We start from the raw sequence: 72,089 nt of genomic DNA, 5'->3' as shown, positions 1-72,089 counted from the left end.
CAGTTCTATAGGGCAGCAAGTGATTATCTTTTTTGATTATACTCACGTTCCCATATAATGTTTCTCACTCATAAAATAATCTTTAAATCAGATTCAGGCATAGTGAGAATAGTCATTTTAGGGAAGGCAAAACTCTTCATGTAAATCAAGTACATAAGACCAGTTGCTCCTCATGATTGTGGTTTACATGAAAGGGAAATGCTGAAGACAGGTAGGACCAGCCATCAGCTTGGGAACCATATAGATAAAGGTCAAGGAGAAAAAAAAAGAAGGGACTTGTAAGGAAGAGAAAGACACTAGATTCCTCAGACACAGGTAGACTAGAAGAAGAATATCTATGAAGTTTGGTGTTGAATGTTAATATTTTACCCTTTTTGAACATTTACTTAATATTTTAAATGTTAATATTTTCTGAATAAGCAGTCATTTATCTCCCGTATAGAAAATTTAGATGGTACGTGATAGCATCATAAAAATCATCCTACCATCCATAGAAAACCTTGTGGATATTTTGTAAGATTTAAATTTTCTCTCTAATCCTTTATTTTAAAGCTCTTTTCTATAATTTAATATTAAAAAAAAAGTAAACCCTGTACATTGTATGAGAGCAGGTCTGTCTTTTTCCAGTTCCTGCCTATCAGTGGTAATGTCTAAAGCCATGGTAAAGACCCTTGGCTGAACTCTGAGAAAGAAAGTTCTGGAACGTTCACAAAATCACTGATGGGGATGTGTTTCAGTATATCTGAAGCAGTGGACCAGGATGTATCAGGCTCTGAGCATTGTTGAAAATATACATTAAGATTCATGCTAGGCAACTGGTACCTGGTGTGGTGTTCACATGTAGCTGTGTTGTCAGGCCTCTTTAAAACCTCTGCAAGATTAAGAGCCAATTGGGCTTCCCCAGTGGGATGATTTACAACTGGAGGGAAGAGTGAATCCATCCGAACCATGTGAAGAGAAAGTTTGTGCCTACCCTCTCAAACCTTCAACTAATGTGAGCGTATTATGAACCGAATCGTGTCCCTCACAATTTATATGTTAAAATCCTAACCCTCAGTACCCTAGAATGTGACTGCACTTGAAGGTGTGTGTGTGTGTGTGTGTGTGTGTGTGTAGTCACTCAGTCGTGTCCGACTCTTTGTGACCCCATAGACTGTAGCCCACCAGGCTCCTCTGTTCATGAAATGCTCCAGACAAGCCTTTGAAGGTGTAACTAACAATAATTAAGGTTATGGGAATGAATCCGAGACCAGCAAGGCCAATGTAAGGACATAAGAAGTAAAACAGACACTAGGGGTGTGTGCACACAGAAAAAATAGCTCCACAGAGGCATCTGGAGAATAGAGCCATTGGCAAGGCAATGAAAGAGACTAGGAGAAACAAACTTTGGCTGCACTTTGATCTTGAACTTCCTACTTCCAGAGCTGTGAGAAAATAAATTTCTATTGTTTAAGTCACCTAGTTTACAGCATTTTGTTATGGCAGTCGTAGCAAGGCAATACAATATTATTCTTGCTCCTGCTTGACTGTATCCTTTGTGATGAACTTTTCATAACCTGTTCAGTTGTCTGAGTCATTCAAGTGAGTCACTTTAATGAGTGGGAGTCATGGCGTCCTGAACAGTTTATTTTTCACTTTTTTTTTGTTTTAAACCATTTGGTACTTTATGTATCAATATATTTTCATTACCTTCCATCATGTGCCTAAGCCTAAGTACATTTAGCCCTTTTTCTGTTTGTGAAATGTAAAATTTTATCCAATATTTTACTATGATAAAAGACAAACTGATAAACAGTTTTAAAATGGTACTATCATTTCACATCTTTCATTATTTTCTTAAGATATGGTTCTAGATGTTTTTTTACTATGGATCAAAGAATACACATATATTAAGGATCTTGGAACACAGATTCTTGTCTATTGTTAATTAACAGGCACATTAGTAATAAATGGGCTTCCCTTGTGTCTCAGCTGGTGCAGAATTAGCCTGCAATGTGAGGGACCTGGGTTCCATCCCTGAGTTAGGAAGATCCCCTGGAGAAGGGAAAGGCTACCCACTCCAGTACTCTGGCGTGAAGAAGTCCATGGACCATATAGTCCATGGGGTCGCAAAGAGTCAGACACAACTGAATAACTTTCACTTTCACTTTTAATAAAAAATGATCATATTACATTATAGAACGTTCAGTTAGCATTGACTGCTAACCAGATCGGACTCTTATTTTTGAACCAGTGCTAGCGAGGATATAGTAGTACTAATTTTTCGATAATCAAATGTTTGTTCATTGATTCATCATATTTTCCTATCATTTTTCTTTGGTCTCATTTAAAAATCTTTCATTTTGCTTTATGGTAAGTAACTTTTTAAGCTAAAATATGTATATTTTATTGGAAAATAATGTTTTGAATGTATAAATGCGTTACAGTTTTGCTAATTTCTGTTCCATAAATTTGCATTGCCAGCTACGGAATGTACAGTTTTTTCCTTAATGTCCTTTTACCTCAACTCCTTCCTTAGTTTTCAGTGTGATTATTTCTCCCTTAATGAAACATCAGATTAGAGTGATGGAGCGGGAAAACTGGATGCCTGCGTTGCTGTTCCTTGATTTTAAATTCCACTTAATAAATCTAAAGCTTTTCAAAATTCCTCTGCATCTACGAATCACATTATGTTGTAGACGTATGCTTTTCTCCAATCTTTTGCTTTCTAGGAACTCTCAATTCATATTTATCAATTTACAAATAAATATATTCTATTCTTTATAAATACTAAGATCAACTTTACTCAGTAGGTAGGTAAATGAATATATATATAGATATATATTGAAACTTGGACAAAAGACAGCAGAAGATGTGTGTAATATGTGGTGGAAATAATCTTTAATTAAATATTTAGCTCCCTTTTTAGGTTCTGTGATTACATAATGAAACATTCTTTATATATAAAAAATATTCCTGATTTTTAACAGAAAGCACACATGGAAAAGTTTATCACTTTTTAAAAATCAACAACCTTATAATTAAAAATTATTAAAAAGAAAAATGAGTAGAAACAAGGAAACATTTATTATTTTAGTGATTATAGCTTTGTAACTAAACTCATTAAAATGTTTCCTTCCCACTTTTAATTTACGATTGTTTATGAATCTAGATTTAGTGAGCCTTTGTTGTGTATAAAATGCACCATGTGTTTCTCCTGTAATGAGAAGCTTCTATGTAAATATTTTAAAATACAAAATCCCATCTTCAGAGTACTGTCAAGATCACTTGACCTGGATACTACAAATGTCTAAATGAAAGCCTCAGTTTTTTTAGTCAGAATAATAAATATAATGGACCCCAAAACACAAACATTGTAGTACAAAAGTTAAATTAATATTGTTAGGTCATGGATATGTGTCTTCACATCTTTCTGTGGGTATGTGGAACAAGGAAAATCAATTTTTAAAAAAATGAATCAAAACAACCAAATTAAAAATACCAGAAATGAATTCTTGGCTTCCATTAAATTAATTCTCTTTTTTGAAAATCTGCATAGTGAATAGAAAATAGAAACTTAGTTCTTATTACACATTTAAATCATTAGGCTTTATGGCAAAATTTATAAAAATTTATTTTAAAAATCTATTTTTTTTAGGGTTCAGTCTTACTTTTTCAGAACTGCTAACATTGAATTACTAAAGTGAAGTCGATAATAAAAGTCCATCTAAATTAGAAGAATAATAAATCAAAGAAAATCATTGTTTACTTCCAAAACTTAGATTTTGATTTTTTTGAGTTTTGGATGACTAGTCAACTTATGAAATATTGTTATTTTTCTTTTACCCTTTCTGGTCATATATCTCAACTGTAGCATTTTCTACATTTTTCCATGATAGATGTTTAACAGACTGGGAATATTTTAAGGATATTGTAGAAGGATATTGTAGGCGGATGTTTTATTTTCTGTATATAAGAGCAAATGCTTTAATAAATGAGAAGGCTTTTATACTTTCAGCTAAAAGTTATTTAGATTACTTAAATAACTTCTGAATTTAAAGTAAACTCTGGGTGGTGGTAGTAAATTTGATTTTTCTCAATTATTCTTCCTATGAATTTATTAAACAAATAATTATTTTCCATGATATTTGAAGCAATCCTTTAGATCCTAAATATAAAAAGGAGAGTTAAAGACACAATCTTCAAACTTGGAGGAATATCATTGCCAGTGAAGTCTGAGTCATTGCCTTCTTCAAGTATAATATTTGTCAACTTCCACTTATGAACCCTATTTTTATCTTTCTCTCGCTCAGTTTTATTCACACAAATATCCTAGTTGGCAAAATTTCATAAAAGAATACGGAACTAGTTTTTAAAAGGCGACATGAAAGTATAATTACATAACTCTGAAACCATTTATATTGATTATACTGGTCCATTATTAATCAACCAAATGCTGTTTATTGGCATCTTATATCTTTGAGAGATGGGAATACCAGACCACCTGACCTGCCTCTTGAAAAATCTGTATGCAGGTCAGGAAGCAACAGTTAGAACTGGACATGGAACAACAGACTGGTTCCAAATAGGAAAAAGAGTACGTCAAGGCTGTATATTGTCACCCTGCTTATTTAACTTATATGCAGAGTACATCATGAGAAACGCTGGACTGGAAGAAACACAGGCTAGAATCAAGATTGCCGGGAGAAATATCAATCACCTCAGATATGCAGATGACACCACCCTTATGGCAGAAAGTGAAGTGGAGCTAAAAAGCCTCTTGATGAAAGTGAAAGAGGAGAGCAAAAAAGTTGGCTTAAAGCTCAACATTCAGAAAACGAAGATCATGGCATCCGGTCACATCACTTCATGGCAAGTAGATGGGGGAACAGTGGAAACACTGTCAGACTTTATTTTTGGGGGGCTCCAAAATCACTGCAGATGGTGACTGCAGCCTAAATAGCTTATTGAAAAGCAGAGACATTACTTTGCCGACTAAGGTCCGTCTAGTCAAGGCTATGGTATTTCCAGTGGTCATGTATGGATGTGAGAGTTGGGCTGTGAAGAGGGCTGAGCACCAAAGAATTGATGCTTTTGAACTGTGGTATTGGAGAAGACTCTTGAGAGTCCCTTGGACTGCAAGGAGATCCAACCAGTCCATTCTGAAGGAGATCAGCCCTGGGATTTCTTTGGAAGGAATGATGCTAAAGCTGAACTCCAGTACTTTGGCCACCTCATGTGAAGAGTTGACTCATTGGAAAAGACTTTGATACTGGGAGGGATTGGGGGCAGGAGGAGAAGGGGACGACAGAGGATGAGATGGGTGAATGGCATCACTGACTGGATGGACGTGAGTCTGAGTGAACTCCGGGAGTTGGTGATGGACAGGGAGGCCTGGTGTGCTGCGATTCATGGGGTCGCAAAGAGTCGGACACGACTGAGCGACTGAACTGAACTGAACTGAACTATGTCTTTGAGACAGAAAATCTCTGCAACATTAATGAGTTTAAGGAGTTGAATTTTTGGCATTTTGCCTACAGTTGAGTAAGTATCAGTGGTTGTGATCATGATCATTTTACACTTCTAAGAAAAGATAAGGCAAAACAAATTTTCACATCTCTTTGCTCAGGGAAGTATTTGGCAGACGATGAGAAGAATGTACAAATGAGAAACCAGGTATAAAGCTGAATACTTCAGAAGACCAGGTCATTAGAGCCAACATAAAATTAAAAGAAGAAAGTTGCAGTAACTTAATTTCCTTGGAGAAAATAGTCACCTTCTGCTGTTACTGTGTTTGCGCTGCTAAACATATGTATTAGTTACACAAACTCATTGAGTGATATTATCCAGTGATTATCTACTTTTCAAGACTGTGGCAAAAATTGTTAACGTGTGTTCATGTGTATCTGTATACTCTTGATGTGAGGGTAGCAAAGATGTCTTGATATGTATTTGAACTCACTGCACTTATATGAGTTAGATGCTTTTCTACCATAAGTTGCAAACAGAGTCTCGCAGCCTCGAGTGTCTGTTTGCCTCAAGGCTCCCTGGAGAGCCGGCTCCTGTGTCTACTGAGGAAGGGTCAGGTGAATGCACCAGGTGGGGCCCTCAGAGGGACCCTCGGCTTTGGGGAGGCGGCTCTGGAAGCCCAGGCCTGCAGCTCTCAGCCAGGAAGCCTTGAACTCGGGCCTGCTTTGTCAAGATGCACGCTCTCTCCCCAGGAGACCCTCCCCCTGCTCTCCAGGTCTGCCTGTGGGAGCCATCAGGCTGGTCCCCCCACAGAGCAGGGATCGAGTGCCTGCTCCTGGGTGGCCTTGGAGCCATGTGCAGAGCTGGCTGGCCCAGGTATATGTCTGTTTCTGTCGCCAGGAGTGTCATGAGCAGGAGTCTGCTTTGGAAACAGCTCTGTGGTTTCAGAGGCCTTCCCAGATGGTGATCGTGGTAAAGAGTTTACCTGCCAGTGCAGGAGGCATGAGCAACATGGGTTTGATCCCTGGGTCAGGAAGACCTCCTGGGGAAGGAAATGGGGACTTCCCTGGTGGCTCAGATGATAAAGAATCTGCCTGCAATGCAGGAGACGTGGGTTCAATCCCTGGGTCAGGAAGATCGCTTGGAAAAGAAAATGTCAACCCACTCCAGTATTCTTGCCTAGGAAATCCCATGGAAGAGGAACCTGGTGGGGTATAGTTCATGGGGTCGTAAAGCATTGGACATGACTAAGCAACTAACATACACACACACCCCAAATGATATTTTTCTGTCGGTGGTGGTACCACCACATTTGTAAAAACCTGTTAGGGCTCACCAGAGATAAAGAGACAAGGAGACCGGTGGGGATGTGTGTATGTTTATATGTATGTGTATATACACATGTATGCAATTGGTTTATATGTTGTGGGGGTTGGGAAGTCCAAAATTTTCAGAGCCAGCTGGTGGGCTAGGGATCCAGAGGAGAGTTGATATTGTAGCTCATTGTCAAGGCAGAATTCTTTCTTTCTCAGAAGAGGTCAGTCTTTTTGTGCTGTTAAAATCATCAACTGATTGAATGAGGTCCACCCATATGGATGATGATCTGCTTTACTCAAAGTACTGATTTAAATGTTAATATCATCTAAAAAGTATCTTCAGAGTGACGTTTAGACTGGCCAAGTTGACACACAGACACACTCACGGGTGCTGAGCAATCTCCTAACTTCTGGTTTTCAAACGCAAAGGGAGGAATGAAAAACCATTTTGATGAAGTGATTTTATTCTTCCCGTAAATTTTCTTTGACACCGCGTTGAATACGTTTGCTAGGAGAGAGAATGAGTCACAAGTTTCTTTAGTTAGAATATTTGCAGGAAAATATTTGCAATAATGAAACAAACACAAAAATACACAGTTCATTTTTTCTTCATGGATTTATTACCAACCATTCAGCATTTACTCGTAACCCAGAAAGATGCTAGTCAAATTCGCATTTATAGAATGTATTTCCCAGTCTATTCTGGAAGATGCCACATAACCAGACATAACTTACATGGCTTTGCCTAATTATTAATACTAAAATATCCAATGGGCCTAGAATAGTGTGGCAAATGGTAAGAACTTTTACTTTAAGAACCAAAGTAGGAATTAATCAAAGAATAAGAAAATGAATGCAGCACTGTTCAAGCCTGCATTCTTGTTCTGAGTTCCAACAATGTTACATAATTATGGAAATTCAATCTGCTGCCCATCATTTTCTCTTATATTTTCAAGTTTTATGTTCATTGCTGTACCATTTCTGTCTACTTAAAGTATATCCTACTTGATTAATTTTCTCCAAATCCTTGTTCCTTTTATTCTATTTCCCCAGGCAAGAAAAATGAACCTTTCCTGATGCTTTTCAAGTAAAACCTCCTGCCTCCATTGATTCTAAAATGCACTTTATACAAACGGCAATAAGTGGAGTAGTTAAGCAAAAACATGGGACTCTTCTTTAAGTATACGGTAGACATTTTAGGAGCTTTCAAATACTCAATTACTGCGTTGTTAACTGTGAATTGCAGCCAGAGACAACAGGAATGTGAACAAACATCTAGTCTGATGAAAGCTATTTCTATTCATTAAGAAATCCTCTGAAATGTCTTTCCCCAAGACCAGGTACTCCTGACAGTACGGCTAACAAATTGCATATTCCTCACCATTTATTTTCATGAACTTAATTGACCATTTTAGGAAAGAAATGGCCCTTTATGATAACAACAAGATAAAAGCTGGTAATTGACTGAAATGCTGGAGCACAGCTAGCTAAAACCACTTTCCACTAATGGAGACCTGAACGAAAGCCCTGAAAGTTTCAGCCAATTGCAGAGAAGGTCACAAGATTTTTTTAATTCTTCTTTTTGAAACTTACAAGAAGAAAAAAAAAAGTTTCGATGATGCATCAACTTGAAAAAGGTATGAGAGGGAAAAGATTACATCAAAAATTGTTTTGTAGAGCAACTGATTATCTTCCACCATGCATGATGTATTATGGAAAATTGATATTACTTTAAAAGCTTTTTCCCCCCAGTATTATTAGGCTGTCAACACAAGGTTATTTCATGTGAATAAGACTAAGAGGATCTATTAGTATTTCCAGAAGTCGGTAACAAAAATAATCCATGAAATACAGCATTGATAATCTAAGTCAAATAATCATGGATTTTATTTTTTAAACAGAAGGTCTTATAAATTATTAAAGATTTTATATTTTTGTCCAAAAATAATTTAAGGTAAATTTTTAAATTATCTATATAAACTAATTTTAAAATACAAAAATTGCCATACATGTCATTACTTTACATTATTTATATTAATATATTTATATCTAAACATATTATGGCTAACATAGTCCTTCACTAAGAATAATATATATTTAATAATTTATAGCTATTGTTTTATCTGTTAGTCATTTAGCAAAGATCTGTTACTATTTTCATAAATTGAGAGAGTATCCAAATCGTTAGAGTCCTGCTACAAAATCACTCAAAGGTGCACATTAATTCATACTTTTGCTAATTATTTTAAGTGGAATTGACAATAAGAACTTATAACATTTTTTTGCTGTCTTTTATTTTTAACAATTTTTGAATAAAGATATGTTGCTTTATTAACAACAAAACATTTTTTAAATGTATATAACTGTGGAGAAAATTCTAGAAAAAGGTGCAGCTTTTTAATATGCCTGGTGATTTTATGAATCCTTAAAATTGTAGATAAAACACTATATTTTGTAGCTAATTGGATGTTCCTTCTCTAAACCCTGAGGGTATAATTCATATCCCAAGAAAAGCAGAAAACTGAATATTTTATCATCTATGAACTTATTTTCCTTTCTACTTTGGCAAATTAGACTAAAAAATCTACATCCAATAAAACATGCACTTTGCTTTATTCTTTTAAAAATAGATCACTACAAAGACACAGACTTTCTGCTTTCTTGAACTTTGTCATTTTCCCATTAATTGTACAATCCATTGGAATTTTTACCACCCTAAGACAATTTTACAGCACATTGTACTACTCATCATATAATTTTGGTAGTTTATCCTCTTCTGGAAGTTGGAAACAGTCATACTGTTACCCAGTTTCAGTGAGCTTTTCTTTATTGTAAGCACCATGGAGAAACACAGAAGGTGCAGGCTACGCTTCCACTTCCTCCTTGACAGTCACTGATGAACTGTTGCTGTTGTTCAGTCGCACAGCTGTGTCGGACCCTTTGTGACCCTATGGACTACAGCACACCATACTTCCTTGTCCTACACTCTCTCCCGGACTTTGCTCCAACTCACGTCCATTGAGTTGGTGATGTTGTCTAACCATCTCATCCTCTGCTGTCCTCTACTCCTGCCTTCAATCTTTCCTAGCATTGGAGACTTTTCCGATGAGTCGGCTCTTCTCATCAGGTGGCAAAGTATTGTAGCTTCAACCTCAGCATCAGTCCTTCCAATGAATATTCAGGACTGATTTCTTTTAGGATGGACTGGTTGGATCTCCTTGCAGTCCAAAGGACTCTCAAGAGTCTGCTCCAACACCACAGTTCAAAAGCATCAGTTCTTTGACACTCAGCCTTCTTTATGGTCCAGTTCTCATATCTATACATGATTACTGAAAAAACCATAGCATTGATGCTCTGGACTTTTGTTGGCAAAGTGATGTCTCTGCTTTTTAATACACTGTCTAGGTTGGTCATAGTTTTTCTTCCAAGGAGCAAGCATATTTTAACTTAATGGCTGCAATTACATCTGCACTGAGTTTGGAGCCCAAGAGAATAAACTCTGTCACTAATGCATATGTGCCCTTCAGTCCAGATAACTTTTTTTGTCTTTCCTTTTGGAGAGCTTATTGGCTTTGTGTTTCAACTATTACCTTAGAGGAAATGAGTCTCCTTTTATGCCACAGGCCTCCTGAGTTCGACTTCAATTGCCTACTGAAAAACCCTACAAAACACTGCACAGCATTTTCATTTTCACAAGTAGTCTACAAAAATAACTTATTTTCCCATTCAAAACAAATCCATGATTCTATTGATCATCCATGAAATATGATTTATCTCAATTTTTGAGCCCCAGTATTTTTTGATCACTTAAAATAAATCTCATCAGTAAAATGCCACATACTCCTTTCGAATATTAGTCTTATTTGACGAGTATTAGTTCCACCTCACACCCTCTAGTCTTTTCTTCCATATTTTCTTCAGTGAGGAAACTGAGCTTGAGAAAGGTAGAGCTCATTTAAAATTATTATATTTATTTTCTAATATATATATTATCAGTGGTAAATGTAAAATTTGATAGGGTAAGTATGAAGATGTCTTAAATACATCTGTGTAAATATTATAAAATTAATGAGACTATGGAAATGGTAAGATTATGATATGAAAGCATGGACTAGGTAAATAACAACATAAGAAAGAAGAAATGCATTTAAAGAACATTAAGAAGACTGATTAGGAGAGCTATTTAACTGAATTTATCTACGTGCCTCATAAGTTAAGTATCTGCAGTTTTCTTACTTTCTGACTAGAATGACCTGATCTTTTGAAATATTCGACTTTGTGCTCTCATTTACACACTCTCCCCATCAGCTGCCAAAATAATTTTAAAGTTTGATGAGATATATAAAATCCCTGTGGCAAATTCCACAGGAAGATAATTCTTTTTGAGTATTCACTAGAAGACCCACAGAGATGTTATGGGGAGGGAGGTGGGAGGGGGGTTCATGTTTGGGAACACATGTAAGAATTAAAGATTTTAAAATTAAAAAAAAAAAAATACTTACATAGAGAGCTTGTCCAATTACGTGACTCACAGGGTGAGGGAAGAGGAAATATTTTCCTCTAACGAAAAACTTATTCTAAGGAATCAGAAATTCTGTGCTGTGTGAGTGAATGGGTAATGCATTCTTCTTAACGTCTTTGTACATTTCTCAAGCGATGCTTTATTAAGACAGCATTGTTTTCCTCAGCACTGCCTGTCTCACAGGTTAGGGGTGTGCTGCGTTTAAGCCAATGCCTCTACGATAATCTCCTACCCTCTCCCACAGTGAATGCTACTACTCAAGGATATGACTTTTTTAGCTTGCAATCATTTGTGTAAATGGATGCTTTCTTACATTACTTCAAATTCCTAGAGAGTATAAGCCAATTTTAGAACTTTCTGATTTAAGTATATGAGCATGTTCAGAGACTCAACTGGAAGAATTTTAGTATAATCATGTCTGTGATTTTAAGTCTTTCTCATTGACTGTTTCCAGCAAGTGAATCCTGATATCAAGACATTTTTGAAAGTTATTAAGTTTATATTGACCATCAGGTAATGTTATGGTGATTATATTAGCTTTCTAGGGTTGCTATCCCAAAACAGACTGGTAGTTTAAACGACATTATGTAGTTTCAGTGCCTAGAAAAGTCCAAGAGCGAGGAGCTGGCAGATCTGGCTGCTGCTAAGGTCCCCCTCCCTGCTCAGCTTGCAGATGGCTAAGTCCTTGTGGAGTCCTCACACGATCTTTCCTCTTTAGGCTCATATGCCTAGTGCCTCTGTTTATGTATGTCAAAATTTCCTCTTAGAAGAACTCCAGATTGAAATAGAGCTCATCTTAGTAGCCTTATTTATTAACCGTTTCCTTAAAGGACATTTCTCCAAAACGGTTACATTCTGAGGTACTGGGGATTAAGGTATCAACTTAATTCCTTTGGAGGAGGGTGTTTAGCTCACAGTACTTGGATCTGGGGTGGGGGCGGGGGGGAAGGGAATGATATATTTAGCCCAGATTACTCTGGAGTCTTGACCCCCAGAATTTATACCCTCTTCACATGCCAGTTACATCTACCCCCACTTTAACAACTCATAAGTCTTAATTCAGCATCAGCTCCAAGTTCTAAATCTCATCTAAATCAAAGTGTAGTTGAGATTTGAGATATGATTCACTCTGAGGCTTCCCTTGTAGCTCAGCGGGTAAAGAATCTGCCTGCAATACAGGAGACCCCAGTTCGATTCCTGGGTCAGGAAGATCTCCTGGAAAAGTGTACAGCTACCCACTCCCACTCGCCTGGAGGTTTCCATGGACTCTATAGTTCATGGGGTCGCAAAGAGTCAGACATGACTGAGCATCCACTACTTTCACCCTGAGGAAAGTGTGTCTCTCAATTGCTGTTCAAGCACCTAGTTGTGTCGACCCTTCACAACGCCATGGACTGCAGCATGCCAGGCATCCCTGTTCCCCACCATCTCCTGGAGTTTGCCCATGTTCATGTCCATTGCATCGGTAATGCCATCCCGTCATCTCATCCTCTGTCATCCCCTTCTCCTTCTGCCTTCAATGTTTTCCAGCATCATTGTCTCTTCTAGTGAATCGACTCTTTGCATCAGGTGGCCAAAGTATTGGATCTTAGCCTCAGTCCTTCCAAAGAGGATTCGGGGTTGATTTCCTTTAAGATGGACTGGTGTGATCTCTTCGCTGTCCAAGGGACTCTAAAGAGTCTTCTCAGCACCACTGTTTGAAAGCATTGATTCTGAATTAATTCCTCTCTCAGTGGTGAACCTGTAGGAAGGGCTTAAGACAGACATTCCCTTTCCAAAAAGGATAAACTGGAAAGAGTAAAAGGGTCATGGGAACCAAACAAGCATACATGCTAGTAAGGCGAGTTCCATGCAGTTTTGATGATGGAGAATTATTGGCCACCAGAATGGTGCTCCCACTTCTAGGCCCACTGGAGGAGCAGTCTGCTGAAACAGAGGTGGCCCTGCCCTCAGGAACTCGGGAGTTCAGCCTTTAGTTGGACCTACGCCTTCTGGTTCTGTGGTGGCAATAGCAGGCTTGCTAATACAAATCACTTTAAGGGTGATTCTTCATCTTCTTGGATACCTCTACAGTCTCATACCATAGAATCTCAAACGTCCAGCAGGCTTCCTTCATTTTGCCTTATCTTTGTCCCCTTTCATCCGACCCGGCAGTTTCCTCTAGTTCTGGTATAATGCCATCTCTGTTCTTGATTTCTGCTAAGATAACTAATTAAATCCATGATTTCTGTATTAAATGATTGTGCAGCCACCCCCTTGGTATTCTTGCCAGAACACAGTTTCTCATTTTTTGCAATATGAATAGGTTGAGAATTTCTCAAAGTTTTCAGTTCTGGTTCCCTTTCATTTAAGTTTCCTCCCCCACCTTGAATTTATATTTCTCCTCTCAAATTTTACTATTAATATAAGCAGTAAGGAGAAATCAGACAGAACTTTCAACACATTCTAAATTCTTCTCATTGTTAAAATTTCACATTGCTAACTATCCAAGTTCATCTCTCACAAATTCTACCTTTCACAAAACACTAGAACATGATTCAATTTTTTGTCACTTTATAACAAAGCTCACCTTTCATCCAGTGTGAAATAACATATTCCTCATTTCCATCTGAGACCTCACTATAAGAACTTTTAATATCCACATTTCTACTAACAACTTTTCCAAGTCTAAGATTTTTTTTCTAATATGCACCTCAAAACACTTCCTACCTCCTACCCATTCTCCACCTCCACATATTTTGGCATTCATTACAGCAGCACCCTTCTTTCTCATCTGTGTTAGTCCTAATCTGTCCAGAACTGTATCAGTCAAACCAAATCATTATTAGTCTTCCAGAAAACAGAACTAACAGGATGTGTGTGTGTGTGTGTCTCTGTGTGTGTGTGTGCGCACGCGTGAAAGACATTTATTTGAGGAATTGGCTCATAAGACTGTGTAAGTTTAAGAAATCCAAAATCTGTGGGGTAGGTTGGCAAGCTGGAGACCCAGGGAATAGTCGCAGCTTGAGTCTAAAGATAGTCTCCGGGCAGAATTCCTTTTTCTCAAGGTAGGTCAGTCTTTATTCTATTAAGGCCTTCAATTGGTTGGATGAGGCCCACCTACAACATGGAGGGTAATCTACTTTACCTGTTTAAATGGTACTCTCATCCCCCCAAATGACCCTTATAGAAACATCCATCTCCAATGATGTTTGACCACATATTTGGGCAACATTGCTCAGTCATGTTGACATATAAAATTATCTGTCTCAGTTATGCTGCTTTTTTAGCCTGTAATACTCATTTGATGATACCTAGAAATTAATTTACATTTGCTTCAGAAATATATTGAATTTATGTCTTTAAATTTTCTTAATTATTAAAAACCTGCACATAGAATTGGCTTCCAATATATATGTAGAGCCATAGTTATAAACCATATATTGTTAAATCCAGCTGAATTTGTCCCAGTTTGATTAGTTAATAGTTTCTGCTTTCATTTCGTTTTTTTCCAGCCTGTGCTATATCAAACCCTGCATGGAGAGATCATTAAGTATTGCTATTTTTATGATTAGTTGCTTGCTACTTTTATGATTAGTCTGGAATTTTACTTAACTAATTTGGCTGTAATCCATCTAAATAATAAAATAAACTGGCCACCACAGTTCTGACCAATTTTGACTTCTTTTTGTATTATTAAACATTACATTTATATAGTCTGCATCTACAGATAGATCATATATGGTTGTTTTTCTTTTAATTTCAGCAATTATCTACTACACGTGTCTAAAAGCACATGCAACAATGAGAGGTCTCATTTGTATCCAGATAATGCAATGTAGCATTTATTTATTAGTGTGGAAACAAGCAGTTATTGTATTTGATTGTGTGAGACACCAACAAAAAGCTGATTCAAGTTCAACAGACCTAAAAAAGAAGTCTAAAGTTATTCGTGGACTATATAGATAATGCTATTTCACATAATTTGAATTCTTGCTTACAAGGAAATAAGACAACAAAACAGTATTTTGATGATTTCAGATTCCTAAAGTGTCATACCAACAAGATCTGCATATGTGTGTACTGAATATAAATAGCATGCCTGTACTTTATATTGTTTCATAATGTTAAACTGTCAAATGATGCTGATGTACCTCTAGATAAAACCTGTCAGAATATGTGAGCATATGTAATCAAATCATTCTAGGTAAAAGTGATGCCAATCTCATCTAAACCTTTTCTTTCATTTGTTTTCCCCCTAAAAGACCTCAATTTTGCTTGATTGAGGAAATCATACTTAAATGGAGGACTTTCAAGTTTTCAGGTGTAATGTTTGCACATAGACAGCAGTCTTTGACATGATGCAAAATTTTTCATGATGTACCCACATCTACATAAAGTTCAACTAATCTGTTGAATTATCTTTTATTGTCTCTGGAACATACTGTCTTTTGTTGCCTGAGATCTTTCATGAATAGATACTAACAAAGGAAAGCAAGCTAAAAGCTTGAAAAATTCTATTTGGCATATTTCTCTGATTTTCTGCATTGATAATAGCCTCACATCAGAGAAAATGAACATCAAAACATACTATAAGTATTTCTATGTAAATTTCAATAGAAGAGACACATCATTTATTTTCCTATTAGACAAATTAAATATTCCCATAAAGTATTAAAGAAAACAAGTCCTTAGGGGACAAGATTTGAAGTAAAATTTACACTCATTGAAAAAGCCACTTGTTTCAATGATTGAAAATCATTTTCAAGTCAGTATTGTGGGGGGATTGCTAACACTTAGTAAATATGATGGGTTTAAGAGGAAAAGGAAATAGTGAAGGATCTAGAGACCAATGGTTCAAAAGGAAGGATGGATTGCTGTAGTATTTTTTTTTTTTTTTTTGCAAAATGATACAGAAATTATATGGCCCTATCTCTGCTTGTCTTTTGTATTGTCTAGAGATAGGAATATTTTAGCCTCACAGTTTGGGTCTCGTAACCACAGTTGATATTTTGACAAAGGGAAAATTGAACGCATTGATATCTGTAAAAGTGACGCACGATCATGATATCCCTGATCTGCCTATTATGTAAAGTGAAAGTAGTGACAGTGAAGTCGCTCAGTCGTGTCCGACTCTGCGACCCCATGGACTGTAGCCTATCAGGCTCCTCCGTCCATGGGATTTTCCAGGCAAGAGTGCTGGAGTGGATTGCCATTTCCTTCTCCAGCCTATTATGTAACAACCAGGAAATTTACATTGCTTTCATGTAAGCAGTTCTTAAGTTTCTCGAGTAATCTGAGTGTGTGTTTTGTGTGTGTTTTGTTAATTGCGCATATTTAGTATGCTGCTAGCCGTGTGCAAATTAATCACTATATATCTGCTTATGGATTAACATTTGAATAGATAATCCTAAATCAATGGAGTTTCTGTTTTAAACAAAGGAAAATCACAAATAATGTAAAAAGAAATGCAAGGATGATATTTAACATTTGAAAGGATTTCATTAAATAGTGCTTTCAATAGTGTATTACTGAAGGAGATTAGTTACCATGTTTATTTATGTATAGTTTTATGTCCAATTTATAATAATTACATCATCATGACTAATGAGATGATGATTTTAAATGTTTTTTTTTTTTCTACCCAAAGTGGAAATCTATGCTTTTTTCTTAAAGTAGTAAAACAAAATTCTAGTCAAAAAGGAATGTCAGCACTGGTCACAAATTCTGTTTTACCAAAACATCACATCAACATCACAAATAAGATATCTGTGAGGTACACTTTATAATAATTAAAGGCATAGCCACAGGGAAAATTAAATAAATACAAAATCAGCAGAAACAGGGAGGAAATCTGGGACTGAAACAAAGGAGCTATAAGGTTCCAAGATGACAAGTCATAGGCCTCAGGCAGTTTGGGCTTTCCTGGTGGCTCAAGTGGTGAAGAATCTGCCTGCAATGCAGGAGACCCTGGTTCAATCTCTGGGTCGGGAAGATCCCCTGGAGGAGGGCACAGCAACCCACTTTTCCAGTATTCTTGACTGGAGAATCCCAAGGACAGAGGAGCCTGGCAGACTACAGTCCATGGGGTCACAAAGAGCTGGACATAACTGAGTGACTTTCACTTTAAGGGAGTTTGATTCATATCAGTTAATGGAAGCTAAGTTGGCATAGACTATGCTGTATACTATGGTGGTTGACCATAGTATATATCAGTCAATAAAAGCTAGGAGCTAGAGGATACCTGGAGAACAAAAGGTATACTAACAACGGTGGTCCCATTTATAAAGTTGAATACTTAAAATAGTAGAAATCAACAGAAAAGACTTGTAAATCAATAGGCCTGATACCGGATTTCCAACATAGTAAAGATTGTTAGAGACTCCCATTAGCAAGAAACAAACAATAAAAAAGCTGATTTTAATTAAAATAAATAAAAGGAGGAAACTCATTTTGTGCTTTGGTCCCAATAGTTTAGCCATAGAAAGCTGATGAAAAAAGAATAAAAAATACAGTGATAATATAATCTTGCACCACAGATACCATTCGGTGGCAGTGACTGCCATTTACTCCAGATGAACCTTTGCAGTATGTCTATTTTTGATTTCCTTGGAAGATAATATAGGCAGTATGTCCTCCTAGAGCAAAGGGCAAGCATGCAAATTGTCTGGTGTCGTAAACTTATGGTTCCTTTTCTGTAATGCTAACCGCTGCAGGTACAAGCATCCATCCATCAGTTCAGTTCAGTGGCTCAGTCATGTCCAACTCTTTGTGACCCCATGAACCGCAGCACTCCATCACCAACTCCCACGGTTTATCCAAACTCATGTCCACTGAGTTGGTGATGCCACCCAACCATCTCATCCTTTGTAGTCCCCTTCTACTCCTGCCTTCGATCTTTCCCAGCATCAGGGTCTTTTCAAAGGAGAGAGCTCTTCACATCAGGTGGCTGAAGTACTGGAGTTTCAGTTTCAACATCAGTCCTTCCAATGAACACTCAGGACTGATCTCCTTTAGGTTGGACTGGTTGGATCTCCTTGCAGTCCAAGGGAGTCTCAAAAGTGTCTTCTCCAACAACCACAGTTCAAAAGCATCGATCCTCCTGTACTCAGCTTTCTTTATAGTTCAACTCTCACATCCATACATGACTACTAAAAAAACCATAGCCTTGACTAGATGGACCTTTGTTGGCAAAGTAATGTCTCTGCTTTTTAATATGCTATCTAGGTTGGTCATAACTTTCCTGCCAAGGAGTAAGGATCTTTTAATTTCACAGCTTCAGTCACCATCTGCAGTGATTTTGGAGGCCAAAAAAATAGTCTGACACTGTTTCCACTGTTTCCCCATCTATTTCTCATGAAGTGATGGGGCTGGATGCCATGAACTTAGTTTTCTGAATGTTGAGCTTTAAGCCAACTTTTGCACTCTCCTCTTTCACTTTCATCAAGAGGCTCTTTAGTTCCTCTTCACTTTCTGCCATAAAGGTGGTGTCATCTGCATATCTGAGATTATTGATATTTCTCCCGGCAATCTTGATTCCAGCTTGTGCTTCATCCAGTCCAGCACTTCTCATTGATGTTCTCTGCATATTAGTTAAATAAGCCGGTGACAATATACAGCCCCTCTAACACCTTGTCTGTGATAAAAGAGCAAAAATAAAACCCTGGGAACTCATCACCATATTGTTCTTTGGGTCTATATTTGCAATCTTACCAATTAACTTGTCATAGTTTCATGGATGCTGATAAAATACATAAGACTCCTGAGTCAAACTCACTCCAGTATTTTTGCCTGAAAAATCTTATAGGCAGAGGATTCTGGTGGGCTACAGTCCATGGGGTGGCAAAGAGTCAGACATGACTGAAGTGACTTAGCACCTCGGTCAAAGAGACAGCAAACTTTAGTGTCCATGGAATTCTCCAGGCCAGAATACTGGAGTGGGTAGCCTTTCCCTTCTCCAGGGGATCTCCCCAATCCAGAGATCGAACCCAGATCTCCTGCAATGAAGGTGGACTCTTTACCAGCTGAGCCACAAAGGAAGTCCAAGAATACTGGAGTGGGTAGTCTGTGCTTTCTCCAGTGAATCTTCCTGATCCAAGAATCGAACCGGGGTCTCCTGCCTTGCAGGCAGATTCTTTACCAACTGAGCTATCATGGAAGGCGATATTATTCATATATGTAAATAATTTTAAAGAATAATACAAGTGAACTTATTTACAAAACAGAAACAGACTCACAGGTATCAAAATAAATGTATGGTCACCAAAAAGGAAATGTGGGAGGTGAGGGAGGGTAAATCAGGAGCTTCAGATGAAACATACCCATTATTATATATAAAATAGTTAACCAAAAAGGACATACTGTGTAGCACAGAGAACTCTCCTCAATACTCTGTGCTAACATTTATAAGAAAATAATCTTAAGAAAGAACGATTATTGTATATGTATAACTGGAATACTTTATAGCACAGCTGTACACCTGAAACTGTACAGCTGAGACTAACACAACCATGGAAATTAACTACACTCCAATAAAAGTAAAACAAAGAAAGAATACCGAGAGGTCATGTATAGTTTAGTTGCTAAGTCTTGACCAGTTCTTACAACCACAGGGATTGTAGCCTGCCAGGCTCCTATGTCCATGAGATTTCCTAGGCAAGAGTACTAGAGTGAGTAGCCATTTCCTTCTCCAGGGGATCTTCTCTACCCAGGGATCAAACCTGAGTCTCCTGCCTTGCAGGCAGATTCTTTACCATCTGTGCCACCAGGGAAGACCTATAAAACTAAAAGATAGTATCATAACCAGGATATGAATCTTGACAGAGTGAAGATACAGATTTGCATCATTGCAAAGAACAAGTAGGTTGTACTTTTATAATCACACATACTTCATTGCACGTCCTAAGTTTCATTTAATCCAACCCAGGTGACCACTAATCTGCCCTCTATTTGCATAATGTTGTCTTATTAAGATGTTATATAAATGCAATCATATAGAAGAGAATTTTCTGAAAATTTACTTAGCTTAGTGCGTGTTTCAGTTTGTTTCTTTTCATTACTGAATAACGTTCCATGGAAAAGATGTCCCAGTGTGTGTCACTATTCATCTATTGAAAGATAGCTGGATTAATCATTGTTTTTAACTGTCATGAATAAAGCAGATATAAACATGCATATTTAAGTATTTATGTGAACATGCCTTTTCATTTCTCTGAGTGCAATTTCTGATTGTGTAATATGTAATAGTATGTATATGTAATACTAAAAATTTATGTAACACATAAAAATATGTAATACTGGTTACATATGTAGTGTTTTAAGAAACTTCCAAGCTGATTTCTAGGTGGCTATCCAGTTTTACAGCCTTAATACCCATGTATGAATGATCCAGTTCCTTCACCAGAAGTTGATGTTATCACTACTTTTAGTAAGTTGTTATGATAGGTATATGTCTTATTGTGGTTTTAATTTGATTTCAATAATGGCTAAAGATTTTGAAAATCTTTCACGTTCATACCTGCCATCTGCATATCTCCTGCTATAAAGTGTTTGTTTGTGTCTTTTGCCTATGTTCTACTTATTTTTGAATGTTGCGTTTGAGGAACTCTAGGGCTAGGTCTAAGAACTTTACGTATTGTCGATCTAGTCCTTAGTTGGATATGTGGTTTGCACATGGTTCCTCCAAGCCTGTAGGCAGATTTTTCATTCACTTACCAGGTTCTTTTACAACAGAATAAAAGTTTTTATTTTGATGAAGTCCAATGTATAAATTTTCCTTTTATGGACTTTAGGGCTCAGTTCTATTTACTCTCTACTCGGTTCTAGGCCCCAGGGTTTGGTTTTGTTTTGTTTTTCAAAATATTACTATGTAACATTTAAGCATGTGGCTATTTTAAGTGTTATATAAGGTGTGAGTCTTGGGCTGAGGGTCATTTTTTTGCCAATGGATGTCCAGATGCTCCCAAAACATTTATTGAAAAAGCTGTTTCCTCAATTAAATTGTCTTTCATTCTGTGTCCAAAAAAAAAAAAGTTGGGAATATTGGTGGGTATGTATTTCTGGGATTTCTATTTTGTACTGTTGATCTATGTTTCTATAACCCTAATACCACACATTTTGATTGATTTAGCTATATTATATAATAATCCTTTAAATTGGGTAGACATTTCTCTTTCATAGTTCTTTTGCAAAATTGATTTAAATATTTTAGTTTGACTTTTCATATAATTTTAGAATAAGTTTGTTTATAGCTCCAAAAAGTCTTGCTGAAATATTTATAGGAATTCTGCTAGACTCTTTGCGACCCTATGGGCTGTAGCCTACCAGGCTTCTCTATCCATGGGGTTTTCCAGGCAATAGTACTGGAGTGGATTGCCATTTCTTTCTCCAGGGGATCTTCTGACCCAGGGATTGAACCCAGGTCTCCCACATTGTACACAGACGCTTTGCTGTCTGAGCCACCAGGGAAGTCCACATATATAACGATGGGTGAATTGACTTCTTTACTGTGTTGTTTTCTAATCTATGAACACTGTATATGTATCTCTCCCTTCATTTAGATACACTTTTAATTCTTTTGTCATCATATGTAATTTTCAGCATGCAAGTCCTATACCAGTCTTTTTAGATACCCATCTTATCATTTTACTTTTAAGGGATTACACAGATATTTAATTTTTCATTTCAGTGCCCAGATGTTCGTTTCTAGCATATTGAATAAAATTAATTTTTCTAGGTTTATCTTGCATCCAATAACTTTGCTGAATTCATTCATTAACTAAAAGAGTTTGTTTTAATAGATTTTGAGGGAGTTTTCTGTTTAGACAAATATACTATCTGCAAATAAGGAAAATGTAATTTATTTCTTTTCAATTTCCATGACTTTTGTTTCTGATTCTTCTCCTGATGCACTGTATTAAGATGTAGCCATCTTTGCCATGGGACTGACCTTAGTAGGAAAGCAGTCTTTTATGATTAAGTTATGCCAAAGCCTTTAACTGTGTGGATCACAATGAACTGTGGAAAATTCTGAAACAGATGGGAATACCAGACCACCTGACCTGCCTCTTGAGAAATCTGTATGCAGGTCAGGAAGCAACAGTTAGAACTGGACATGGAACAACAGACTGGTTCCAAATAGGAAAAGGAGTACTTCAAGGCTGTATATTGTCACCCTGCTTATTTAACTTCTATGCAGAGTACATCATGAGAAACGCTGGACTGCAAGAAGCACAAGCTGGAATCAAGATTGCCGGGAGAAATATCAATCACCTCAGATATGCAGATGACACCACCCTTCTGGCAGAAAGTGAAGAGGAACTAAAAAGCCTCCTGATGAAAGTGAAAGAGAAGAGTGAAAAAGTTGGCTTAAAGCTCAACATTCAGAAAACAAAGATCATGGAATCCGGTCCCATCACTTCATGGGAAATAAATGGGGAAACAGAGTCAGACTTTATTTTGGGGGGCTTCAAAATCACTGCAGATGGTGATTGTAGCCATGAAATTAAAGGACGCTTACTCCTTGGCAGGAAAGTTATGACCAACCTAGACAGCAAATTAAAAAGCAGAGACATTACTTTGCCAACAAAGGTCCATCTAGTAAAGGCTATGGTTTTTCCAGTAGTCATGTATGAATGTGAGAGTTGGACTATAAGGAAAGCTGAGTGCCAAAGAATTGATGTTTTTGAACTGTGGTGTTGGAGAAGACTCTTGAGAGTCCCTTGGACTGCAAGTAGATCCAACCAGTCCATTCTTAAGGAGATCAGTCCTGGGTGTTCATTGGAAGGAATGATGCTAAAGCTGAAACTCCAATACTTTGGCCACCTCATGCGAAGGGCTGACTCATTGGAAAAGACCCTGATGCTGGGAGGGATTGAGGGCAGGAGGAGAAGGGGACGACAGAGGATGAGATGGCTGGATGGCATCACCGACATGATGGACAGGAGTTTGAGTGAACTCTGTGAGTTGGTGATAGACAGGGAGGCCTGGCGTGCTGCGATTCCTGGGGTTGCAAAGAGTATGAACTGAATAGGTATTCTGTAGTTGCTATATATCACACTGAGAATGTCACCCGTCTTTCCTATTTGTTTAAAGGCTTTTGCATGTGTGGGTGGTAAATTTTGTTTTTGCTGCATTCACTGATATGATCATGAGTTTGCTTCTTTATCCTGCTAGTATAGTGGATTATATTAATCAATTCTTGAATATTTAACCAGACTTACATCACTAAAGTAAACCCCATTCAATTATGATATAAAAATATCAATTGTTATTTCCTGTGAAGGATTTTTGCTTGTGAGATATCAGTCTATATTCATGAGAGACAAATCTTGTGATTTTCTCTTTATTTTTCTATTCTTGTCTGGCTTTGGCATCAGATTAATACTATAAAAAGAAAAATATATCTATATTTCCCCCTCTTGAATTTTTAGAAGAAATTATATAGAATTAAAAGAATTCTTCTTTAACTATTTTTTATTAATTGATGTCCCTAAGACTTAGTTCTGAAGTCTACTTTACCTGATATGAATAAAACCTCTTCTCATTGATTTAATATTTATATGATATAATTTTGGAGGGGGAAATTTGTGATATATGCCTTGATATGTACTTACTTCAGTTATCCTAGTTGGGTTTGCTTAGATTCTTGAATCTGTAGATTTATATATTTTGCAAATATAAATTTTCATCCATTATTTCATCCAAAATTTCATCCATTTGAGTAGTTTTCAGCCCTGCCTTCTTTTGCCTATCCTCTGTCTCCACTGACACAGGTTAATCATCTGTTAATATTCCCACACATTCCTGTGCTAATGTATCTGGTATTTTTGTTTTTTTGTTGTTGTTGTTATTGTCTGTTTACTCTGTTTTTCTACTGAGAAATTTCTATTATTCCATTTTCAAGTTCACTAATTCTTTTCTCTGTCCTCTGCATACTGTTTTTGAGAGAACCCAATAATTATTTTGGTTCTGGTCATTGTACTTTTTATTTTATAAAATTTATATTTGATCTCTTTTATATTTATTTTTCTGACATTTTTGTTTCTTTGCTTAGAATCTCTATTTTTAATTCTCAATGCTTGTTTATAATTGCTTCTTCAAACATTTTTATGATGATTAAAGTATTTAAATTTAAAGTATTCCTCAGATAATTCTAACATCTCTGTCCCCTCAGTGTTGGCACCTATTCGGTATCTTTTCACATTCAGTGTGAGATTGTCCTGGTTCTTGATTTGCTGAATGATATTTTCTTAAATGGAAAGGTTGACATTTTGAGTATTATGTTGTAATGCTCTGTGGCTTATTTGAGCTTTCTGTTTCAGTTTGCTTTTCCTGAGATTGCTCTAGCAAGGAAAGTAGCCTGCTCTGCCTTATCAGCAACGACTGGGGGTAGAAATCCAGGTCTCCACTCAGCCTCCATTAATATCTGTAAAAGGGAGACTCCTGTTACTACTGGGCAAAGATGGGAATTTCAGCTCTGTAGTGACTTCCACTGGGGCTTCCCTTCTGGCAAAGCTGGTAAAGAATCTGCCTGCAATGCGGGGGACCTGGGTTCAGTCCCTGGGTTGGGAAGATCCTCTTGCAGAAGGGAAAGGCTACCCTCTCCAGTATTCTGGCCTGGAGAATTCCATGGACTCTATAGTCGATGGGGTCACAAATAGTTGGACATGACTGAGCGATTTGCAATTTCACTTATGAATGATATCATGACATTTGTCTTTCTCTGTCAAACTTACTTCACTTATTATGATAATCTCTAGATCTATCCGTGTTCATGTAAATGGCAAAATTTCATTCTTTTTATGACTAATATTCCATTGTATATATGTACCACATTTCTGTATTATTTCTTATAATTGCATATGAATATACAATTATCTCAAAATTTTTAAAAATTTTAAAAAGCTAAATGAAATTTTATATAACTGAAGAAGTTTTGGGTGTCATATTGATAATTCAAAGATTTCAGGATAATTTCATTGAATGATCAGATCAGTTCAGTCGCTCAGTCGTGTCTGACACTTTGTGACCCCATGAACCACAGCATGCCAGGCCTCCCTGTCCATCACCAACTCCTGGAGTCCACCCAAACTCATGTCCATTGAGTCGATGATGCCATCCAACCATCTTATCCTCTGTCATCCTCTTCTCCTCCTGCCTTCAATCTTTCCCAGCATCAGGGTCTTTTTCAGAGTCCGCTCTTCTCATCAAGTGGCCAAAGTATTGGAGTTTCAGCTTCAACATCAGTCCTTCCAATGAACACCCAGGACTGATCTCCTTTAGGATGGACTGGTTGGATCTCCCATTCTTAAATTTCACAGTGAGCAGACTTCTTAGAACATTTTGTTATTTATGAAGTTTTATTATCTGTGGGGCTGTCTCACAAGATTCTGGATTAGATTTCACCTACTAGGGAAAATATGTAATCATCTTTTGCATTGTATCATCTTTCCATTATTCAGGGAATTATGATTAAAGTTCTAGTTATTAAACAACATAATTAACCTCAGGAAACAATTGTTTCATGTCTATTCACTGATTGTAGTATGATCCAAATTAAAATTCCATTGTGTGCATTAGATAAACTCAGTGTCTCCAAAAATTCCCTTATCTTTCTTTCAAAATTATTTTCCTTTTCTGGTTCTTTACCTCATTTAATGGCATCATCCACCATTTAGTTTAGCTAGATACTTGGGAAGTCATCTTTGAGTTTTCTCTCTTTCTTAATCCCTATAATCTAGTAGTCATTAAATTCCATCAGTTTCCTTTAAATGTATTACCTTTCAGTTCAGTTCAGTTCGGTTCAGTTCAGTCACTCAGTCGTGTCTGACTCTTTGCAACCCCATGAACTGCAGCATGCCAGGCCTCCCTATCTATCACCATCTCCCAGAGTTCACTCAAACTCACATCCATGAGTCAGTGATGCCATCCAGCCATCTCATCCTCTTTCGTCACCTTCTCCTCCTGGCCCCAATCCCTCCCAGCATCAGAGTCTTTTCCAATGAGTCAACTCTTCACATGAGGTGGCCAAAGTACTGGAGTTTCAGCTTTAGCATCATTACTTCCAAAGAACACTCAGGGCTGATCACCTTTAGAATGGACAGGTTGGATCTCCTTGCAGTCCAAGGGACTCTCAGGAGTCTTCTCCAACACCACAGTTCAAAAACATCAATTCTTCAGCACTCAGCTTTCTTCACAGTCCAACTCTCACATCCATACACAACCACTGGAAAAACCATAGCTTTGACTAGGTGGACCTTTATTGGCAAAGTAATGTCTTTGCTTTTCAATATGCTGTCTAGGTTGCTCATAACTTTCCTTCCAAGGAGTAAGCATCTTTTAATTTCATGGCTGCAGTCACCGTCTGCAGTGATTTTGGAGCCCCCAAAAATAAAGTCTGACACTGTTTTCAATGCTTCCCCATCTATTTGCCATGAAGTGATGGGACCAGATGCCATGATCTTAGTTTTCTGAATGTTGAGCTTTAAGCCAACTTTTTCACTCTCCTCTTTCACTTTCATCAAGAGGCGTTTTAGTTTCTCTTCACTTTCTGCCAGAAGGGTGGTGTCATCTGCATATCTGAGGTTATTGATATTTCTCCCAGCAATCTTGATTCCAGCCCATGCCATTGACTTTTCTCTGACCCTGCCATCTTGTTTCAGATACTCAGTCTCTATCATCTGGATTCTTGCAATAGTCTGCTATGCTTTCTCTGTGAGCTTATTCTCAAACCCCTTCTTTAAATGCAGAAAAAGCTGTACCCTGACCAAAGTGTAACATTCAGCATTAGAGAGCATGCATGCTCCTTTCTAGTTTTTATCACTCTATGTGCAACACAAGTTTTCTTCTCACTTGAATTAACACTTACTTTGTAGTTCTGTGGTTTCAGAGTCATTTCTACCAGCACTCTTCAATGATGAGACTTCACTACCTGGCGTCCTTGAGTAACTCTGCTTATCTTTCAGAATTCACCAGAAGCATTGCTTCCTAAGCCATATCTTCCCTAACACTTGCACAATGAAATAGGTATCTCTCTTTTCTGTTGCATTCACATGCTCCCTCACTTATCACAAATGCTTGCACACTATTTAAAATGCTCACTTGGTTGCTTCACATTTTAATCAGTCTGTGGAAAGGATTGTGCTTTCTTCATTATATTTCAAAAGAACAGACTTTTGGACTCTGTGGGAGAATGCGAGGGTGGAATGATTTGAGAGATTAGCATTGACACATGTACATTACCATATGTAAAAGAGATGACCAGTGAAAGTTTGATGCACGAAGCAGGGCACTCAAAGCCTCTGCTCTGGGACAACCAAAAGGGATCAGGTGGGGAGGGAGGTGGGAAGGGGGTTCAGGACGAGGGGACACATGTGCTCCTGTGGCTGATTCAGCTGATGTATGGCAAAAACCACCACAATATTGTAAAGTAAGTATCCTACAATTAAAATAAATTAAGTTTAAAAAGTTCAATATTTGTTGAATGAATAAATGAATGAATGCACAGATAAATTAATTTGGTTGTAAAAATCTCTAAAATGTCTGCTTATATAGCTTTCTTGATTTTTAAGCACATAAAAAGATACTTTTCCACGTAGATCCCCGAACCAAAACCCACTTCATACCTTTCTTTTTCTTAGCAAAAGGAGTTTAATTCAAAAAGCTTATATGTGAAATCAGTTTTGAGCAGTATCTCTTTCCAGCAAACGGTGCAGTGTACCCTGTGAAGGGCATTTTCAATCACTTTGCTCTCCCCTTAACCCTCACTGCCATCCTTAACCTGAGTAGCTATGAACTTAGAAAGCCGGGTTTTTCTCTCCTTAAAAAGGTTGACCTGCAAGAATCACATATTTTCCCAAGGTTGGAGGTGAACACTTTATTCATCAGGCAATTTAACAGATTCTTTTTTCAAGTTACTTCCAAGTGCCTGTCTGCAACAAACGGTCTTAGAAACGAGGTTCAAGATAAACCTCAGTAGTTCACGTTTGATTCATTTTCAGTCCTCCTCCTAGGTAAGGATTTATTGACTCGGTGTGTCAGTTCTGGTGTTCTGCCAGGCAGACACAAAATGGGATAGGACAGTATATATTTGTGAAGAATAAAGGGGCAGGAGTGGCCAGAGAGAGACCCGCTGGCCATCAGCAGGTCTGACACCTGTGAGAGAAGAGGGCGGGGGAAGGTAGAATACACAGGTGGAGTCAGGCTCCCGTGCAGCACGGTGAAAGTTTCAGTCAGTCTGATATGAAGTCCTTAAGCCAAAGGCTCCTGTTAGAGTACATATCGTCACCATATTTGGAAATTGACTGGTAGAAATATGGCCTCAGTGCAGAAATGGTGGTGGACTCTCAGGTGGCAGCCGAACTTGTCAGTCTAGTGTGGGTCAGTTCAATTCAGTCGCTCAGTTGTGTCCAACTCTCTGCAACCCCATGGATTGCAGCACCCCAGGCCTCCCTGTCCATCACCAACTCCCAGAGTTTACTCCACTCCTCCACTGAGTCAGTGATGCCATCCAACCATCTCATCCTCTGTTGCCCCTTTCTCCCGCCTTCAGTCTTTCCCAGCATCAGGATCATTTCCAATAACTCAGTTCTTCACATCAGGTGGCCAGAGTATTGGAGTTTCAGCTTCAGCATCAGTCCTTCCAATGCATATTCAGACTGATCTCCTTTAGGATGGACTGGCTGGGCCTCCTTGCAGTCCAAGGGACTCTCAAGAGTCTCCTCCAACACTGCAGTTAAAAAGCATCAGTATGATAACCGAGAACTATATTTTCCTGGCTGTCATACTTAGTTCTGAACAGGTATACAGAATTATGCTGTATGGATAATTAATTTTGACAATTATTATGTTTTTTGTCCACCAGGATATGAAAGCTACTTCCAATCATTTAGAGATCTAAGTCCTATCGGGTAATACAGCATTATGTGGGAGAACATCACTCTTAGAAAGATTAGAGCCAGCACGCTCCTGCCGTTTCCACTCTCGCTTTTAACAAAATATGATCCATAAGTGTTTGTCTGAAATATTCCTGTATATATTTTAGAGGATTTGGAATAATCTGTCAACGTATCTCAGACGTCATTTGCTCTTATATTACCATTTAGTGCCTTAAATTAAAATAAAAATAACAATTATTATTGTAAATGACCAAAAATCTCTTATTTATTAAAGTCTTTCAAAGATAACAGAACTTTTCAATATTTTGACATAATGAAATCCCATGAAATACTTATAAAACTGAAGTAGTGTACACTGCTGGGAAACCCTATAGTAGTAAACAGAGCTTTAAATTTTAGACTCAGAATTGAATTGGATGCCTGGTGCTTCTTTTAAGTAATTGAATATCTCTGAATTTTTTCATTGTATATTGAACAGGAAAAAAAAAAAGACTAACTTTATAATATTTTGAAAATCATCTGAGATAAATGTGCAAAGAATTTATTGTTGTATTGAGCATATGATCAATACCCAAAAAAGTGTATGCTTGGTAGTACAAGAATGGTTATCCGTCTTATTAAGGAAATTGATTAATTTAAAGTTAATTAGATAAGATATCTATATTATAAGATAATGTAGAAGTTAATATATCTAAAAAATAGTTGATATTTTAATTTAATAAGCATTTCTAATCTTTTTTCTTAATTGCCTAATGGGGATATTAATAGTGTTTAAACTACAGATTGGCATGAGTGTTACATATGAAAGTAAATATTAACTAATTACCCATGTATGTATGTATCTGATAAATGTCTATCAAGTTTATAATCAATAGTATTCAAAAATAGTAGCTATGGTCATTTTTATTGTGCTCGTTATAATAATTCTCATCCTTTTTTTCTGTCACTGTCAATGATTTCATCAAATTCCATAAGGGGACACTTTGTATTACATATTATAGAAAATCTCTATTATGTAGAAAAGTGTCATTAATATTTATATTATGGATGATGCTGGCCCTGAGAAAAAATAAAATTATTAGGAGGAGTTATGAGTGTATATAATCATTTTAAACCATGTATTAGAAAGTAACACAGAAGGAAACTGCTTTCCAATTCTTTGGATTATTTTCCCTTTTCATTATTTTTTTTAACATTGTATTAGTTTCAAGTGTACAGCACACTAATTCAGTTGCCCATATATACATATATATATACAATGTATGTATATGTATGTGTATATATATATATTCTTTTTTAAATTCTTTTCCCTTATAGGTTACTACAGAATATTGAGTATACTTCTCTTTGTTATACAACAAGTCCTTGTTGGTTATCTATTTATATACAGAGTGTGCGAATTTTAATCCAAGCCTCCTAGTTTATCACTCCACTCTCTTTCCCCTTTGGTAACAATGCTTGCTTTTTCTGTCTGTGAGTCTCTTTATATACATATGTACATACACTGTATCTTCTTTACCCATTCATCTGTCATGGAAATCTAGGTGGCTTCCATGTCTTGGTTATTCTAAATAGTGCTGCAATGAACATTGAGGTACCCATATTTTTTTTCTAATCATACTTTTCTTCTGATATATGTACAAGAATGGTATTTGCAGGATCATATGGAACTACATTTTTTGGCTTTTAAGGAACCTCCATACTGTTGCCCATAGTGGCTATACCAATTTACGTTAATTGTAAGGAGGTTCTTTTCTCTCCACATCCTCTCCAGTATTTATTATCTGTAGACTTTTTGATGACGGCTATTCTTACCAGTGTGAGGTGTTACCTCATTATAAGTTTTATTTGCATTTCTCTAATTATCAGTGATGTTGAATATGTTTTCCAGTGTCTGTTGGTAGTCTGTATATCTTCTTTGGAGAAATGTATATTGAGATCTTCTGCCCATTATTTGATTGGATTGTTTGGTTATATAGTAGTAGAAAAGCTGTTTGTATATTTTGGAAATTAATCCCTTACCATTTGCAAATATTTTCTCCTATACTTTAGATTGCCTTTTTGTATTATCATTTCCTTTCCTGTGCAAAAGCTTTTGAGTTTAATTAGGTCCCATTTGTTTATTTTTGTTTTTATTTCCATTTCTGGAGGAGACAAATCCAAAAAGTTGATGCTGAGATTTATGTCAGGGTTCTGTTGATGATTTACTCTAGGAATATCTGGTCTTACATTTAGGGCTTTAATACATTTTTAGTTTACTTTGTGTATGGTTTTGAGAATGTTTTAATTTCATTGCTTTACATGTAGCTGATCAGTTTTCCCAGCACCACTTTTGAAGCGACTGTCTTTTCTTCATTGTATAGTCTTGCCCCTTGTCACAGATTAATTGACCATAAGAGAGTGAGTTTATTTCTGGATTTTCTATCTTGTTCCATTGATTTGTGTGCCAGTACCATACTGTTTTTATGACTGTAGCTTTGTGGTATAGTCTGAAGTCAGAGATTCTGATTCCTCCATTCCTGTTTTTCCTTCTCAAAGTTGTTTGGATATTTGGGATCTTGTGTTTCCATGAAAAATAATAAAAATATGTTGTATTACTGTGAAAAATACAAGCTATATGTTTCTGTTTGTCATGGTGTATCTTGTCATCTTCAGTTTCTTTCATCAGCATCTTATAATTTTTGGAGTACATGTCTTTTGCCTTCTTAAGTAGGGTTATTGCTAATTATTTTACTCTTCTTGATGCAATGACAGATAGGATTGTTTCCTGAATTTCTATTTCTGGTCTTTTCTTATCAGTGTATAGGAATGCAAGAGATCGCTGTGTATTAATTTGGTATCCTGCAATGTTACTGAAGTCATTAATAAGCTCTAGTAACTTTCTGATAGTATCTTTAGGATTTTCTAGGTATGTATCATAACATCTGCAAAAAGTGACATCTTTTTTTCTTTTCCAATTTGGATCCCTTTTCATTATATGTAAAGAGAAGTTAAATAAAACAGTACAACACAAGTAGAATACAAAAAAAATACCAAATGGAATTTCAGGTAGACCTAAGTGACCTCTTGATATGCTACACTCTTTGCTGGTGAGTGCACTGTCATTTTTCCTTTATTTCACAAGAAATAATAGCATGAGGAAAAAATATATTTAAACTGCATTGGGAGAATGAAAAAAAAAAATTAATTTGAGGTAGCTTAAGAGATAGTAATGAAGTCCAAATGAAAAGAATGTAAAAGTCCCTAATGTGCTTTAAAAGACACAGCCCCCATGCACATTTGATATAATTGCTGCTATTTTTAATATATTATAGAAATAGGTCACTTGTAGTACAGCTCATAAGTAAGCAGGCATAGAACCTAAAGTTGCATTCAAATTTTCTCTTTCTTGACATCTTGATCTCTTATTTGTTATAGTAATAGAGTGATGAGACAGAGGAAAGTCCTGGTATGCTGAAACGCTCTGAGTGAAAACATTTCAGTGCAAGGAAAGGTCCGTAAGATCTGTTGCACACACCGTTTTTGCCTCTTGAAAGGTAGTTTCCTCTTATCTAATCGTAATGGAAGAGAAACGACAAACAAAGGCATTTTTTATGAGCTTAGGATCACAGAATTTAGTATAAGGGATGTGCATGGTGTGTGTGGATTCAACATTTTATCTCCTGTTGCAACTTTTAATAAACTCATTCATTTCTTTTGACTGTGCTGGGTCTTCATTAGTGCATGAGTTTTTCTCGAATTGTGGCGAGTAGGAGCTACCCTCCTGTTGTGGGACACAGCCCTCTCATCGTGGTGGCTTCTCTTGCTGTGGAGCACAGACCCCAGGACACCCAGTGCTCCGGAGCCGCGGTGCGCGAGCTCAGCAGTCGTGGCTTCTGGGCTCCAGGGCATGGGCTCAGTCCTTGCACACAGGCTTGGTTGTCCCACACCACATGGATCTTCCCAGATCAGCGATGGAAACCGCGTCTCCAGCACTGGCAAGTGGATTCTTTACCAGTGAGCCCCCAGGGAAGCCCTGCTATTATAATTTAAGTCAAAATATTTTCTCAAGATCAGTTGTTCTTAACAATGATACTTATGTCTTTTCATGTGATGGCAATAAGCTAATGCAATTCTTCAAGCCAAGTACAAGGATCATTTAGCAGTGAAGATGCAGTTTTATCTTATTTTATTGTAACAATTATATACATCAAGGAATTTGTTTCTTCTGTTAACTGAAGACTTGTGTTTTTCTGTTGCCACTAAATAGAATCCTAGAGTTCTCTATTTATTTTATTTTATTTTATTTTTATTTTTTGCTTTCTCTACTGGGTTATGGATACAGGAATTGTTCCTTTTATCCAATGGTATTCATTGTTCTGTAAAGTACACTGTTTAGGCCCAGATTCATTGTTATTAAAAGCCTTAGAAATAAATAGATTTATATTAAATAATGCTTTCATTCACATCTTACTACAAAATTCATAATCAAAATTGCAAAATACTTTGTACTATATATATACATAGCAAATTCTAATTGTTTTCTGATAATTGATTGATTATATATTTAAACTATGCCGTATTGTCAATAAAAGGGTAGATAAGCATATATAAGAAAACAATTACCCATTTCAAAATTCAACCTCCCGACTCTCATTAGATCTATTAACTCAGCTTGTGGAACGAGGGCCTGGTATTGTGAGGTTCTTTCCTTTTTTTATAATTCAGTTCAGTTCAGTTCAGTCGCTCAGTCATGTCCGACTCTTTGCGACCCCATGAATCACAGCACGCCAGGCCTCCCTGTCCATCACCATCTCCCAGAATTCACTCAGACTCGTGTCCATCGAGTCAGTGATGCCATCCAGCCATCTCATCCTTGGTCATCCCCTTCTCCTCCTGCCCCCAATCCCTCCCAGCATCAGAGTCTTTTCCAATGAGTCAACTCTTCGCATGAGGTAGCCAAAGTACCAGAGCTTCAGCTTTAGCATCATTCCTTCCAGAGAAATCCCAGGGTTGATCTCCTTCAGAATGGACTGGTTGGATCTCCTTGCAGTCCAAGGGACTCTCAAGAGTCTTCTCTAACACCACAGTTCAAACGCATCAATTCTTCAGTGCTCAGCTTTCTTCACGGTCCAACTCTCACATCCATAGATGACCACAGGAAAAACCATAGCCTTGACTAGACGGACCTTAGTTGGCAAAGCAATGTCTCTGCTTTTGAATATACTATCTAGGTTGGTCATAACTTTTCTTCCAAGGAGTAAGCATCTTTTAATTTCATGGCTGCAGTCACCATCTGCAGTGATTTTGTAAAAACTTTCATCAAGATAGGTACATAGGGGACATAACTCAATATAATGAGGAACATTTGTGAGAAAACCTGAGTTCACTTCAGTCACTTAGTCATGTCTGAATCTTTGTGACTCCATGGACTGCAGCATGCTGGGCTAACCTGTCCATCACCAATTCCTGGAGCTTGCTCAAACTCATGTCCATAAGTCAGTCATGCCATCAAACCATCTCATCCTCTGTTGTCCCCCTCTCCTCCTGCCTTCAATCATTCTCAGCATCAGAGTCTTTTCCAGTGAGTCAGTTCTTCACATCAGGTGGCCAAAGTATTGGAGTTGCTTCAGCATCAGTCCTTCCAATGAATATTCAGGACTGATTTCCTTTAGGATGGACTGGTTGGATCTCCTTGGAGTCCAAGGGACTCTCAAGAGTCTTCTCCAACACCACAGTTCAATAGCATCAAGTCTTCAGTGCTCAGCTTTCTTTATGGTCCAAATCTCACATTCATACATGACCACTCGAAAACCCAAAACTCTGCCTAGATGGACCTTTGTCAGTTTACATATTTAGGTACTCTTTATTCGATGCATATATGTTAACAGATATGTTTTCTGATATGAGTTCTGCTACAGCCATCTTGCTTCCATTTGCCTGACATTTCTTTTTCCATCCCCTCACTTTCAATCTGAGTAAGTCTAGCTTATGAGTCTCTTGTGGGCAGAATATTAGTCATATTTTTATGTAATCAGCCACCTATGTATTTTTATTGGACCATTTAGCCTATTGACATTTAAAGTAATTATTGATTGGTTTGTACTTAATGCCATTTTCTTTTTTTCCAATTTTTTTTTTCTTGTTCTTCCCTGTTCTTCCCCACCGCCCCCCCACCTTTTAGTTTCTTTGCTGTAGTTTGATGATTTTATTTAGTGCTATACTTTTGCTCTTTCTCTGTTTTGTAGTTTTTGTTCTTTCTCTGTTTGTGGTTTTTAACTTGTGTTTAGCATGGGGATTGTATCATTTTGTCTATAGCTATATATATTTATTTTAAATAAATTGCCCTTTAAGTTCAAACACGTTCTAAAAGAATATAGTTTTGCTCCCTTTCCCCATACTTTGTGTTTTTGATGTCATATTTTAATCTTCATGTTTATCCCTTTCCTGATTACAATTTTTTTTATCTTTTAATATAAATCTTAATTCAGGTTGTTGATCTCCAGTCTTTACTACATACTTGTCATTAGTAGTGATATTTACCTTTTCTATGGATACTTAAATTTTGCTATAGCCTTTTATTTTCCACTTTGAGAAGACCCTTTAACATTTTGGGTGGATCTGTTTAGTATTAATGAATGTTTTTAGCTTTTCCTAGTGTGAAATGCTCTTTGTCTCTCTTTTGATTCTAAATAATGATCTTGCTGGGTAGAAAACCTTAATTTGCAGGATTTTTTTCCCCTTTTAGCACTCTAAATATATCATGTCACTCTCTTATGATCTGTACAGTGTTTATAAGAAAATCAGTTGATAACCTTATGGGAATTGCTTTGCATATGGATGTTTTTTATCTTTGCTTTTGGAATTCTCTGTCTTTCACATTTCCCATTTTGATGTGGATCTATTTGGTTCATCTCGTTTGGGATGATGTACTTATATCTATTTCTACTTCAAGTCTGAGATATTTCAACTGCAATTTCATTAAATATATTTTCAATCCCTTCCCTCTCTCTTGTCTCCTTCTGAGACCCCTGCAATGGGAATATTGATATGCTTGACATTATCCCAAATATCCTTTATAGTGTTATTATTTAAAAGATTTTTTCTTTTATTTTTGCTATTCTAATTGAGTGATTTCCATTATCCTATCTTCCATGTTATTTATGCAATCCTCTGTATGACCTGGTCTGTTGTTCCTTTCTCCAATTTTCTTTTTTTTTCCCCCAATTACTGTATTCTTCAGTTCTGTTTTTTTTTAAATATATTTTCTGGCTTCTCATTAAAATTTTCACTGTGTTCATCTATTCTTTCCCCTAATCCAGTTATCATTCTTACTAATAATGCTTTGACTTCTTTACCTAGTAAAATGCTTATTTCTATTTCACTATTTGTTCTTTAAAGTGTTTTCTCTTGCTCTTCAATGGAGACACAGTCTTCTGTTTTCTCATGTTGCTCATCTTTTTTTTCTCTCTTTATGAAATTAGGTGAAACAGTTACCTATGACAGTCTTGAAGAGGCACCCTTAAGTGGGAGCATCCCTATACATTGTCTGTGTGCCCGGAGGCTCTAGTGAGAGAGCTGGATTTGATATGAGCGCAAGGAATGTCTTCTCGCAGTGATTCCTGGCACCTATCACCTGGATTGGAGGTGATGCTAGAGGTGGAGGGACTAGGTTTGGAGCCAGGTTGGAGGCAGGGCTTCCCCCATGCCCAGTGGCCATAATTGCCCTGTCAGGAGCCATGTTAAGTCTCAAACTGCTCGAGCAGAAGCCTTAAGGGTAAGATCTCAGCTGACTCAGTTCCCTTTAAATGTGTGCCCTTCATTATTCTGCTTCTAGGATCCTCAACCTCAGAGGGGAGCAATGCTCGAGTAAGAGTGGCTGGCTTGGTTATTCAGTGAAGGTCCGCACATAGGGTATGGTGGTCAGATCTCAGTCAGAGACCTGGTCTGCCTCTGAGATACAAAGCAATCACTAGGAATGGCTTCTCTATTCCTGCTCAGATACCCCTTGGGTATGAGCTGCCACAGCATCTCATGGTCAAGCTTTGTCATGGGTCATGGTAGTCCTCACTACTGTGTGGAGCTGAGATGAGAAGTAATGGTTCAGGAGTGTTTGCTTGATTCAAGCTGAGGTGTGCATGGAGATAATTTGTGGGTTCTGTCTGGACAGTAAGCAGTCAGACAACCATGTGATTTCGTTCCACCCTTTTACCCTGATTCAGGAGCAAGTAAACATTTGTGTGTTCCTCATAAGCCTAGTCCACACTTTCTACAGCCTTTCTATTAGCCCCAGTAGCCCTCCAACCAGCCAAAGGGGCTCATCTTCCCATTAGACCCCAGAGCTGAGCTACCGAATCTGTGCCTTGAACAGCTCACTCCCCAAGTTGGTTCTCCCTTCATGTAACCCCCCTTTCCTCTGAGACCTCTCCCAGGGCACATGTCCTGACCTGATCACTTGTTTTCCCTTCCACCTCAATTTCCATGTATCTTACTTACAGCTTTGGTGATACAGAGTCTTTCTGCTTGTCTCCACTTAGTTTTTAGTGAAAATTGACCCACAGCTGGATATAAATTTTGGTGTCTTTGTTGGGGGATATGAGTTTGTGTCCTACTCTGCCATCTTGATTTGAGTCTGTCATGTAAATCTTAATGTATACCCACAGTAATCTTGTTTGAGACCTACTGTCATAACTTTTAGTAGGTTATCTAAGAAAAATGGAGTCATTTTTACCTTCCAGCTCCAGTTATTAATGTTAAGGTAATTGCCTTTGAACTAAATTTCATAATTTACGTGGAAATTGACCAAAAAAAAAAAATTTAGGCACATTGTGACTCAGTTTATTCCTCTGCAACATATCCCAGAAGACTGAAATAAAAATATAGACAGCCTACTTTTCTTTTTTTCTTTCTTTTTTTTTTTTAACTATAAATTCTAAGGAAGAATCCAGTCCCAAACCCTTTCAGGATGTTGGGATAATTTAAATCCAGTGTGGGACTGAAGTGCCTGCTTCCTGCCCACCTTAGCCACTCCTAACGCCTAGAGTCTTGTCTCTGGTTCCTCCATGTAACATTTCAGAGTGAGCAGCAATACGTTGCATCTGCTTATATTTGGAATTTATGTGACTTTACCTTCTGCCACATCTCAGTGCTTTTCTGGAGAAAGTTCTATGCTTTTAAGGACTCATGTGACTACATTGGGCCAAATTGTATAATACATGGTAATCTCCTATTTTAAGATCTATAAATTTAATTATTCTGGTAAGTCCTTTTTGCCATGTTAGTAACCTATCACAGGTTTCAGAGACTTTAAAGTGGATGTCTTTGGGCAGACATGATTCTGTTTACCACCCTCTGAAATCAAAATTATTTAAATTATTTGGTTTACTGTATTTCCATACATTTGCATTTGTTGTTAAAACTATCAGAGTCCAACTTGCACCAACTTGTTCAGCATTTTTTATTTTAACACTCGATGTTGTATTGTTTTGTTTTATTTTGCAACTTTTAACTTCAGCAATGGAGATTATTGTACTTTGGGGTTTATTCTGTCTAGGGTCTAGAAGAGCATAAAACTCTTTTCAATCATGGTAGTGCAGTGTTTTCTCAAATTACTGTCTCTTCCTCTCAAAATCATATTTACAAAGGAGAATCTTAAGCTTCAGTTGTTTTCAGAGTTGCCATGTTTCCCTCTGGTTGTAATAGCAGTCAGATCCCATTTCCTTCTCCCATGTAGGTGAATAGGAAAAATACATATATTTTGCCTAATTCTGCACCTCCCCCTCTCACTGCCAGTTTCTTATTTTATATATATATATATATATATATATATATATTTGGCACTTAATATAGCCAAGCACTGTGTTTGACACTAGAGATGCATAGTTCAAAAGATACAATGGCCATATTTGTGTTGCCTAAACAAGGAGAGGTTAAGTTTAATAGATTCCTTTTGTTACTTTAAGAGCTAGACATTACTGTGAATATATCAGACATGAATATGTGAAAATTCATTTCTATTACTAACTCCTTGCACAATTTTGCTACTTGCAAGCTGTCTCAGATTATAACTTTGCTTCCATCTAATCATAAACAAATTTTGAGAGGGAATAAACTATGCTGTCTGTAAATTCTTCTAGCACCCTTGGATGGAATCTTTTGTGAATTAAATATTGCTTCATACTTTATGGATATTTAATTGAAATAGTTATTTTCAGTTTAACTTTGGAAGAATTTTGAATTCATTGGCCTATGTGTGTTTGAAAAATGTGAGGTTATTACTAGTGAAATTTTTACAAGGGCATTCTTTAATTCCAAGGGCATTCTTTAATTCTTTGAATTAAAATCGCTCTTAGAATTAAATTAAATTTTAATTAAAAGCACTCCTAGAACCACCATTAAGAAAAATTAAGTCGCGAAGAGTTGGACATGACTTGGTGACTGAACAACAACATGTTGCGTTCATTGAGCATGGATTGTTTTATGTGCATCAGATCATCTTCCCCCATGTAAACCATGGAGTGAGAAGACAGCATATTGTAAAGTGTTGCTTTTCCAAGTCTAATGTGCAGAGGAATTACCTGCGGATCTGTTTAAAATGTAGATTATGGATCAATAGGTCTGGGGTCTAGACAGCTTGCATGTCCAACAAGCTCCCCAGTCATGCTAATTTTGTTTCTCCAGGGACCCTATCTTGAAGAGCAAAGCTGTGAATAAACCCATTAAACACAGAGTCTGGACATGTAAACATTAGCCTCACCACTGATGATTCGGCTGATGACCTAAAGCAACTTGCTTTGCCTCTGGGCTGAGTCTTTCCATTTATAAAGAAAAAAAGAAAACTTGTTATATTACTTTTAATAATCAACACACTACTGATCACTGAGGTTGAGATATTTCTCAAATTCACATGAATAGTGACAACTCCTGTTTTCTGATTTTAGGTTTTCTGATGGCAAGTTGAGCTTTCACTTTATCATACAAGCAATAAAACCTGAACCCATTTATACAGAGCATCATAGCTGAAAATAAGAGAAATCATGCAGAGCTATTTTACAAGATACTTTGAGAAATTTTAGTAAATTGGACTGTTATTACTTTAATGGATTTTATATTTTTCATGCTATACCAATAGCTTTCTCTCTATTTTATTCATTTCCACTATTCATTACTTTTATACCACAGCCCTTTTTTCAGCTTTTAAACAACGCTTGACCAAGTGATAGCAGCACCTTTAAGAAAAGCTATTCTTCACAGCAGTCTTACATCAATGCCAGCTGTGATTTCATTTATATTGAATCACTGTAATTCCTGAAACAATTTATGGAGTTGTTTTTGCAATCCTGATTTAAACGTGTATTTTCATGAAATCAAGGTACATGGAGGCCATATTCATCTGTGTTTTTCGACATTTCATTTTTGTAACTAAAGTTTGGCTGGCAGGTGTAAACTTATTGGTATGCCTTCATTGACTAGGAGAAGCATTCTTCTGAAGCAAGTGTGGAGAAAAATCTAAACACCCTTCTTTGCAGGTGTATTGTGTAGCTCAGTGGCAATGTGGCACTTAGAGCTTCTTCCAGTCTACACGATAGGGTTTGCAAATGGGCAAACAGGTGCGTGTGGGCACAGGACCAAATCACCCCTCAAACACAAGTGACCAGTGTGCTTCTGTATATTTAGGCCAACTGATAGTTTTTTATTGACTGCAGATGGCTAGTGACTACACAATAAAAAACTTCCAGTTGACTGATCACATCCTTAAATTACCCTAAAGATTTTTGTTCCTCATGGCTGGGAGCTCTAATTTGTACTTAAATGGAGCAGGATAAATCTGAGCTCACATGAAGGCCTTATAACCCAGATGTGCCCTTGAAGCCAACAGAGATTTTCAGCCTCACTTATGGCCTCAGGCTGGTCTTAGTATTTTAAGAACTCAAAGAAATGAGCCAATTTTAACTCTACTCATCTTTCCCTGACGTTTTCCCAGGTTTGCAAATAAGCACTTCCCGGGGCCCAACTGGAAGCATTGGAGGAGACCCAGAGTCAATATATATGTAAGTTATTTTATGTTTGGAACATTTCTTGCAATAATCCTGGTTAAGCAAGTACCTCACAAAACATGGCAAGTGCATTCTAGGTGTCAACTGTGCTGAAAAAGACTGGGGGCAAGAGAATGAAGAGGCAGGGGATGAGATGGTAGGATGACATCAATGATTCAATGGACATAAGTTTGAACAAACTCAGGGAGATAGCGAAGGACAGGGAAGCCTGGCATGCTGCAGTTCATGGGGTCACAAAGAGTCGGATTTGACTTAGTGACTGAATAAAAAGACCAATCCTTATTAAGCAACTTTATTTGGGGGGCCGGCCACATACATATATACACATATACACATGTTCACACCTTCACACACATTAATGAAGGTTTTACCCTCCATTGTTCTATAATCATGATGAGAGTACATATGAATTAATATAGAGTATACTTTGTCAATAAAGGTCCATCTAGTCAAAGCTATGGTTTTTCCAATAGTCACGTATGGATGTGAGAGTTGGACTATAAAGAAAGCTGAGCACAGAAGAATTGAAGCTTTTGAACTGTGGTGTTGGAGAAGACTCTTGAGAGTCCCTTGGACTGCAAGGAGATCCAACTAGTCCATCCTAAAGGAAATCAGTCCTGAATATTCATTGGAAGGACTGATGCTGAAGCTGAAACTCCAATACTTTGGCCACCTGATGTGAAGAACTCATTGGACTCATTGGAAAAGACCCTGATGCTGGGAAAGATTGAAGGCAGCAGGAGAAAGGGACAACAGAGGATGAGATGGTTGGATAGCATCACTGACTCAATGGACATGAGTTTGGGTAAAGTCCGGGAGTTGTGATGGACAGGGAGGCCTGGTGTGCTGCAGTCCATGGGGTTGCAAAGAGTCAGACATGACTGAGCAACTGAACTGAATTGAACTGAAAGAAGAATGTGATTGGAACTAAAAAATGATATGAAAAAATGCTATTAAAAAGTTTGAAAAAGAGTAGACCCTACTCTTCCTGATGTAGGGAGAGAGAGTATGGGAAAAGGTCCTGGCCTTTCATCTGGTATAATTTTTGGTATCAAACTTGGGACATTCTGGAACAAGTTGGCAATGTAATGTGGACACTATATTTGAGGACACATATTTAGTTTCCAGGTCAAATTTATCAACATAAGATCAAATAAGATGTTGGTGGATCACTCCCCTACCCACTTTGGGCATCTTCAGTGTGAAATGAAGAGCTTGGATTTCATGATCTCTGAATGCCCCTGTATCCCCTAAAATTCCATAACAATTTTAAAAGCAGTTGAGAAGAATTTTAAGTATTGCTACTCCCTTTCCTCCCAAACCTATACATTTTGTGAACAATTCGTATTTTATCTTTGAAGAGTTATGCCATTAATTGACAGGTATACATTTATTTTACATATTCCTCAGACAGTGGAATGAAATTTGCATAAGAGAAGGGTTTTCTTTGATTACTGTTATATTCTCAATGTCTGGCATGTAATACTCATTCAATAATCATTCTTTAATAAATAACTGAGTAAATCAGTAAATATCTTCTAATACAATGAGTTTAAAAAAATAATATATATGTGAAAGCTAACAGCCTCATTCTGCTTTATCCTGAAACACTTTTTCAAAAGTAAAAATATCTGCTATTATATAATTGTATCTAGTTAAAAGGAATAAATACTTCAGAGTCCAAAAAGCCAAAGAGTGATTCAGTGTGCAGAAAGCAATACATTATGTTCTTTCAGTGAAGCAACTTCTATCTTCCTGATATGTTGAGAGAACAGGTTGATAGGAAGCAAAATGATTATTCATACTAAAATACGTCCATGAGTTTCCTGGTGGTCTAGTCGTTAGGATTTGGCACTTACACTGCCATGGCCTACATTCAGTCCCTGGTTGGGGAACTGAGATCCTGTAAGCTGTGTGGTGTGGCCAAAAATAAAATGAAATCTTGATTTCAATAATACAGTGGAGTAGCTTTCCCCCCCCCCCAGCTTGCCAGAGATAGACAATTTAGTTAAAACAATAAATATCTTGTAATGATAAAATCATAATTTTACAAGATAAAATATTTGGTAGTAAAATAGTAAAAAAAAAGAAAAAAACCCTAAAATGCTATAAAACATTAGACAATTTTTTAACTGGAGAAAAAAGTTTTATAGCATCATATAAAATATAATCTTTTCTATTATAAAGACTATAAATGAATTTTGCATAAAAAATTCTAGATTAAGAAACAGTGGTTAGGAATATTTAAAGACCTAGAAATATCAATACTTATAAATAAGTGGCAAAGAATGTAAAAATAAAGATCTGATATCAAAAGAGTAATGTTAGAACATTAAATGTAAAATATTACATATAAAATAGAAAACTGAAGAGGAAACAAATTTTAAAATACATGAAGATATGCTCTCTGATAGGGATTTAGAAATTCATATATTTTTAGTTGTATCTTTTAGGAAGCTGCTGCTGCTGCTAAGTCACTTCAGTCGTGTCCGACTCTGTGCGACCCCATAAACGGCAGCCCACCAGGCTCCTCTGTCCCTGGGATTCTCCAGGCAAGAACACTGGGGTGGGTTACCCTTTCCTTCTCCAATGCATGAAAATGAAAAGTGAAAGTGAAGTCGCTCAGTCATGCCTGACTGGTAGCGACCCCATGGACTGCAGCCTACCATGCTCCTCCGTCCATGGGATTTTCTAGGGAAGAGTACTGGAGTGGGGTGCCATTGCCTTCTCTGTCTTTTAGAAAGAGTAATCAAAATAAAATATCATTAAAAAGTAATTTTAAAAACTTTACCTAAGGTCTCTTCAGCATATGTTATAAAATTTTTGGACCAGTTTTGAATTAGTTTTTTATAGTCTACTTAATTTGTTATTATATATATTGAGGTTAGCTAATGAAATTAGCTAGTAAAATTCTTGACAACCTGCTTAATATACTAATTAAAATTATATGCTAAATTACTAATGACAGAAAAGCATATAAATATAATGATAGATATTGTTGGTTTTAAGGATACAGTTTTCCAAGATATAAAATCTTTTAGATATATATTAATAATACATAACAAAAGGGGAAAGTAAGATGAATTAGCTATACCACATGCCTGAGTCAGAGCAGAATTATGTTAAATATTCAGAAGCGGAGCCATATATTTGTTTAAGGAAAATTAATATCTCAGTGACTAATGGAATGCATAGGGAAACTATTGATTTCCTAGTATTTATTTCTGACAAAATGTGGAACAAAATATTAATATATGGAATAGCTTTAATTTATTTTTTATCTAACACTCTAATCATCTTCATGTTCCTTAGGCATCAAATTTCTAAATGTTATGCATACACATATGTTAATTGCATTTGTGCTAACTTGGTGTGGCAGCTTCTAATGTAGACCCCTCTGCTCCCCACTGCCTTTTGCTAACAGTCTTGGGGAGTGGAATCTGTGACTTGCTTCTAGATAGTACTTTACTGCAAAGTTGATAGAGTGTCACTCTGTCATTACTTTACATAAGCAGGTCACCTTAGTAGGGAGGCCCATAAGACAAGGTCACCTCAGTGGGGAGGTCCACATGGCCAACAGCCAGGAGGGAACACAAACCCTCACTCTAACAGCCAAGGAGGAACTGAATTCTGATAACCACATAAACGTGGAAGTGGATCCTCCCCGAGCTGTTGGCCCTGAATTCTTGGTGACATCCTTATCAGAGAGTCTGAAGCAGAGGACCCAGATGAAGCTGTGTTCAGACAGAAGCGGAACCACAAAAATTGTGAAATAACAAGGCTGTTGTCTTCAGCTGCTGGCTTTGTGGCAACAATGGAAAACTAATACATATAGACTGTTAATGATGATTTAATTATAATGAAATATAAATAATGACATTAATTTCACAAATGTTAGAATAAGATAGCACTAGAAATGCTAAAGATACAATAATATTTTTTAATATTTTTATTTCATTTACTTAATTTAGGTTTATTGACATTACTTAACAGTAAAATTCACCTTTTTTAGATGTACAGATTGAGTTTGGACTGGTATAAATAGTGGTATAACAACAACACATTTGAGATACAAAATAATTTCATCATCCCTAACTTATGTTTTTGGACTGCATAGTTATTTTCATTGTTAGTAGAGTTAGAGCTGGACTTTCTTTATCCTGAGTAAAATCAGAACTACTGCTTTGCTTTTATCTTCCTATTCAATCATTAGGAAAATATATAAAAACAAACCAGTTCAATTTAGAAAAAATTTGTTTAATAAAGGACATTGTAAGCTTTCATACATTTGATAAATTTGCTTAAAATTAGCTTGGAATCTTGCGTTTTTGCACACGATACATTTCAAGATACCACCTAGGAAGCAAAACACCACCCAAAGAAGGCCAGTGTTCAAAAATGAAGCTGGACTAAAACCATTTATATAGAAAAGCTATATCCTTTCCCATAAAGCACACACACACACAACCATGCACATTTCTATAAAATAATAAAGCTTACATTTATTTTTAGGAACTGTTATTATTATATGATCCATAAAGACTATGGCACTGAGAAGGCAAAATGCTTTAGCTATACTAAAACAGATCTATCTGCTGTGTAGTGCTGAAAATAAACGGATCTATTAGAAATTTGCTGCGATTACTATCTGCACTTCCCTAGCACTTTTGTGTGCACCATTATAAGGATACACTTTGTTTTACTTTGCTTTGCCTTTTTCCCTCTAGGTAAAAAAGCAATACCAACTTATTCATGTGCTGTGAGTATGAATTTCTCCCTTCAGATATTTGAACATGATCTTGTTGAATTATATCTGTAAGCAGTATGTGGTTTTGTAATAATGAATTTGCTGCTCCTAGGGCAAGTTTAGGCTCTGAACCTTTTTATCCAATATCAGCAACCCATGTAATAGTATACTTGGTCAGTCAAGAAAATGTGTTTATAGATTCCATAATTTCAGTTACCAATATATGAAATTTAATGCATTGCTCTAATAAAAGAATTTACAATAAATTGTAAAAAAAAAAGTGTTTTTAAAATAGGGGCAACTATTTGAATAATTATGGAGAGAAACAATATAAAAATAACCTCTTAAATATTTTGCCATACAGTTGACTGAATTGAGCAAAAAGATGCAGAGAGATGCTTTTTTTTTTCCCCTCAATTCAGTCAAATGCATAGCTCTCAAACTACAGGGATCTCATACTTAATGCAGCTCAATCTTTTTTGCCTTGAAAGAATGTGAGCTTGAATTACCCGCTCTGTGATTGCATTCTATGATTTCTGAGAGTACAGGAGATGCCAAAATCACTGAGTAAACTTCTGTAACTTTCAACTTTGTCAGAAGGAAGCAGAGTAGAGTTTACTGGAAAATATACAGAAGCAAGAACAAGGGAAGTGATGGTATTAAAAAATTTAGAGAATTTCATAGCTCTAGCGCTGTTTTAGTTTCAGCTTATCCCTGCACTGTGCACGTCATCAGCGTGTACAACTGGTGTATCTTAGCTATGGAAGTCTGAAAGATATTTCTAAGCAACCACTATTTTTTTTTAAACACATCTCTTATTCACCCATCAATGCTCAAGGAGCTTTATCATTGAAAATGAGTATATATTTAGCATGTGTTGTCTAGGAAGTAGTGAATTAGAATAAGAAGAGTGATTATCAACTGAATATCTCTGCCTAAGGAAAATATTCTCTTTCTTTTCTTAAAAAATGTGTGTCTTTCCTTTGAAGAAAGGGAATCTTGACAGTGAGCAAATGAATTATCAATACCATTTAAGCATGTGAAAAGGCTGCTTAAAACAATCCATGATGGAAAATGTTTTATGACCATAGTTTCTTTTAATTTTCCTGAATAAGAATTGTCAATAGTGATCATAATGATATACCAACATTTATTGTTCAAGCTGTTGTGTGAAGTAATTTTTGACGCTTATTAGGTGCATCTTATCCCAATTTTATGGATAAGGAATCTGAAGCACAGAGCGACCATACAACTTGCCAGTGGTCTACCGGCAGTAATGATAGTCAGCATGATCAGTGGGATTCAGGGACGAGCAGACTAGCTCTAGAGCCAATAACCCTACACTATAAAATTTGAATGATTATACAAATAATTACTCCAGAATAACATAATGAGCCTACTCATTTATTTTACAAAGTATTTTGATGTAGAAAAGCATACCTATACTTAGTAAACTTTTAACAATTAATAATTCAATCTTCATGAGTAAACTAAATTGATTAAAATGTTGCTGTTACACTTGACTAAATGCACTCTTCTAAATTTATCGTCTAACTTTTATCAAAGAGCATTCACATTTCGTTAATAAGGCATATCACTTTTTAACAATTACTTCTACCTTAAAGCCATAAAATTATTATGGCTTTTATGGTTTTATTAAAAACTAATGATTAGGAAAGCCAAAGTAATTTGAAACATCGCATTTATATTCTTGGGCTTCAGAGGTGTCACTAGTAGTAAAGAACCTGTCTGCCAGTGCAGGAGACATGAGAGGTTAGTTCCATCCCACACGGTTGGGAAGATCCCCCAAAGAAGGGAATGGCAACCTACTCCAGTATTCTTGCCTGGAGAATCCCATGGACAGAGGAGCATGGTGGGCTATAGTCCCTGGGGTCGCAAAGAGTCAGACTTGACTGAAACGACTTAGCACGCACACATGCATTTGTATTATCAGCAAAGCTCACTACAACAAAAGATAGCATTTATGTCTGGTGAACAAACTGAAAATTAAATTATGGAATATTGACCAGCGCTCTTCTCCAGAGTCCCTACAGTGCTTTTGCTGGGCACCTGTGTTGACAGTGTGAGAGCCAAAATGTTAAACCAGACAACTGACAGTTTAAAATTATATGCTGATGCCCTCTGTGAATATTTGCAGCTTCAACTGCCAATTTTAATTTACTACATTGAGCAATTCTCCCATTAAAAACTCAATAATTGTTAGACCACTGTAGTAAAATCTTCAAACAAACTCCAAAAACAATACATGCTTCAAATAAAATTTTTGGTATGAAGTCACATTAATTTATGTGCTATAAAATGTTAGGCAGGTAATTAGAATCATTTATTAACTCCTTGTGAGCCTCCAATAGCATAAACAAAAAAGAAAAACACATAATTAAATAAATAGAAGTAAGATGAGATCACCATATATTTAACATATATAAACATGCATATTTACGTATTTAATTTGCCAAAGAACAGGCATTTTGTTGACCTGGACTTCATTAACTTGTGTATATATATAAACATGTATATATACATACATATATACATATGTTAGTACTTTCATATACATACAAGTTTATGTAGTTTGGCTCAACAAAATGCCTTTTATTTGGCAAATTTATTTTTAAAAAGATAGAATATGATAAAAATAATCAAAAGATATATATAATAATACTTCCACATCATGTGTTTTTATTTCCTTGCAAGAAATTTACAGCAATGTATCACAGTCCAAAAGGAAAGCATAGTAACACAGTCCATTTTCCATGCTCCCATTTTCAGCCAACTCCTATGTGGAGAGAGGTGAATGTTAACTATAACTGGCATTCAACTTTTCTAATTATTTTTATTGGCTTTCCCACAGGTTTTAGAAAAGGTTCTTGGTGAATAAGTTACTAAATGGTATATTTACAAGAGCAGTGTTAATTACATATTGACTTGAAACATAATGATACAAGATAGAGATGAAAAAAGATGTTACATTCTCTAGTTTTTTTTTTTTTCTTTTTTTCAGTTTCCAATTATGTCTTTGCTCACTGGTTGATTTGTCTAGTTTTCTAGTTTTATTTTTTAATGTCTTCTATATTTCTATCTTTTTCCCCTACAAGATTATGTTGAATTATTTCCCTGTTTCATTTTGTATTTCCTTTTTTCACTTTTATTTATATCAGTGATGGAAATATTTGAAGAAATTCTGATGCACACTTTTCATTTGAATATGTTAGATAATGACAAAAAATGTAACAAAAAGTCAAATAACTCATATACTCAGTATTGTTAGAATTTCAGTGTATTGTTAGTCACTTCCACAGGCTTTCCCATTGACACTTTCATTCTCCTTTGCGAGTTTTCTTAATCCTGACCCTTCCTTTCTATAGAGTGGGAGGAAAATCCCAGCCTATATAGAGTCACTAAACATGAAGATTGTTGATTTGAGTTGCCTTCTTTAATACTCATGGATGGTGCTTTCCTTTTATCCATAGCAACCCATTTGCCTATTCTCCCTGCTTACTGTTTATTTTTTGTGATGCTATTCTAGAAGGACCTTAAAGATCAGGATGATTGAAGAGTATCAGCTTATTATTATGAAGTTTTATATATCACATTGCATATTATATTATTCTCACCCCTCATCTTTGCTGTCAGTGCCAAATAGATCCTAGAGCTTTTCTTGAGTCTTCCGAACTATTTAATCAAAATTTCTTATATCAGTACTCCGTAGGGCAGGAGTTCAGAACAAGTATAAGCTCCTTTTTATGATATACATTTTTACAATTTCTTAGTAATATTTGCTAAGAAATATTTTTCTGCCTGTCACTAATCCAGCTGTATTTGTTACCATCGAAATACTACCACCAAAAAATTCACACAAAAGGAAACTCTTCTAGATCAATATAGACAAGTGTCTTTTTCCTTGACAGATTAAGTGTGAGGCCTTCATGTGTGTGAAAAGAGTAAGCACCACTTAATTAGATGAACAGTTATAAAGCACAGGGACATATGAAGTGAAGTGAAGGAAAATAAAAGTAATCTATTAGTGTCTCAGAAACCAGTGATGTAAGGTAAATTGTAGATTTGAAAATACTTGCCTGCCTCATGCATGTTATGCTATGCTCCATGCATGAATTATTTAAAAGATTTATAATATACTTCATAAATTTTGAAGGCCAAAGTTCAATTAAATTCAGTGTGGTATCAGCAGAAATGATCATCTATAGATAACAAGTAATTTTTGAAGTCTGCTGAGAAGGCAAAATTTATGAATACGTATATGAAGAGAGCTTTACATTTTTAATCAACTGAAATTAAAATAGTTCTAATAAATACTTATACTTTTATTATTGTCTCCAAAAGTACCAACTGATCTTGCTTTTTTGCCAAGGACTTCATTTTTCATTGCACATCAGCAGATACTCTTGTCTGCAGACAAGTGAAACAGATTACTTCTGAAACACAGATAGGATATAGGGTGGTGTTTCAGCTTGAGATAACCCACAAACAACACATCTCTCTTCTTTAACTGTTAGACTCAACACTCCATAAATTAGCTTACTTACAATTCTATTGCAGTAGTCACTTCCTAAATGTAGTCTACAAACTCTTCCATGCCTTCATAATCCTGCAGCAACCACTTTACATTTGCTCCCAACCACACCCAGCATAACCTTTTTGAAATAAAGACAATATCCATCTCATGCTTCAGTACCTTCCAATTGTTACTACTTAAGATTCATGATACCTGTCTGTCTTCTTTTTAATCGATATTTTGGTAAGATCTTCTTACTTAAATGGTTACTTCATTACCTAAAGATAAAATCTGCCTTACTAGACTGTAGTGGTCTTGCGTGGAAAATCCCATGGATGGAGGAGCCTGGTGGGCTGCAATCCATGGGGTCACTAAGAGTCAGACACGACTGAGCGACTTCACTTTCATTTTTCACTTTCATGCATTGGAGAAGGAAATGGCAACCCACTCCAGTGTTCTTGCCTGGAGAATGCCAGGGATGGGGGAGTCTGGTGGGCTGCCGTCTATGGGGTTGCACAGAGTCGGACACAACTGAAGTGACTTAGCAGCAGCAGCAGCAGACTGTAGTTTGTATAAACCTGGGTGAATGAATTCAGGGCTTCCCTGATCACTCAGAGGGTAAAGAATCTTCCTGTAATACCAGAGACCTGGGTTTGATCCCTGGGTTGAGAAGTTCCCCTGGAGAAGGGAATGCCTACCCACTCAAATATTCTTGGTTGTAGAAGTCCATGGACAGAGCAGACTTTCATGCTACAGCCCATGCTGTCTCAGAGTCAGAAATGACTGAGTGAGTAACACTTTCAAGCACTGGGTGAATTCAAAGCTCCATGTAGACAAAAATTGCTATATTGCATACAGTTGATTTTTTGTCTCCAGTTCTTCAGTTTCCATGGCCATATCTGAATATTGCCTTCACTGGCAACTGTTTGAGTCTGATATCTTAAACTCAAGCATCTTATCTAAATATAACATTTTAACTTTATTAAGAGGCAAGTTGAAGTCACTTCAGTTCAAATCGGTACAGTTCAGTCACTCAGTCAATGTCTGACTCTTTGCAACCCCATGGACTGCAGAACCCCAGGTATCCCTGCCCATCACCATCTCCCAGAGCTTACTCAAACTCATGTCCATTGAGTCAGTGATGCCATCCAACCATCTCATCCTCTGTTGTCCCCTTCTCCTCCTGCCTTCAAACTTTACTAGCATCAGGGTCTTTTCAAATGGATCAGTTCTTCGCATCAGGTGGCCAAAATATTGGAATTTCAGTATCAGTCCTCCCAACGAATATTCAGGATTGATTTCCTTTCACATGGACTGGTTGTATCTCCTTGCAGTCCAAGGGAGTCTTAAGAGTCTTCTCCAACACCACAGTTCAAAACCATCTGTTCTTCGGGGCTCAGCTTTCTTTATAGTCCAACTCTCACATTCATACATGACTACTGGAAAAACAATAGCTTTCACTAGATGGACCTTTGTTGGCAAGGTAATATCTCCGCTTTTTAATACGCTGTCTGTGTTGGTCACAACTTCCAAGGAGCAAGCATCTTTTAATTTCATGGCTGCATTCACCATCTGCAGTGATTTTGCAGCCCAAGAAAATAAAGTCTGTCACTGTTTCCACTGTTTCCTGATCTATTTGCCATGATGTTATGGGACAAGATGCCATGATCCCAGTTTTCTGAATGTTGAGTTTTAAGTCAGCTTTTTCACTCTCCTCTTTCACATTCATCAAGAGGCCCTTTAGTTCTTCTTTGCTTTCTACCATAAGGGTGGTGTCATCTGCACATCTGAGGTTATTGATATTTCTCTTGGCAATCTTGATTCCAGCTAGTGTTTCACCCAACCCAGCATTTCTCCTGATGTACTCTCAGAATTTTGATGCCGGGAGCCAGCACAGGAGATCCCACCCGTGACAAGGTCATGCGGAGAGACCTGACGGGCAAGGCGAGTCAGGTCTCAAGGGGTCCTCTGCCTGAGCATCTGCCCCGAAACCAAAATCTGTCTGTTTACTGTCTGCTATACTATACTCTTCTGACATTACAGGGGGCTATTCCCGACCACATTTCTCTGGAAAGAGTTAGCTCAAAGCTCCAGTTAACAATCTCCTGCATATAAAAAGAATGTCTCAGTTTAAACCCCTTTGATGGCTTTCTAACTTACCTGACCGGTCTGCCCAGAATTTTACAACTTGTGAATTGTTTACAGCCCCCCAACCGTGAGAGGCACGAAGCTTAAAACATCTTAAAGATACAGAGCCTTTTTTAAAGAGCTAAGAATTATATTGGTAGAGGGTTTTCACTGTTGAGTCAATGACTGCTGCCAGGCCTCCATATTCTGTATCTTTTAGACACCTGAAGAATATTAATCAATGTAATTGGGATATAGAAAAAGTAATATAGTAGTTTTGATGTTAGCAACACTAGACTTTTGAGTTAATTACTTTTCTTTTTGTTATAAATCACTGTACCTCTTTCATTGTTATAAATTGGTGTGTCCTTGCTATGTAAGAATGTAACTTTATTCAGTGCTTTCTGAGAGTGGTACCAGACTTTGGGAAGAACAACACTATTAAGCCAAATAAGTTCTCTGGTTGACAGACCCTTATCAGAAAAGGGCCGTAAAATGTTAATTGGCCTTCTGGCCAGAAGATGATGTACATCACCTAAGACTTGTTTATACAACTAGGTATGCAGAGAGAAAGCGTGGTCTTGATAAGAGTCAGGGCTGCTGACACTGCATAATTTTCTATTATCCATTGATCTCTATGTACAACCAAAAGTATAAAAGCATTCCTGAACAATAAAGGACGGGCCAGTCACTGGAAAGACTGGTTTCCCCCGTGTCAAATCTCTCTCTCTCTTTCTGCCTCTCCCTCCCTCTCCTTTTCAGGCTGAATTCTCATCTGGAGCGTGGAGGCTCACCAAGTCTACTTACTTGCCTTGGCTTCTAAGACCCATGTGAGAGGGAGCCCAAGGCGGGGCACCCTCCACTATTCAAACGGGCACCGGTGGCCTAACATAGATGGTGCAAACCTCTTGTCCTGAGGTTTTATTAGTTCTCTGCATAAACCAAGTTATTCAGCTTCTTTTCTCCAAAAATTTTCCTACTACACTATTCTTTCCTAATCTCTTTATATTTCTAAATAAGTAAGTTTTTCCTTGCCACACCATCCCCCTACCCTGGATCCACCAGGGCTGGACCCCGGCATTTTCCACAGTTTGTTGTAGTCTACACAGTCAAAGACTTTGGCATAGTCAATAAAGCAATTTTTTTTTTTTTTCCTGGAACTGTCTTGCTTTTTCAATATCCAACGGATGTTGGCAATTTGTTCTCTGGTTCCTCTGCCTTTTCTAAATCCAGCTTGAACACCTAGAAGTTCACTTCTCACCAACTGTTAAAGCCTGGCTTGGAGAACTTCGAGCATTACTTTGCTAGTGTGTGAGATGAGTGCAAATGTGAGATGGTTTGAGCATTCTTTGGCATTGCCTTTCTTTAACATTGGAATGAAAACTGACCTTTTCCAGTCCTGTGTCCACTGCTGAGTTTTCCAATTTGCCGGCATATTGCATGTAGAATTTCACACATCATCTTTTAGCATTTGAAATAGCTCATCTGGAATTCCATCACCTCCACTAGCTTTGTTTGTAGTGATGCTTCCTAAGGCCCACTTGACTTTGCACTGCAGGTTATCTAGCTCTGGGCTGGTGATCATATCATTGTGATTCTCTAGGTTGTGAAGATCTTTTTTGTATAGTTCTCCTTTGTATCCTTGCCACCTCCTCTTAATATCTTCTGCTTCTGTTAGGTCCATACTATTTATGTCCTCTATTGTGCCCATCTTTGCATGAAATGTTCCCTTGCTATCTCTAATTGTCTTAAAGAGATCTCTAGACTTTCCCATTCTATTGTTTTCCTCTATTTATTTGCATCAATCGCCGAGGAAGGCTTTCTTATCTCTGCTTGCTATTCTTTGAAACTCACCATTCAAGTGGGTATACATTTCCTTTTCTCTTTTGTTTTTTGCTTCTCTTCTATTCACAGCTTTTTGTAAGGCCTCCTCAGACAACCATCTTGCTTTTTTGCATTTCTTTTCCCTAGGGATGTTCCTGATCCCTGCCTCATGTACAATGTCATGAACCTTGTCCGTAGTTCTTCAGGCACTTTGTCTCTCAGATTGAATCCCTTGAATCTATTTGTTGCTTCCACTGTATAATTGTAAGGGATTTGATTTAGGTCATATTCTGAATGGTCTAGCGGTTTTCCCCACTTTCTTCAATTTAAATCTGAATTTGGCAATAAGGAGTTCATGATCTGAGCCACAGTCAGCTCCTGGTCTTATTTTTGTTGACTGTATAGAGCTTCTCCATCTTTGGCTGCAAAGAATATAATCAACCTGATTTTGATATTAACCATCTGGTGATGTCCATGTGTAGAGTCTTCTCTCATGTTGTTGGAAGAGGGTGTTTGCCATGACCAATGTGTTTTCTTGGCAAAATTATATTAACTTTTGCCCTGCTTCATTCTGTACTCCAAGGCCAAATTTGCCTGTTAGTCCAAGTATTTCTTGACTTGCTATTTTGCATTACAGTCCCCTATAATGAAAAGGACATTTTTGGAGGTGTTAATTCTAGACGGTCTTGTAGGTCTTCATAGAATCATTCAACTTCAGCTTCTTCAGTGTTACTGGTCAGAGCATAGAATTGGATTGCTGTGATAGTGAATGGTTTGCCTTGGAAATGAATGGAAATCATTCTGTCATTTTTGAGACTGCATCCAAGTACTGCATTTCAGTCTCTTTTGTTGACTATGATGGCTACTCCATTTCTTCTAAAGGATTCTCACCCACAAGATAGATATAATGGTGGTCTGTGTTAAATTCACACATTCCAGTCCATTTTAGTTTGCTGATTCCTAAAATGTCAATGTTCACTCTTGCCATCTCCTGTTTGATCAGTTCCAATTTGCCTTGATTTGTTGACTTAACATTCCAGGTTCCTATGCAATATTGCCCTTTACAGCATCGGACTTTACTTCCGTCACCAGTCACATCCACAACTGGGTGTTGTTTTTGCTTTGGCCCCATCCCTTCATTCTTTCTGGAGTTATTTCTTGGTAGCATATTGGGCACCTACTGACCTGGGCAGTTCATCTTTCAGTGTCCTATCTTTTTGCCTCTCATACTGTTCATGGGGTTCTCAAGGCAAGAATACTGAAGTGGTTTTCCATTCCCTTCTCCAGTGGACCACACTTTGTCAGAACTCTCCACTATCACCCTTCTGTCTTGGGTGGCCCTACACGGCACAGCTCATAGTTTCATTGAGTTAGAAAAAGCTGTGGTCCATGTGATCAGATTGGTTAGTTTCCTGTGATTGTGGCTTTCATTCTGTCTGCCTTCTGTTGGAGAAGATAAGGGGCTTATGGAATCTTCCTGATGGGAGAGACTGACCAAGAGGGAAATTGGGTCATCCAATTTTCTGTTGATGGATGAGGCTGTGTTCTCTTCCTGTTATTTACCTGGGGCCAAACCATAGTGGAGGTAATGAAGATTATCCCAACCTCCTTCAGATGTTCCCACTGCTGCATTCAGTGCCCCCAGCGCTGCGGCAGTCCACTGCTGACCCACGCCTCTGCTGGAGGCTCCTGGACACTTATGGGCAAGTCTGGGTCAGTCAGTGCCCCCAGCGCTGCGGCAGTCCACTGCTGACCCACGCCTCTGCTGGAGGCTCCTGGACACTTATGGGCAAGTCTGGGTCATTCAGTGCCCCCAGCCCTGCGGCAGTCCACTGCTGACCCATGCCTCTGCTGGAGGCTCCTGGACATTTACAGGGAAGTCTGGGTCAGTCTCTTGTGATGTCGCTGCTCCTTTCTCCTGGGTCCTGGTGCACACAAGGTTCTGTTTGTGCCCTCCAAGAACGTGTAAGTTTTGTGGCTCGGCCACCTGATGCAAAGAGCTGACTCAGGGAGGCCTGGCATGCTGCGGTTCATGGGGTCGCAAACAGTCGGACATGACTGAGTGACTGAACTGAACTGAACTGAACTGATGCTGGGAATGACTGAAGGTGGGAGGAGAAGGGGACAACAAAGGTTGAGATGGTTGGATGGCATCATCAACTCAATGGCCATGAGTTTGAGTAAACTCCTGGGGTGATGGACAGGGAGGCCTGGCCTGCTGCAGTCCATGGGGTCACAGAGAGTCGGACACGACTGAGACTGAACTGAACTGATGGTGGGTAATAGCGACCTCCTCCAAGAGGGCGCATGTCATGCCCAGGTCTGCTGCACCCAGAGCCCCTGCCACTGTGGCAGCTCACTGGTGACCTGTGCCTCCACAGGAGACACTCAAGCACAGTTCTGGCTCAGTCTCTGTGGGGTCTCTGGGTCTTGGTGCGCACAAGGTTTGTCTGAGCCCTCTGAGCATCTCTGGCGGGAATGGCGTTTGATTCTTAATGTGATTTCGCCCCTCCTGCCGTCTTGCTGCGACTTCTCTTTTGTTCTTGGATGTGGCATATCTCCCCATAGTCGCTGGAGCCCCGCGAAGCCACTGCTCCAGTGCCTACCAGGAATACTGGAGTGGGTAGCCTTTCCCTTCTCCAGGGGATCTTCCCAACCCAGGGATCCAACTCAGGTTTCCTGCATTTCAGGCAGTTTCTTTACCAGCTGAACCACAAGAGAAGCCCTTAAGTCTGATGAACGTTGAAAGTTTAGTTGCTCAGTCATGTCCAACTCTTTGCAACCCCATGGACCATAGCCTAACCGGCTCCTCTGTCCATGGGATTTTCCAGGCAAGAATACTGGAGTGGGTTGCCATTTCCTTCTCCAGAGGATCTTCTCGACCCAGGGATCAAATCTGGGTCTCCCACATTGTAGGCAGACGCTTCACCATCTGAGCCACCAGGGAAGTCTAAATACTGGAGTGAGTAGCCCTTCCCTTCTCCAGAGGATCTTCCCAACCTAGGGATTGAACTCAGGTCTCCTGCCTTGCAGGCAGTTTCTTTACCAGCTGAGCCACAAGGGAAGCCCACAAGTCATGTACGTGCTGTTATTTCTGATATATTTGGACATTTTCTATGTTATTTTGTTTCTTTGCATACTATTTTAGTTTATTTTTTTCCAATCTTGCTTTCCCTCTGGATGCATCGTGTTTTCTTAATTACTCTTTTTAAAGACACTGTAGTTTGAATTTTATTTCTCTTTATAAATTATTAATATGCATACCTGACTATGAAAAAATGGAACTTAGTCAGCACACAGTACAGGAACCATAAAATGTTTTATCTCAGATATTCTCCTTTGGCATTTCATATTATTTTTTACATAGTATTAATATTATTTCTGACCTGTTTTAAATTATCTGAAATGTTTCAACAAATGAGTAATAAGTTAGCTAATATATTTACTGATTCCTTGATTTACTGTTTCTTTCCCTTGTATATAGCTTCTTCATTTTTTATTCCTGTGAAATTCATTGTTAGTATTTTTTTATTTATGAAATTCTGAATGTAATCTAAAAGCTATTTATTTTCTTCTTCTTATTGTATGATAATCTAAATGGACATAGAAGTCTAGTGACAGCTAGATGTTCCCTCAGCTATTTAAACATGTTAATCATTTGTCTTCAGGCATCTATTCTTATTAATGAGAAGTATTCTGTCAGTCTGTTGAAGTGTTTTTGATTTTCTCTAAATTTAATGTTCTGCATTCTCTCTGTGATGTATATGGGGTAAGTATTAGATTTTTATGTTTGAAATTGATGTACAGTCAGTGTAAGAATTCAGTAATCTCTCTGCACCTAGAAAACACTGAATATTATCTTGCGGTATTGCCTGCACTTCTGTTTTTTTTCTCCATCTGTATTTTCTCAGTGTATCCTTAACACTTTTAACATCTCTTCAGTATTTTCCACCTTTCAAAATTCCTATACTACATTACCTGATTTATTACTGCAATCTATTATAGAATACTATATATCTTTTAAATGCTATTTAAGATTTAATTACTATATTGTTAATTTTAGAAGTTATATTGAGTTATTTTTCAAATATTTTGTACTACCTATGAGTGAATAAGCAGCACTTCTCATTCTATGTCTTTAAATATTCTTCATAATTTTTGTAATGCTTTTATAATCTCTTTAGGTTTTTGCTATTTCCTGGGACTGCTAACCCTCCTGTTTATAGAATTGGCTCTCCTTCATAATAGCTTACTGGCTTAAGAGATGGCTTTGTCAATTTTTGGTTCATCTTTGAGGAATGATACCTTTTCTCCCCCCTGTAGTGAGTTCCATATGAGTTTGTTCTAAAAATATTTCCTTCAAAATCATTTTGTCACTCTGGCTTATATTATTCTAAGGTAGCAACTGAATTTTAACATGTTGTTGGCCATTATCTAATTTTGGAGTTGGTTTCTATTTCCAGGTTGCAATTAGACTCCAGATCTCACATCCATGACTGACAGAGACTCTGTTTCCAATTTCTCATGACTAACTCTCTTCCCTTGACTTCACGTGTGGATCAGATGGTCTCAGTTTTCTAATCTGTGAGCAAAGCCGGCCTTTTTTGTAGCTGCCTGTTTCTACTAAACCTAATGCATATCTTCTCTTCCAGGTAGCACTTAAAACCCTGACCTGTAGGTTTCTAATCATGTCTCCATAGACTACAAAATTTAAACACATCTATATAATGCAACTTTTTTGTTTCACTTGGTTTCCAGAATCAATAAGTACTTTTATCTCTTTAAAGTGTGATTTTATTTCCTTTTATGTTTTTTGTCATGTTAACTGGTACTTTTCTTATTATTCTGAAATTGGCTACTAGAGCTTACAGCTGGAGATGAATCATTTCAGTTCAGTTCAGTTCAGTTGCTCAGTCGTGTCTGACTCTTTGCGACCCCAAGAATATATAATCATCATTCTGTGTTTTAAACAAGGACTGAAGCAATTGTGTTGACTGGCATCTTTCCCTGATTAGATATCTACTTATGCATTCACTGATGGATGTATCTCCTGGGCTTCTTATTTGAACCTGGAAAAGAGAGTATCATTGAAAAGGAGAATGTAGAGGCGAGAAAGCCATGGGAACAGCCAGCACTGCACTTTCTTAGAACGCTGAAGATAAGGAAATGTGCAAGGGGTCAAGTGCACCCTGTGCAGAGACTCCACTTTGAAGCCACTTGAGATTCACCACTTAGAAGGCTGGAAGCTGAACAAAGATGCTGTCCTGTAGATCGTTGTGGACCGTGCTTTATTACATTTATTTTTTGATTTAAATTTATTTATTTTTTAAATTTCTTACCTTGGGAAATTGTGTGGAAGGTTCTTCCCCTGCAGGGCCCCCTCGCATATTCACTCAGACATGTCATCCTCTTGATAAACAACTTTTTGTTCCCTCTCTCACAGAGAACACACACACTCTGTCTTATCCAGAAAAGAAACAGGAGCAAACAAGGGGCTACGATGGTGGGCAACTACGTATGCACAAGGTACTTGCATCTCAGAACTGTTGCTCTTTCCACATGAACTTGACAGGGGAATGGAAACCCCCCCAAAAAGAACAGAAGGTGGGGGAGCGGGACAAAGAAGAGTGAGAGCGGGAGCCATTTCAGGAAAAGAATACAGTCTGCTTTTTCCCCCCGAGTCCCTCCTCCTAAAGGATAACCAGCACTGATGGGAGAGGGAACAGCTCACAGCAAGTGAACGTGGAGGAGATTCTTTTAATTTGGCTGAGCATCTTACCTACTTGAACGTGAACACAAAGTAACAGAAGCTGTAAAACATGTAATTAAGGGAAAGAAAAGGACGCAAGGAAGCGTAATAGAAGGCAATGATTGGAGACAAAAATTAAAATCAATTCATTTTGATGAATTGTGCAATAAAGAAGTTGCATATCTATCTATCTCTATATATATAATTTATAGAGAGTAAGGCTTGTCTTTGTCAGCTCAACCCTCCTTATTGATGGCATGTCATTTATTTTATAAATGAAATCATCTTCAGCATGGTGAGAAAAGCATTTTACAGATTTTTCCAGTCAAAATGTTGATTTATGTTAAGGATTACATTTTTGAAACTCATTGAAAGTTAAAAATATTGAACTTTTAAAGTAAAGCAAATGTATGATTAAGTACTTATTACCTGGAGTAAATTAATGCTTTTAAGCTATAAGAACTGCCCACACTTGGATATTCTGCCAGCTAGACCAGCAGGCTCACGTATTCACACTGAGTTGGTTCCTTCCACCTTTCCTCCTTTTCCTTTTTTTTTTCCAGTAGAACTTAGCATTGGGCCATTTGTCTTTCTAACTGCCTCATGTAAATGTTCAGCCTGTATTCTATCCACAAATTTCTATTTTTTTTTCTTTTCAACTTTATCCAGATCCGAACACATGGATTAATTAAAAAAGAAAAAAAAAAAAAAAACTTCAGTGTGGAATGTAATAGTAGGACCTATGTTGAATGGCTGAAATAAATAAAAGTGTCAATAAGAAAATTATAGATACTGCTAAACATATGAGCTCCAGTCCACGGGGTCCCAAAGAGTCTGGCATGACTGAGCAGTTGAGCACACACATATGAGAAGCATAGCTTATTAAAAAGAAAGCGGTGTGTTAGATTAAGAACACGCAATTTGTATTCTAATTTCCTATTACTAACGTGCTGTGAAGAATCTAAATTTAAATCTTAGCTCCATATTTGCTAGTTGGAAACAGCATTAGACAAATCACCATACTTCTGAATCAGGTGTTGATTTGCAGTGAAGAGGAGAGTAAATTTATGTGAGAGTAGATTACGGAGGGGAGCGTGCCTGTGTATTCAGACACATTGTTTGTTGTTGTTGTTGACTAAGTCATGTCCTGCTCTTTGCGACCCCATCGACTAGAGAACTCAGGATTTCCCTGTCCTTCACTGTCTCCCCGAGTTTGCTCAAACTTGTGTCCATTGAGTTGGTGATGCCATCCAACCATCTCATCCTTTGAAACCCCCTTCTCCTCCTGCCCCAACTCTTTCCCAGAATCAGGGTCTTTTCCAGTGAGTTGGATCTTCACATCTGATGGCCAAAATATTGGAACTTCAGCATCAGTCCTTCCAATGAGTATTCAGGGTTGATTTCTTTTAGGATGGACTGGTTTGCTTTCCTTACAGTCCAAAATATATACGTAGGTATTTAGATAGTGCTTTTCTTGTAAGGCACCTGATAAGCAGACATGAAGAAAGGAGAGGTGGTTTCTACCAACACATCTTGAGTGTTGACTCCTTTCTTTCAGTCAAGAAGCAAGAAACTCAAAAGCAGCACAAGAGATAGACTGGTTCTTGGGAACAAGGTGAACTCTTTTGGAAGCACATATCCTCTAGCAGATAAAATAAACAGGCAAGAAAGAGAACTTAGTCATTTTCTTGGACCAACAGACTGTGAAAGTTCCCATCTTCAAGGAAGAGATAGACCAGTGTTGGCCCTGACAATCCCAAGTGATAAATATTCAAGCCAGATATGAAAATAGATTTTCTCAATATACTACTCTAGATTATACCATGATGGGACCACAAGGATTATCACTTGCATGTTACAGGTCCCCATTATGCTTCTCAACCTATTCAACCGATGTTTATTAAGTATTTACTGTATCAATTCAGCTCAGTTTAGTCATGCAGTCGTGTCCGACTCTTTGTGACCCCATGAATTGCAGCACGCCAGGCCTCCCTGTCTATCACCAACTCCCAGAGTTCACTCAAACTCATGTCCATTGAGTCAGTGATGCCATCCAGCCATCTCATCCTCTGTCATCCCCTTCTCCTCCTGCCCTCAATTCCTCCCAGCATCAGAGTCTTTTCCAATGAGTCAACTCTTCGCATGAGGTGGCCAAATTATTGGAGTTTCAGCTTGAGCATCATTCCTTCCAAAGAAATCCCAGGGTTGATCTCCTTCAGAATGGACTGGTTGGATCTCCTTGCAGTCCAACGGACTCTCAAGAGTCTTCCCCAACACCACAGTTCAAAAGCATCAGTTCTTTGGCACTAAGCTTTCTTCACAGTCCAACTCTCACATCCATAAATGACCATTGGAAAAACCATAGCCTTGACTAGACGGACCTTTGTTGGCAAAGTAATGTCTCTGCTTTTGAATATGCTATCTAGGTTGGTCATAACGTTCCTTCCAAGGAGTAAGCGTCTTTTAATTTCATGGCTGCAATCACCATAATGATTCAAATCATGCCTGAACTGTCTAGACATCATATCCTGAACATTCACTATTAACTATTATTATTGGTTTATTCTCTTGGGTATTTTGCATGTGTACTTTCTCTGATACTCAGTCATGTCCAAGTCTTTGCAACCCCATGGACTGCACCTGCCAGAATCCTCTGTTCATGGGATTCTCCTGTCAAGAATACTAGAGAGGGTTGTGATTTCCTCTTCCAGCGGATCTTCCCAACCCAGAGATAGAACCCATGTCTCCTGTGGCTTCTATGTTGGCGGGCAGATTCTTTACCACTGAGCTACCTGGGAATTTTTACGGAAATGTATTTTTTAACCTGAGTTTGCGTGTCTTCCTTAGTTACATAACTTTCAGTGTTATTATCATTTTTTCACATGAAGAATTATTCTCCATGATACTGAATCATCTGGGGCAGAGATTCTCAAGGACAGATGTGATATTAAGGGAGCAGATGGGTGATTTAAAGAATGACAGAACAATCTGCATAGAATTTAATAAGGCCATGGTAACTAGAGAATATTTCCTTTTATCAAGTAGGGGAGGGTTTATCCAGGATACACACCCAGTGAGGACACACACGTAGGACTTTGTACCCTAGACCATTTCCATTTTGATTATAGAACTCTGCTCCCTCAATCATTCCAGTTAATTCATACCAAAGATCTGATATTTTCATCATCCATGAGTTTAGGCCTATAGAAAATTATTATTGGAGTGTAACCATATTAATTGGAGTATTTAAATTATTGATATCTTAGGCACTAAGCATACTAACGCAAGATAATTTTAGCTTCAGGTCAAACTGCCATGATATGTTCTTAAATTTGGAAATAAAAGTGAAAATTTTGTGATATTGACAAATACTGATAAGATGAAATGAATAACTTAACTTGGGAAAGCGTGGGAATGCTGAGAATAGGATTTACCCAGGTTGCTTTTTGGAATGGTACCCCCTCATGTGGCGAGTCCTGTATTCCTGAAGGTAGAGGGGAGTGAGGGAATGGGATCTGGTCTGAAGGATGTATATCAAAACAAGGAAACTGAGGCAGGAATCAAAAATTAGTATCATTAAATTAACCTATTTTTCTAGGTCCTCTACCTGGTCTGTGCATCTTTCTTTATTGTTACAATTTTAAATTAGTTCAGGAGCCTCTGGATTTGATCATACTTTCTTCCTTTCTTGGTCTATTATGTATATATTATTTTATTTGCATTTTCAAAAGTCATGAAACTTAGAGCTTTGATTTCTGAAATCTTTCTATGTCCCTTTGTCTCTCTATCTTGAATTCCTCTTGTATGTTTATGCCTCTGTCTTGTCTCTCTCCCTCTCTGTCTCTGTTCCCTCTCTCTCTCTCTCTTTCTCTCTCTCTCTCCCTTTCTCTCTCTCTCTCCCTCTCCCTACCCATACACACACATACACGAAGCACAAAGTATAGGTGAATCTCAAGAACAGTGCAGAGTCACAGGGTTACTATGAATGGGCAGCCTTGACATCTCAAGCCCGAACAGAGGTAGGAGACAGCAATGTTGGTTACTTGCAGCTGGAGAGAGAGTGCTGAGTCAGGGCCACCCTTCAGATAAAAGGAGCCGGTTTGTAGTGGCCCTTCACAGAAGAAGTCAAGGGAATGATTCCTTTGCTCATACTCTCCTCTCTAACTCTCATTTCCTGCCTGTGCTCCCCACTGGCTAGCTCCCAGCACCCAGAAATGACAGAGCGACAGATCCCAATGACCTAACCCATAGAGTCACGTGGTAGGAGGGGACTCTTAGGAGGGGGTCTAGAGGAGCACATGGAGGGTAACAGGTAACAATGCAGTGACTCGAATGAATGAATATTGCCAACAGCTTTTCCACGGCACTCAGGCAATGTGTGGACCAAATTAAAAATGAAATTACGATGAGTTTAACTTGTATTATAATTATTCAGCATGGTCATCATATTTGTTTACAACTATGTTTTATTGGGCAAGGATATTCAGAGTCTATGTTTACTGATGAACTGATAAACTTCACGCTGAAGGAAAATGATCCCACACAAAGTAAGTCTTTTCATTGCTTCAAAGACTTTGATAGTGCTCATGCACCTTTGGGGATTCTTCAGAAGAAATTATACAAATGTGTCTAATCCAAGAGAATCAGATGACCAAAAAGAGCAGAACACTTAAATTATCTCCTTGTCCAAATTATGTTAAATATTTTAATAGCATCTTAAATGAAGAAAATATGAAATATTTTTTTTTAATTTTGCACAAAAAGATAAATTCATATCTTCATCCTTATTCTGTTTCCCATCAGATGTTGTGCTCTAAATAAATTAGTCATAAGTCAAAGATTAAAAGAAAAACAACCAAATAAACAACTTGATTTAAACTTCATTATTTTTCTGTTATTATATCTAATAAGTTTCCAAGGTTCATATTCACTTAAAATTTAGAGTGGCTTTATATTTCTCTAGTATCAAGAGAAACAAACTCACAGATTTTAATTATTGTATTATGGCTATGTAAGTTATTAACATTTGAAGATGGGTAAAATTGTATGATGTAAACTCTATGAGCAATTCTTTCAATAAAAATTATTTTTAAATAGAAAACTAAAAGTCAACAACTATCAGAGCTGACTGTTTAATACTGAATCATCTTTGTTAATTTATAAGTTAAAAGCACTATTTGCAAAAGTACAAGTCTTCTGACTAAAATACCTTCATTTGGGGTAAGAGCAAATATAAAAGTAGCAGTTATGAATTCATTTAAAAAATAGCCTTGCAGGAATATTTCCTCAAAAAGCCTAAAAAAAAAAAAATCAGAACAGAAAGTATTCAACCAACCACTTACAAATTTCAAAAATCAGGCTGCATACTTGATATTAGGTTCTGGGGTTTGATTTTCCAGTCTTTTGAAAAGAGAAATGTTAGTGTCAGATTTTGAGATGGAATATTTGTTGCATGAGACAAAAAAAAAAAGGAATTATATTAAAAACCTTGTTTTCAGAAACAATTTTAATAATAAGTGACCATGAAATATAATAAAGCAAAAATATCAACCTGGTTGTCAGTGACTTAAATGATTCCCATCAAAGAGTCATTTTTGACAGCAGAGTGAAACATAAATTGTGTATTTACATCCACCATATTTTTTAGAAGTAAAAAATCCTTCAATTCTTCCCTTTCTTAATCCAGAACAATGACTCACTTAGAGAGTTGTAATAAAAAGAGCATGCTAATTCCAGTTCTTCTACTCTTAATATTTTTAACCTGAAGCAGGCAGTTTAACAATTAAAACACTGCATAATTCCTTTAAAAATAAAGTAATGAGGTTAAACTTTATCATAGAATTATTAAGTAACTTAAAGGGAAAATATATGAAATCTAGTCATAAGCTATCAATATCAGTGTTCAAATTACCATTGATGTTTCTATAATGATTTAAAAGAACAACAGCAGCAACATTTATGCCAACTAAGATGATGCAGGTGGAAAAATATTTATTGTTGCTTGATCTTGTGCCCTTCTGACAACTTTCAGGATTAGCTTGGAGATGCGTAGCCAAGACATTTGTAAAACATTCATCTCAAAAGTTCAGGTAAAACTGATCTCAAACTTTATTTTTTTATATATATTTGTATATAAGATAAAGGTTTTATTTTTTAATGCTTTATTTATTCATTTTTAATTTATTTATTTTAATTGGAGGCTAATTACTTTACAATAGTGTATTGGTTTCTGGCAAAGTCCAAAGCATTCTCAAGTATTTGAAAATTGCCAAGGGCATATTTTCAAACTATTGTTTGCTCGTGGCATCTGTGTTCTCACTAGCTAACTCTGTTTTGCCTACATCGTCCTGCAAGCAAAGTTCCCTTCTGCTCTTCTTTGGCATATACAAAGCACACACACTCCAATCACATCAAGTATTCTCGTATAAAATAAGACGAACCTTTATAGATTACACTTATGATTCATACTACACACAGCTGGGTACCTCCTCTCTTTTTCTTTTCCCTCATCTTAATTTTTCCCCCTAGATTCCATTCTCTTACAGACCAACATATTTTGGATTATGGTCAGAGTTTTCATCTTCCGTATTACATATATTGAATGGATAAACATTTATATATTATATTAGTGAATAGCAATTATATGAAGCAGTATATGTGTACATACATAATAATTTATCTGTGCATATATTTATGTATGTATTTTAATACATATTTATGTATGCATATATATATTCATACACATATGCAGTTATTTTCCTTAGACAAATTATGGTGCCAGTGGTTGAGGTGAAATATCTTCCTGATATATCACCTATATTTTGGTGGTGAGTTGGCTACCTGATGAGTGTTTAGCTCCAAAGAAGAAGCCCAGATAGCATCTTAAATTTAATTCAGATATGAATTATTTCAAAAATATGCTATAAATTAGCATTGGCTACTGTAGAATATCTTTTCTGATCTCATTTTAGGTATCAATTTTCTATATATCATAAAATGTTGAATAACTAGAAATGTCAACACAAATTTCTCTTTTATGAATAGTGGAGGGTGCTCTTTAGAATTTTATTTGACTATGAAATGTCACTTTTGTCAGTCAAGTTTCAGATGTCTCCAACACATTATAGTATTTTACATCCATATATTTTTGTCCATATTCTTAGCATTGTACATTATGACTTTCGAGTGGAATTCAGTTAGGAAAACAAAAGCATTGTAGATATTTCAAAGAGGAAGCACTTTTTAAAATTTCAAGAATAGTGACTTAAAATGCATGGACAGGGTTAGAAAAGTAATCTGTCAGGAAATGCACCATTGAGTGTTCAACAAATCAGCAAATCAGATACCTGTGGTGGATTCATGTTGATGTATGGCAAAACAAATACAATATTGTAAAGTAACTAACCTCCAATTAAAATAAATAAATGTATATTCTTAAAAAATTTAAAATAAAACTACCATATGATCCAATAATCTCACTTCTAGATGTATATCCAAAGGAAACTAAACCATTATCTTGAAGAGATGTCTGAACTCTGATATTTATTGCAGCATTATTCACAGTAGCCAAATCATGGAAACTTTTAGTGGACACACACACACGCACACACACACACACAGGAATATTATTCTGCCTTAGAAAGAAAAGAAACCATGTGATTTGTGACACCATAAATGAAGATGGAGGGCATTGTGCCAGGTGACATAAGTCAGAGAATGACAAACAGATCATTTATCATTTATATTTGAAATCTGGGGGAGAGGGGGAAAGACAAATTCACAGAAAGGAGTAGACTGGTGCTTTCCAGGGAGTGGTAGGTGATGGAAAAAGAAGTTGGTAAAAGGGTTCAAACTTGCTATGAGTAAGGTCTGAGGATCTAACGTATATCACTGGAGAATATGGTTGATAACAATGTATTGTATAATTGAAATCTGTTGAAAGAGAGTGGAACTTAAATGTACTCACTGGAAGGAAAAGAAAGAATAAGTGAGGTGACGAATGTTATTAATATTTAACTGGATGAGGGAAATCCTTTCACAGTATATTGATATATATATAATCATCACATTGAATGCTTCAAATACATTACATTTTTTTTCCAATTACACCATAATAAAGCTGAATAAAAAAGACATTTTGCAAACCTAAGAAAAGCTGGAGCTGGGTTTCAAACCTAGAAAGCCTGGATCCAGAATCTATACTCTAATAAACCACTAATTCTTTCTGATAGAAACTGTTCTCTCAAATTACATCTTAATGGTTTTACAGCATATTATGCTTATAGGGTAAAGTAAGGACATTAATTAAATTCCAGGCTACCATAGAAATATATAGTTTAGGGACATCCCTTCCTCTGTGGGTTACAAATCAATAAAAGGATTGTTTGAGCTGCAACTGTTTGTAAATATCACGTCATGAGGAACTTATCTCAGTCAGCTCCCAATATGCTACCATAAGCCGCTATAAATGAGCAATTTAAGAAATCCTTTCAATGAAGCAAACTTCATGAACAATGCAGAGACATTAAGCTCTTCCTGAAATCAAAAAGAGTAGAGACGATTCTCAAAATCCTTAATGTCTACAAGACATTTTGACCCATTCTGACACAAGGTCCTCCCTAAAGTGATAATATCAAGTTCAGGTTCAGTCACTCAGTTTTGTCCGACTCTTTGCGACCCCATGAATCGCAGCACGCCAGGCCTCCCTGTCCATCACCAACTCCGGAAGTTCACTCAGATTCACATCCATCCAGTCCGTGATGCCATCCAGTCATCTCATCCTCTGTCGTCCCCTTCTCCTCCTGCCCCTAATCCCTCCCAGCATCAGAGTCTTTTCCAATGAGTCAACTCTTCACATGAGGTGGCCAAAGTACTGGAGCTTCAGCTTTAGCATCATTCCTTCCAAAGAAATCCCAGGGCTGATCTCCTTCAGAATGGACTGGTTGGATCTCCTTGCAGTCCAAGGGACTCTCAAGAGTCTTCTCCAGCACCACAGTTCAGAAGCATCAATTCTTTGGCACTCAGCCTTCTTCACAGTCCAACTCTCACATCCATACATGACTACTGGAAAAACCATAGCCTTAACTAGACGGACCTTAGTCGGCAAAGTAATGTCTCTGCTTTTGAATATGCTGTCTAGGTTGATCATAGCTTTCCTTCCAAGGAGTAAGCATGTTTTAATATCATGCCTGCAGTCATCGTGATTTTGGAGCCCATAAAAATAAAGTCTGACACTGTTTCCACTGTTTCCCCATCTATTTCCCATGAAGTGATGGGACCGGATGCCATGCTCTTCATTTTCTGAATGTTGAGCTTTAAGCCAACTTTTTCACTCTCCTCTTTCACTTTCATCAAGAGGCTTTTTAGTTCCTCTTCACTTTCTGCCATAAGGGTGGAATATACTTCTTTCTTAAAGCATTAATCTATTTTTGAACATTTAAAGCTATGCAACACATTTTGGAAAAAAAAAAAAAAAGATCAATATTTGAATTATCCAACAGATAAATACAACAAAGGCAAAGGAGTCACCCATGTATTTCAAGAAGAGAGAAACAGTAGGGAAGCCCACTGCACATTGAAACTAGAGATATTTCAAAAGCTGATTTTTGATTGTATATAATTCATTGATTGCTAGTCGGTATAGAGTTTCAAATTATCAGACTCCGGAGAAAATAATTATGAAAAGAGTTTGCTATTATAAACAGACTTCACAATTGTGTTATTCTTCCTTCCTCTGTTTTATTTTGGTCATGTTCCCAATTCACATAAGGAGTTATTTTCTCTTAAAAGTGAAATCAATGTTCTGGTCAATACATGCCAAATGCATATTTTAGAATGTTATAATGGATAGAGAAATAACCCGATGATCTTCTGTTTCATTGTTTTTAATCTTTTTTATTATTATTCACACATTTGGCAAGTTTAAAGTCTGCCTTTTTACAGTTTAACTAGTTTAAACTTCCAGACGTTAATGGAAATACTAAAACAAAATATGATGATAAAAATAGTTCTTAAATAATTCCCGAGAGAGCTCCTAAGACTGACTTTATCTATTCCTTGCAGGCACAGCCTTAACATATCATAAGATGTGAACTCTATTTAGCTGACACTTTGGTGGTGTAAGTGTTTTTCACAAGTAATCAGCACCTGAATAATCAAAGGTGTGTACCATCCATCAGCTTTAATGAAGCATTAAAATACTTTAATGGAACTTAGGGTAATTAGAAAGTCTCTTATGCAGTTCATCTACTAACAAGAACATTTTCAGGATTAATAATAGTGGAGTGAATTTTCCAGCAAGGAATGGGTCCTTACTTTACTTCAGCAGTCTCATTTGTAAAACTAGAATTGTTTTATGTGTTTCAAGGGGATGTTGGGTATAATTCATGATTAAACTGTTATAAAGTATTAATAGTTCCTTAGCTGAAATTATGTCTGTTTTCCTTAAGGATCTATCATTACAGAGAAAAGGAAAAATAATACAGTTTTTCAAAGATTCAAAACTATATTCCAAAGAGTACATTGCCTCAGAAAAGATATTTTTACCCCAGAGATTGATATTTATCTAATCATGCCCTAAAGACTATTGCAATATGGTAAAGTTTATTATGAATTAACAAATAGGTTATGTATAATAATTTAACACAATTGTTATATGACTGACATTCAACATTATTTTTGTAACTATAGGAAATCAAACACTTCTGCAACAGTGAATAGTAACTCAGCTGAAAAGCAGGAGAATAATCAAATTAACTTATTCTTGATCCAGATGTATCGACAGTATCTCAGCAATTTCTTTTTCATTTCTATTGACTTGCTTTTCAAGGGACTCTTGAATCTTCTCCAGCACCACAGTCTAAAAGCATCAGTTCTTCAGTACTCAGTCTTCTTTATGGTTCAACTCTTACATCCACACATGACTTCTGGAAAAACCATAGCTTTGACTATAATGACTTTTGTCAGGAAAGTGATGTCTCTGCTTTTTAACATGCTATCTATGGTTGCCATAGATTTTCTCCCAAGGAGCAGGTGTCTTTTAATTTCATGGCTACAGTCACCTGCAGTGGTATTGGAGCCCAAGAAAATGCAGTCTGCACTGTTTCCCCATCTATTTGCCATGAAATGACGCTATGATCTTAGTTTTCTGAGTGTTGAGTTTTAAGCCAGCTTTTTCACTCTCCTCTTTCACGTTCATCAAGAGGCTCTTTAGCTCTTCTTTGCTTTCTGCCATAAGGGTGGTGTCATCTGCACATCTGAGATCTTTGTTATTTCTCCTGGCAATCATGATTCCAGTTTGTCCTTCATCCAGTCCGGCATTTAACATGACATGCTCTGCATATAAGCTAAATAAGCAGGTGTTGGGGACGTTCAACTTTAAGGGATCAAACATGTTCTTCTTTTGTGTGCTGTTTTTCAAGGACTCTCTATTCTTTATCAGTTCCTGGAAAACAGGGACGAGCAGAGCTACATGCAGTTTTTAGGATTGAGATCATGAGAAAGAGCACCTGCTTGGATTCCTTTCAGTGGCTCCCTGCAGTGACCTTCTCAGTTATACCCCTCTTATTCAGAATATTGAATGCTTTCTGGCCCTTTGAAGATTGTTATTTGCTTGGCTTTGTTTTTGCTCAATTTTTTTTTACTGCCTAAAGCTGTCTTGTATGAAAATATATAAACATGCATCTCTGCAAATAAAGCACTCTTGTTTCACTCGAGACTTGGGTCCCCTGAGTCCCTCTTCTCATTGACTCCAGTCCACAGGCCCTGGTCTACAAAGACCGTGACAAGCAGGGTGACAATATACATCCTTGACATACTCCTTTCACAATTTGGAACCAGTCCACTGTCCACATCCAGTTCTAACTGTTGCTTCGTGACCTGCATACAGATTTCTCAGCAGGCAAGTCAGGTG

The sequence above is a fragment of the Capricornis sumatraensis genome, chromosome 9 (genome assembly GCF_032405125.1).
Source record: "Capricornis sumatraensis isolate serow.1 chromosome 9, serow.2, whole genome shotgun sequence".
Taxonomy (NCBI): Eukaryota; Metazoa; Chordata; class Mammalia; order Artiodactyla; family Bovidae; genus Capricornis; species Capricornis sumatraensis.
The sequence above is the reverse complement of the archived record's forward strand: the minus strand, read 5'-3'. Positions refer to the sequence as shown.